This window comes from Juglans microcarpa x Juglans regia, chromosome 6S, assembly GCF_004785595.1.
Source record: "Juglans microcarpa x Juglans regia isolate MS1-56 chromosome 6S, Jm3101_v1.0, whole genome shotgun sequence".
NCBI lineage: Eukaryota > Viridiplantae > Streptophyta > Magnoliopsida > Fagales > Juglandaceae > Juglans > Juglans microcarpa x Juglans regia.
Window position 1 is genome coordinate 1611917 of NC_054605.1, and position 72089 is coordinate 1684005.

At 36.2% G+C, this 72089-nt stretch overlaps 2 protein-coding genes and 1 non-coding gene across 4 annotated transcripts; 1 reads left to right on the forward strand and 2 right to left on the reverse strand.

The window, feature by feature from the left end:
- Nucleotides 1-19522: 19522 nt before the first annotated feature.
- Nucleotides 19523-19629, reverse strand: LOC121237997. Its single transcript, XR_005935044.1, has one exon. It is a non-coding gene; the product is annotated as a small nucleolar RNA R71 (small nucleolar RNA).
- Nucleotides 19630-23205: 3576 nt separating this feature from the next.
- LOC121237719 lies at nt 23206-24421 on the forward strand. The gene is made up of 3 exons (XM_041134578.1): nt 23206-23210; nt 23914-23968; nt 24068-24421. The coding sequence occupies exons 1-3, from the start codon at nt 23206-23208 to the stop codon at nt 24419-24421; spliced, it is 414 nt and encodes a 137-aa protein (XP_040990512.1).
- A 22662-nt stretch (nt 24422-47083) lies between these two features.
- Nucleotides 47084-55913, reverse strand: LOC121236954 (glutamic acid-rich protein-like). 2 transcript variants are annotated; one of them, XM_041133480.1, is made up of 11 exons: nt 55144-55910; nt 55036-55069; nt 50638-50717; nt 50470-50529; nt 50191-50301; nt 50003-50083; nt 49824-49901; nt 48195-48711; nt 47782-47879; nt 47664-47694; nt 47084-47588 (listed from the first exon to the last, which is right to left on the reverse strand). In XM_041133480.1, exons 1-11 carry the CDS (start codon nt 55693-55695, stop codon nt 47428-47430), a joined length of 1803 nt encoding a protein of 600 aa, XP_040989414.1. In that variant the 5' UTR covers nt 55696-55910; the 3' UTR covers nt 47084-47427. The 2 variants fall into 2 exon arrangements, 1 of the variants encoding a protein (XP_040989414.1); XR_005934851.1 differs by having other exon boundaries at nt 47478-47588; nt 47782-47919; nt 55144-55913.
- Nucleotides 55914-72089: the final 16176 nt, after the last annotated feature.

Here is a 72089-nt window from a genome sequence, read left to right on the forward strand (position 1 = left end):
GCTTGTTCAAACATATAATTTGCGTTCAAAGAGGAAGTCTATTCATATAAATGATATTAAGTGACAAAAGCATGTATCTATTCAAATAATGGTTTTTGAAAAAAATCTATTCATCATCTCAATTATCATCATTCTCTCATCATCCTATGACGTGACATTAGATGATAGGCTCACAAATAGAATATAATAAATAGTCTTCATATGTTTTGTCAACACAAGCTATTTTGGACGACCTTAGAACAAAATTGTTTCATCATAAAAAGTTTTTTAGAACAAAATTGACATTTAAAAAAAATATTTTTATCCCAAAAACTCATTTATGTTGTAGTTGTAGTATACACACATGGAATTTTACTTCTTAGTACAAACAATTAATTCTTTTGTGTATGAACTCTTTGAATAAGAATTTATGTTCTGGAAAATTTTATGTCCAAGATTTGTTTCCTAGCTAACTTGTTGCTTAAGACAATAGAGTATGGTCATATAAGGAAGAGATGTCACCGATCTTCTTTCCAATTGGTCAAGATGGTACCCATATACTTTGTTTTATACGGTCTAAATTTTATGTGTTGGAAGAGGGAAAATCCGAAATGAAATTGTCCCAGGATTGGGATTGTCTGCTAGTAGTACAATTTGGTCAATAACTTTAGGGTATCTTTGGCAAATCACAAAACTTTTTAAAATTTGTAAAATTTCTTGTAATTTCATTCTCAAACATCACTCAAACAAATCAAAAAAACCTATTTAAAAATTTAAACTTTTCATCTAATCATTACTTAAATATAAAAATCAATACAACTTTTACAAACTTTAATACAAAAATAATATTAAAACATTATATTCAAGGAATTTTTTAACTTTATCTATCCACTTTCACAAACTCCAATTTAGTGCTCATTTTAAAAAATGTTTTTATTCAAGTTTTTCTCTCTTTTTCCAAAACCTAATCCCAAACAAATTCTCACCATTCTGAGTTTGTCACACTCTGAGTTCAAATATCTATTTGGTAGTGACTACAACTTGTTAAAAACAAGACAACATTCTCAAAATTGGTCTTTTTGGCCAAATAACTTGTGTGTTTCTAGTTGGTTGCAACGAACTTAGAGGAATTAGTAATGAATGTAGTGTATTTCTCGTATACAATTAGTAGAATGAAAGGATAAAAAATGACGAATGAAATTGATTTCCATCAATCACAAAGTTGGGCAACCAACTTAGACATATGATAAGTAGTGCTTTAGGTTTGATAATTTCATATCTAACAAATTTTAATATATCGTGATTTGTGTAGTAATTTAAACTTCACCTATTATGCATGTCCAATTGAGTTGTATATTTTTAGGTGCACATCTCTGCCCATTACATGTGTTTGTTAACAAGGTATTTTGTTTGTTTTAACATATACTTGTCACTAAATGAGTCATTGGTAGTTTATTTAACAATCTGATGAGGTGATTCTGCTGCTGTTGTATATAGTATATTAGTTAAACAACTTTTTTCATCTTGAATTATTGGTCTTACATTCCCATTTAATATTATTCGGTTTATTTAATTGTAAGAATGAATGAATGCAGAAAAATGTATCAAAATCACAAGAAAGTTAATGGGTGATTGCTAAAGAGATGGGATTCAAAGTTCTGGGGCAAATTCTCACCATGTTTCAATCATAGAAATGACTCAAATGTTGTCTACCACATATATAGTGTACATAGGACATATTTATGTTTGCCTTCTATTATATGTCCAAACTAGGGAAACCGACAAACCGTCCGGGACTGACTCAAACCAGCCGCTAGAGCTCAAAACCGGCCGAAACTAGCAGGGAACCGGTCAGCCGTCGGTGGTAAATTAACAAAACCGGCATCAACTGATTCGGTCCCAGTTTGAACCAGCCAAAAATCAATAAACCGGTCGATGTTAGCAACCTTTTTTTAAAATATATATATATACCATTATTAAACGACACTGTTTCACTTAAATAAGTGAAACGGCGTCATCCTACTTCTTTAGTTTAGAAAAAAAAAAATAAAGGGAATGACGTCATTTGGCAACGACCCTGTTTCTACTAGGGCTTATTTTTATTTCTCCTCCCTCTTCTTCTCTTCTCATTTAAGCCCTCACCCTCAACACTACTTCACATTTTGCAAACACTCCAGTTGTCTAGTGTCCATGCCGTCCAGCCTTTTAGCTCACCAGCTTCAACCTTCCGCAGCTCTCCAATGACTGCGGTGCAGCCTCCACCGCTCCAAGCCTCCACATTTTTTTTAGGTATGGTTTTGAAATTTGAATACTTTGATTCTGAGATTTTGTTTTAATTTTAGTTATGACTGTCGACTGATGAGTCTAATTTTGTTGGAATTTATTTTTTGATAAGAGGTTGTGTCGCTGTGGTATTTGGGACTAGGGTTAGGGATAGGATTTTCTTGTTTGGGATGGTGAATCGGTGATGAACATTGAACACCATGTTGATGAGTATTTGCATGAGTGATTTTTTACAATTAGGTTTTTAATTTATAATTTGATAAATGTTCATAAGACTGGGTGACGGGTTTTCTAATTTTGATAAATTGTACAATTAGGTTTTTAATTTATAAGACTCAGTCACTCAACAGAGGGGATACAAATCTAATTAATAGAAATTTCAAATTATTAACTTGGGTTGATTGACAATTTTGTTATAAATTTATTTTGATTCTTAAAATAATTTGTGAGGTTTATGAGCGATCTAAAATGTAGATTAGAATTTTAGATTTGTGATGTTTGCCACGTTACAAATTAGCTACTGTGTAATTGACAATTTTGTTGATTTTTTTGTTCTTTCTTTGTTTTACATGTTAGATGGATTCTTTATCAAGTCCAATTGATCTTGATTCGAACTCCCAAATACCAAAACCTCTGGCCTCAAGTGCCCCTAATAGTAGTAATTGTCCACTTCCTAAGAAATGAAAGGTGAATGATCTGTCAATTGTTTGGAATCATTTTACAAAAGTTGGGGGTTGTTCCGTAGATAATCCTAAAACCAAGTGTAATTATTGTGGCAAGATATATGCTTACTACTCGAAGAGGAAGGAAACTTCAACCATGCAAAACCATCTACCTCCATGTCCCAAAAATCCTCATAAATGTAGGTCTTTGGATAAATACCAAACAACATTGGCAGGTGAGGCATCCTCAGAGGGGTTTGGAGAAACTAATAGTTCTTTAAGAAATCTTGTAACCCATAAATATAGTGAGGAAGCTATGAGGTTAGCATTTGCGGAGATGATAATACTCAATGAATTACTATTTAGAATTGTTGAAGGGCAAAGATTTAAAAAGATGGTTTGGTTGCTCGAATCTAGATTTAAGATAACAAGTCGAGTGACGGTTGTAAGAGATTGTATGAAACTATTTGCATCTGAAAAGGCCAAACTTAAAAAGTTGTTTAAAGATGGGTGAATGAGGATTTCATTAACTACCGATATGTGAATATCAGTATAAAATCTTAATTATATGTGCCTAACTACCCATTTCATTGATAGTGATTGGAAATTACAAAAAAAAAAATCATCAATTTTTGTTTAATCTCTAATCATCGAGGGGATACTATTGGAAAATATGTTGAATCGTGCCTCCTTCATTAGGGCATTGATAAGATATTTACTGTTACTGTTGATAATACTAGTTCAAATGATACTGCAATTGCATATTTAAGGCATTTTTTGATGGAGAATATGTTGGAGGAAAAGTATATGCAGATGAGATGTTGTGCTCATATTCTAAACTTTGTCGTGAATGAGGGTCTTAAATAGTGTGATGATGCCATTAGAATGGTTAGAAATGCGGTTAGATATGTGCGCTCCTCCCCTACAAGATTAGACAAGTTTAAGAAATGTGCATAAAATGAGAAAATTGATTGTAAAAAAATGTTGTGCCTTGATGTGTAAACTCGATGAAATTCAATTTACATGATGTTGGAGACTGCTGAGAAATTTGAGAAGGCTTTTACGCAGATGGAGAGTGAGAACTACAATTTTCTCTCTTATTTTAAGGATGGAAACATTGGGCCTCCTAGAGCTGACGAGTGGGAATCAGTGTGGGTTTTTGTGAAATTTTTGAAGATGTTTTATGATGCCACTTGTCAATTTTTTGAGTCTATACATGTTACCACAAACATAAATTTTTTGGAGATTTGTATGCTCCAAAAAGAGTTGGTTAGGCTGAGTGAGAGTGAGAATACTTGTTTGATGAGCATGGTCATAAGCATGAGAATGAAATTTAATAAGTATTGGGGTTCATTGGATAGGATGAATTTGTTGTTGTTGATTATCGTTGTCCTTGATCCATGTAGTAAGTTGGGGCTTCTTACTTTCCACCTGAAAAAAATTTATGATGAGAATTGGGCTAAAGATTTGTTGTCGAGGGTGAGACATTTATTATCAGACATGTATGCAGTGTATAATGCTACATTCGGTTCTACCTCGACTAGCAGAGAACATGTTCCCCTCCGACATCTGCACTTCCAAATGATGCTGAAGACAATCATGAGTCACAACGTTTTTATGAGTGGTTGCTAGCATCGACTGTCTTTAGATCTACAGCTACCAAAACAGAGATAGACCGGTATTTATCAGATGGTTGTGAGGCATTCAACCAATTTTTTGACTTATTGAATTGAAATGAACCTAACTATCCTATACTTGTGAGGATTACACGAGATGTGTTAGCCATGCCTGTTTCGACGGTTGCATCAGAGTCAGCATTTAGTGTGGGAGGTCGTGTACTTGATCTTTTTCGGAGTTCCTTGGCTCCGAGAACTGTTGAGGCACTTATTTATACTCAGAATTGGTTGCAACATCCGTCAACTCCAATTGATATTCGAGACTCCATGAATAATGTTGAGAGCTTTGTAGTAGAATTTGGTAATGTGTTTTTCTCATTTAATTTCCATATTCATTTACTTTTATAATTTAATTTAATTTATTTTTTTTCATTATCCTAATTTATTAATATTGATTATTTGATTTTTTTTATATAGAGTTCGAAGCATCGTTCATCACAACTATTGATGACTGAAGAGTCAAAGACTGCAATTGAAATATATTTGGAATCTTGAAGAATGAAGATTTGTGAAATTTTATTCAAGAACAATTATTATTTGTTGCTTACTTGCTTAAGACAATTTGGTTTTGTTTGTAATGTGTATTAAATATTTGGTGGAGTTTTTATATTTATTTTTATTTATCTAGTAATTAGTATATAAGATAATAAGACTATAAATTATAAGTAGTATATATGTAATAGTTATTAGTTACTAATAGTATATACATGACATTTAAATTAAAAAGAAATTGAATATATAAAATTAATTTTAAAAATTCTGCAAAAAAAGTAAAAAATGTAGACGATCTTGAATAATAAATTAAGCTCAAAAAGAGATTGAACTGGGTCTTAAAATGGCCCAAATCAATAAACCGACCGGTTTTACCCCCTTACATGATCGGTTTTGGCTGGTTTGTCCCACCAAATAGACCTTAACGGTCGGTTTCGGTTTTTGCTCAAAACCAAACCGATAGGCCGGTTTTTCACCCCTTGTCCAAACCATGATGCATGAGTGAAGAACACTAAGAAGTTACTTGATTTTTGTTGTTTTGGTACATTCTATGTATCGACTAATCGGTAATTCACTCACGTGAATGAAAAAATACACTTTTCAACAGCTTTCTATGCATATATTGATGGTTGGTTTCAAAATGATACTAATATATTTTTAGTTGAGAGAAAATTTGTATACATTTTACAATTGTAACTGCTATGCCTATATGTATAATGATTGAAAAATTCTATTCATTATCCCACACACCACACTTTTTTATTTATTTTTTATGTTTTTCTCTTACCAAATGTGTGATTTATGGATGATAAGTAGAATAATTCAATTAGTTTAAGAAAAATAATAAAAAAAAAGTGTGATATGTGGTGTGTGAGGATGATGAGTAGCAAAGCTCATTAAAGCTAGCTTTTAGTTAGCTTGATAGCCATTGTAATTAGTTAATGATTTGTTAAATAGTGTAATTTCCCAATTATTGAAATCTTTATGATAAATTTCACTGCTTGTAAAAAGAAAAATTAATGATCATGATTAGTTTCATGAAATATTAGAGTTTATTTAAGCTATAGTGCCAAAAGATTTGAGTTCATGAAACATTAAATTTGATGTTTTGCAACCAACTAGAGCGCCAAAAAATATAATATCTCGGCAATAAATACCATTTGCGACGATATACATGGCACTGGAAAAGCATGAGTCCAGAGTATTTGTGACGCATGACATTTCGGCGCAACTACTTTAACGTTTTTGCTACAAATAAATTGTCCTGTGCAACAAGATAGAGCGCTAAAAAAAATTCTATTTGCGTTGACAAAAGTCCATTTGCGACGACATACTTAGCGACGAAAATAAGTTGCGGCCCTGCGGGATATATATTTGTGGCACATTACATTTCGATGCAAATAAATTATTTTTTGCTACGATTCCTCAAATTTTTGCGACAAACTAGAGCATCACGTAAAGGTACTATTTGCATCCCCAAATTGTGTTTTTGTGAAGACAAATATGGCACCAGAAATGAGATCCCAATTACAATGATTTTTGGGTACACACTATGCCAATACCTAGACGATAATGCTGTGTTTTCCATACCATATAGCACATTTTTGCATTGATTTCTCTCATTTTTTGGGGCAACATATCACACCGCAATGGAGACCCTTTTTTGCAATGCTATCTTGTTTCTCTGTGAAAATATTTTTGAGACGTAGAAGTGCCGTTAAGGGGAAAAACATTTTGTGGTGTTTGATGCTACAACATTTTGTGGCGTAATGTGTTCGCCACAAAACTGCTATATGTTGTAGTGTGTTAATGAATTTGTATTTGATGCTACAACCAACTTCAAAGTGTGTGCCCTTGATTTTAAAGCAACTTTTGAGCCTATGTTTGATTGAATAAATAAAGTTACTATAACTTAGCTTGTAGGAACTAAATGTAGATTTGCTTAGTGTAATACCCGAGTCTTACTACATAGATCCTTACGTCATATTATTAATTATTTAAGTTAAATATTTTTAGACAAAATTTTTATTACTATTTTTAATTATTTTATTTTAAGATGAGTATGCTTTATTTTAAAATATGATTTATTAAAATAAATCAAGGATATTATTTTTAAGACTTTGAAATATTTTCCCTTAAACCCTTTAAATTTATTTATTTAGGAAATGACCCAATTATTATCTACCATTAGATTGGTAGGTGAAAAGTATCTTTGAGGTGATTAGATCTTCACCATACATCTCCCAAGCTTACGGGATAAGTTTTGACTAAAGCAAAAAAGTTCCTCTCACCATTTGAACCCGTAGGCTTCCAAAATAAGCAACTAAATTCTTTTTTTTTTCTTTCTTTCCTTGGACCTGTAGGCTTCCTAAGGAAGCTATTGAATTCTTTTTCTTTTCCTTGCATCCATTGGTTAAGGCAATAAAAGGAGAAAAGAGAAAACAAAACAAAAACTAATCATAAGGCATATCTACTCCTACCCATCGACCCTCACCCAAGGAAAAGAGAAAACTTCATCTTCCTCTCCAAGCAAGCCATAGCTGACCTTCATCTCTCTCCTTCCTCTCTTCTTTTTATCTTCAAGAAACCAAGTTCCTCTCATCTCTTTCAAGCCTTGTGACTCCATGGCAAGGGAAAAAGAAAAAAAATAATTTTCTTCATCCTCATCAAGCCATGCGAGAACTCCCTCCATACTCAAATTTGATTTTGACTCAAAGCTTGGGACTAAAGCTTGATTTCATTTTCCAAATAATGAAATATTGAAGGTAATAGACTTTTAATTTATTCCCTAGTATGATTTACATGTGGGTTTCGAGTTTCACCATTTTCTTACCTATGATGTTTCGGTTTCGGGGTTTAAAACAGTGTCATCATCCGTTCTTCATCTACACGGGTTTACCACTATTTGGTCATCTATCTTGCCTCTTGAAATAAGCTAAGAACTTAAGGTAAAAATCCTAATTTAACTCATTTGATTTTAGTGTGATTTTGGAAGCTCGCTAAGTTGTTTTAGCTTGTGTTTCGGTGTAGTTAAATTTCTATATTGCAAATAAATATGTATGCCCTGTTTTTTGCCCAAACCGAATGGTATTATATTTATTTTGTTATGTATTTTCCTATATTTCAAAAATACTATGTTGTTATTAAACTTGGTTTAATCATAGGTGATGATTAAAGTGATTTTAAATTATATATGTTGGTATCATGTGCTTTGTATTGAGGTTTGTTGGTAATCTATTTTTTAGAATGCTAGAGAGGTTTGGTTTAAAAGTTTTGCTTGGTTCTATAATTTTTTATCTTGCTCTTGAAAGATATTAAGTGGGTAAAGCATAAACTTGAGTGTTTAAAGGTTTTAAAGTTGCTTAATGGGTAACTTTACTATACTTTATGCTATGTTTAATTTTAATCGGATATGCTAGTTAAACTAGAAAATATTGCTTATGTGAATAGATTATAGCTTAGTTAGTTTAGATATAAGAGATTAATTGTGCATGATATATTATGATATGCAAAGCTGTCTAAGTATTCCTAAGTCCATATCATGCCATGTCTTGATGTAAAAATAATCCATTTATGTTGTCCCTCATTTGGTTAAATTCTACCTAACCCAAGAGTCCAAAATATTGATAAGCTAACCTTTTTATAATGAGAGACTACAAGTTGATTTAAAGGGCATGTTTCCTAAGCTTGTTTAGCCTACTTGAGATGCCTAAATCTATTTTAAAGCCCATTGTTGAGAATTTTCAGATTTTATCTCATAATATCTACAACCCATATTGAGCTTGAACCAAAGAGACTTTACTTGAAGCCTATGGATTCTTAACTACTCTTCATGTAAACTTTTAAAATAGTCATTCCATAGATAGCTAGCATGTCTTAATATTTAAGTTATTTCTCTTATAAGTTGAGGTAAGAAATAGTCATTTGGGTTAATGTTAAGCATGGAAGGGACATTAGATCGTAATATCATGGCTTTCTCTTTTAAAGGGAGGGCTAAAAAATATTGTATGAGTATTAACATGCTTATACTATTTATTGAAATAGGACCTATATTGAAGTTGGAAGTATCGAGGAGCATAGAAGTAAGTAGCTATGATCATACTTCTTATACCAAGTTCTCTTTACGAAAGAATGTCTCTCTCTCTTTGCAAATGTTCTTCTAAAGAAAAAGTAAATGTATATATTATGTATAATCCCTTTCTTGATAGCCCCTGTTAAGCACACTATCGATTATAATTGTTTGTATGTGTATAAGGTAATGCATGCACAAAGGTCCTAAATCATGAGATTCTCATACATGCTTTCTCAAGAAACTTATTGGTTGTTTCTATATGTAGTATAGCATGAAAATGTATTTTGTTCATAAAAATGCATGTGCATTGAATCAAGAAAGATGATGAAAATGTTTGATTACAAAGGAAAGGAAATGAATGTCTCATGCCTTATGCTTTAAGCAATGCTTTAAATGACGCGAAGAAAATGTTTTAAAATGCCCCTATGAACTCATGCTTTAAATGTCCCTATGAACTGATGTTAAAATACCTATGAACTGATGTTTTATGGATGCCATGAAAGATGAAGTTAAACTCATGCTTTTAAATGATGTTCTTCCATGAATAAACTGTTAAATGAAAAGGACTGAAAGGACTGACATGAATGAAAGAAAGAAATGACTGAATGAATGAATGTTTTATTATATAAAAATAAGTAACGGCCATATGAATGAAAATGGTACCAAAGGAATGGGCAGATTGCAATGCCGGGTAAGTAGTACTGGTAGTGCACCTAGTGCTACCCCCTGACTGAAAAGGGTTCCAACCTGTGGCCACGGGCAGAATCCAGGTCCAAAGGAAGACCGTTAACCCTAACACACGGGGCGTAATAATGTGTACTGCCAAATAAAGTGAAACATGAAAGTATAGTTATTTCTTAAAATGTTTATGCATGAAAGTATGGCTTATTCTTTAAATTGTTACGCATGAAAGCATTGTCACGATTAACAAATGTTTATGTATGCATGTCTTCAAAAGAAAAATAATAGATGCCTAGTATGTTCACTGCATGGTGTACTACTTACTGAGTATTTGACTCACCTTTGTTTTAAATGTTTTAAACGTCCAGGTAATGATGAAAAGGCTGGGGAGCAAGGCACAACTGCAGAGGGAGAGGCAGACGCTTAGGATCTTCCCTAACTAGAACAGTTATGTTTATGGATGATGTGTTATGTTTATGTATAGACATTTTATGTTGGGACGGAGTCTCTTTTTGACTAGAACAGTTATGTTTTTATGAACATTTGATGACTCTGAGAGTCTTTTATGGATGAATGTTAGAATAGAATGTCTATCAGGTGTTTCTTTTATTCAAATTAGAGTACACGTGTGTCATGTTCATGCTGATCGCATGTTCTAGAAAAAAAAAATGAAAGAAAAAAAAAGGACAGGTATGTACGTAGCGATCCCGCCCTTCCCGGGATGGGGTTGTGACACTTAGTGTTCATAACCTTTCCACAATTTCATCATAACATTAGAATATTATAAATCATGAGAAATAAGAACCTTTGCACATATTTAGAATTCTCCATATGAAGAATATATTCACAACATATATAATATCTCTTATCATAATAAATTATGCAATGTATTGGTGATGTGTCACTTTTTTAATGTTGGACAATGTGGGGAGGTTTTGGTGAAGGATTCACGCCTAAAACTTTCTTTCGGAGAATTATAGAATTTCATGAAACAATATACCCAAAAAAATTCAAAATCTACATAGTATTTAAGATCGAGATGTAGCTATGATAGAACAATTATCATAATCAACATAACGCTCTTTTTTCCAATTTCAAGATGTAAGGAGCACTAAAGTATGCAATAAGTAACAATTGTTTCAAATAGATAACTCTTTTTTCATTCATATAATTCTATCACCATATTAGATACTGATATTTGTGTCATGAAATCTGAATATGAGATTTGTAATGCTTTAGCCCCTCAAGAGCTTATGTTTTGTAGATATTGTTAGAAAATATAATAAAATAGAAAAGGAGATGGAGAAGAGAGAATGAGGGAGAGGGAGAGGGATTTTGAGGGCTATATATTTGTTATTGCCAATTATTTTTTAATACATAACATCTGTTCTTATTTATAGATGAATAAGGCTAACAAAGAATGAAAATACAATAAATGAACGATACTAATAGTAATTGATTTATATAATAAACTAAATATGGTAAAGAATAAATAATATTACCATACATATACTAGAATGTTATGCATATATTATATCTCAACTATGGTAATATTCTAACAGATATGATGGGCTTATATGTTCTTAAACGCTTCTATGTTATGAATTATACAATTCTATAGCCTTTCTGTCCCAAATAGAGCAATTCCAATGCTTTTATTTGAATTAAAATACAACGAATTACACAAGCTATAACAATTGCTTCATTAAAGAAATCTAGGAAGATACCCCTTCAAATATGCATGAGTTGTTCAAAGATTTTCATGGCAGAAGTTGGCAATCCCAAAAGAACATTTAAGGTGCTTTTCTCTTTCCCATAAGATAGGCAAAGAATTACTTCCTTCCCAGGCAGAGCCACAGGCCCAGAGAAATAGGTTGTCCCCATCCAAAGTCTGTTGTTTGGAAAGGTTGCCTAGACTAATTTGTAACCAGTATGGTTGCTACAAGAGAAGGCCTAGCTCTTGTTATTTCAAAATAGTCTATGGCTGATAACATATATCTGTTTGTAATCATTTTAATTGCCCTATCAACTTGTCCAACTGCAAATGAAAGTGGGTTCTCCAGTAGTTCAGATGCACTACATATTGAATTGGTTAACACAATCGTATTACCATGATACCCCTTTAGTATTGGTGGCTCAAATCTAGACCGATCTTCAGCAGCAAAGAGAATCTCTATCTTTTGATCAGTTTGCATCCTTAATGCCTGAGTTCTAGCTCTCCATACAAAAACTGTGAGTACTTCATATGTTGTGCACTTGTCTAGAACCCCATCTTCCATTGCTTTTTTCTTGAGGTGTTCAAGCTTTTTGGGATCAAAACAAAAGGATCTGTAAAGCATTTATCTTCATATACTTCGTTGGTCTCTGATATGTCTTCTATCTCAGCAAACTCATGGTCTTGAAACTCAGTCTTAGGTGGGTTTCGGGTTTGAGTATGCTACTGTCAAGAAAAGGTGGGACTTTTAGGGGCAAGCTGATAAAGTGTAAAAAACTACATGATTAAGCAGCTAAAGTGAATGAGTTATCCAACCAAAAAATGAATTAAGCACTTAATTATGTAGTAGTTCTTAGTAATTGACTCAATGTTAAATTTTGATATTTTGCACTTGAAAAGAGTTGTAATGCAGCTGGTCCACACCAAAATTAATACCCCAAAATTTTACTCTTCTCATATCTTATTTATGTTGCAAGGCATTATGGGAAAAATGTTAAAACACAAGGGTATTCTTGGAAATACCCAACTGACACGGCAACACCCAAGAGAAGGCTTTGGAAACTCACGCACAACGCTAGTAGAAAGGAGAGTAGCTCACGCGGGATGCAAAACGCTGGGCTGGAGATGAAATGAGGGGCAGACGAGTTCACGCACGGACAACAGACTCACGCGAGGAGGAAATGTGGAACGAAACGCACACTGTAGAGACGCGCAATGCAGTGGCTTCAACACTGGTGCAGAGCGACTCGCACGGGCAAGGAAATGTGGAACGAAACGCTGGGCTGGAGATGCGAAACGCACGAATGAGTGGGATGAAGATGCGCAACTGCAGGACTTGGAACGACGCAAAGTGCAGGGGCTTGAACGCACGGTATAAAAGAAAAGGAATTTCCGTGCGGGAGCTCTCTCTCTCGTTTTTGGCATTTTTTTAGATTATTGGTTGATGAATTTTTATTTTCTGAGGACTACTTGATCTGAATTTTTTTTTCTTTTTGGCAGCTTTGTTTTTGCACAGAGCAACCATTTTTAGTTGGAGTTTACTCGTTTAGTTTCTATTTCCTAAGAGAATGATGTTAGGCTAAGTTTTGATCTTGAGCTACAAGATATGGATTCTCTTGCTCTAAACTACTGATTAGAGTGATTCTGATATGATAAAAATCCAATTTATAGTTTTGCAAGTCGATTTTGTTGAGATAAGTCAAAATCAGAAACTCTTGCTCTTGTTCTAACTGTTCACGGAAGGCACAGCAGAAACTTGGTAATATTTTCAAGGTTTTTCATGGCTGGTATTCATAGTAAATTTATTTGCATTCTATAGATACTTTGGAGTGAAAATCTGGTTTTAAATCTTCATTTTCCGATTGTTAATGCTTAGACTAGATTGACAATTGAGTGGTAGAGTTGGACCTCTTAATCAGAGTTTGGAAAAGGAGGAAACATTCTTGTAGCCCAAGTGTTCGACATTTTGTGTCACTAGTTTTGATATTTCTGCAATCTCTATATTTCTTGCACCCATTTTACTAATGCTCATATTTCTCATTTCTTTTAATTTGACAAGCAATCAGAAAATCAGGTTCACTTCATTCTTCAACTTGTTTTGTCCAAAAATCAAACCATCCTTATCATTAGTAAACTCTACATTAGTACATAACCATCCTTCTTAATGTTTCTCTTTGGCCTTATAAATAGTTCCTGATATGAACCTGCGGGAATGAAATCCCTTGAACCCACAATCAATTTGAAAACTCCCCAAGAAAGCCAAATTTAAGTCAATGGATGGAAAAACCTAGACCCAATGAGAACTCGTTTTAAGAACCTAGATTATATCAAAATCTAGACCCATTGAAGAACCCGTCTCAAGAACCTAGATTACAAAGGAGGAACGCCACAAAGGTTGTGATTTACCTTTGATAAGTTCAAGAGTTCAATCAAAAACAAGAGGAGAAAACTCAACTCACAAATAACATTCAATATTGTATATCCTTCAAATGAGGCTACAAGGAGTATTTAAACTAAACCTAATTAAAATCCTAGCCAAAATAAAGCCCATTTTTACCCAAAATGCCCTGATGAACAGTGTCACGCTACAGTACCCGTGGCTACAGTAACGCTACAGTACTTCTTGAAATCTTAATTCCTAAAAAGTAACTTTCCAAATAAGCCATTGACCAAAATACAAGGTCTTCCTAAAAACTCTAGTTCATAAGAAATAAGATATATGTGGGCCAAGCCTCCTCAAGCCCAATTATTCTAGACTAATTCCTATAACTAATAAAATAAGCCCCTTTAATAAAATAAACAAGTCCAAGGCCTTCAATCATATAATCATAATAATAGGCCCCCATCTTGAATATTCAGCTCTTGCTAGACTTTTCACAAGGGGATTGCACCAATCCTTACATTGCTTCCATGATCTTCTTTGCTCTTGATCTTGTAATTGGTCCATCTGAAACTTGCAAAGGATCTTTAACACTAGGCCCACCTTGGTTCCCATTATTCCCCCCTCCTCAAAAGGATTTGACCTCGAATCTCTACCTGGATCAAAAGGAAAAATGTTAGTAACATTGGAAATAGCAAAAACATGATACTTACTTGAAAGATATACTTCATATGTATTTTCATTAATTTTCTCAAGAAATTGAAATTGTTCATCCAAATTACTCCTATCATCAACAAGCAAAGCCACCAAAGGTAAAGGAGTAATTGGATTAAAACCATAAACAACCTCAAATGGAGAATAAGAAATAGTAGCATGCAAGGTTTTATATGCACACTCTAATAAGGGCAAATGATACTCCCGCAAATGTCCATGTAGCAATTCAATGAATGGCAAATGATACTCCCACAAACGTTCATGAAATACACCTAAAGTTTTTGTTACACCACTCCAATTATATGCAAACTCAATGAATGGCAAGTAATACTTCCACAAATGTTCATGCAACATGTTAATGAATGACAAATGATACTTCCACAAACGTTCATGCAATACGTAAGTGATTGGCAAATGATACTCCCACAAACGTTCATGCAACATATTGAAAGTCTTCCTTACACCAAAGTTACCCAACAAACCACCATGTCTATCACACACAAGCAACTTAAGCATAAAACTAGTTAGCACACAAAATCTATTATCTCTAAACAAGTACCAATCTAATTTATAAAACTTACCAAACGATGCTTTTTCACATGTTCCATACACACTAGCAAAGTCGTCATCATTAGCATGCAATTTCTTATTATATTCAAGTCTCAACATTTTTGCATCTAAAATGAATATAATGACGTACCTTCTTGCTAAAGAATCAACCACAAAATTTTCCATACCTTGTATGTATTTGAATACATGAGGAAAAGTCTCAACACAGTCCTCCCACTTAGCATGCATTATAGTCAATGACATACCTTGTCCCTTCAAGTGTGTAAAAAACTCATGTTCTTCAAGGAAAGGTCGATTAGGAATTGTCGCACCTGGCACAAAATCAATGTAGTGCTTTATCTCCCTAATAGGTGGCAATCCACAAAAACACGCCGCTAGGAATCATGACCTCATATCCCTGCAACAAAGAAACAACAACACTAGGCAAATAGTCGTTAAATTTGTTAGTATAAAAGTTTGCCTTAGCATAAAAACTCATTTTTGTCTCTCTGTTTCTCTTTGCAATCTCTCTTTCTTTTTCCTCTCGTGGCACCACTCTTTTTTCTTGACTCTCAGCCACCTCTATATTTTCTTTTTCACTCTCTCTTTCTCTTGATGTTTCGGCCTCATTCTCTTTTTTCATCTCACTATATTTTTCATTTTCACTCTCTTTTTTTCTTTCACTCTCCTCCTTTTTTGAACTCTCGGCCTCACAATTATTTTCCAACTCATTCTCTATTTTTCTTGAGGTTTCAACCTCACCCTCATCTTTTCCCTTAGGTAGTTCGATCTTCCCCTTTGTTACAGCTTGATCATTTTTGTCCCACTTTGGTTTCCAAGGAGTACTAGAAACCAAAGTATACCTTGATGTACCCTTTATTTTCAACTTCCTCTCCACCTTCATAGCCATGTGTACCATGTCCTCTACCTCCACATAATATTCCAACTCAACTACATTGGCTATCTCCCTATTCAACCCACTCAAAAATCTTGTCATCGTGACCTCCCGATCTTCCACTACATTAGCCCGAATCATAGCCACCTTCATCTCCTTATAGTAATCCTCTACACTCCTAGATCCCTATGTAAGATTTTGTAATTGTTTGTGGAGGTCTCTATAGTAGTGGCTAGGTACAAATCTGCGTCTCATGATAGCTTTCAACTCTCTCCAAGTTTTTACAAGCCTCTCAAAATTCCTCCTCCTATTGGTCACTAATTGGTCCCACCAAATACTAGCGTAATCAGTGAACTCAATTACCGCCAACTTCACCTTCTTCTCCTCCGAGTAATTATGACAATCAAATACCAATTCTATTCTTTTCTCCCACTCTAAATAAACTTCAGAGTCAGTTCTACCTTGGAAGGATGGTATTTTTATTTTGATACTCCCAAGGTTCTTATCTACTCCATCTCGATCCCCTGGCTTTGCCCTAAGTCCTCTTCTACGCCTAACTCCTCTATGTCTACCCAATCCAACTTCACCATCTCCCTCATTCTCATACTCATTTTCAACTTTATGCTCACGTCGCCTCCTATCTCTCCCACTTTGCAGATTTCTAATCGCTGCTTCTTGAAGATCCATCTTATCCCTCACTTCACCCAACACAAAGTTCAACCGCTCAAACTGTTGTTGCATGGCTTGCAACACATAGGATGAGTTATCTGCTCTCCCCCTTGGTGATGCGCTACTTCGCTGAGATATTATAAGGTGCTACACAAAAGAATGTTAGTGGCAAAAAAGAAAACTTCACACACTCCCTTACGTGTTTACACTCGAATAATGGCACTCCACTCGTATTTCACTCTTAGTTGGCTTTTTCCCGATAATAGTCTCACACTCTCTTACCTTTTACCTCAAGAGTTTTCCCACTCAAGTTCTTTAAGAACTAATTGAACTAAATCAAGACAATACAACCTTGTATTATTCCAACCAGTAATATAGATCCAAGAAACAAGTAACAAGGAATGAATAAAAAATGGCACGAGACTCAAAGAATTTATACGAGGGAAAGAGTAATTATAAAACAAGATACCAACCACAAATATGTATTCAGCCCCTTTGACGATAAAACTCAATCAACAAATGTTTTTCTTTATCTTTATTGTAACTATGCAGCAACCTTTAAATATGCTACCTCTCCTTATCTTCTTCTCCTTCTTCTTCTTCTTCTTCTTCTTCTTTTTTTTTTTTGAATTTTCTTTTCTTTTCTTTTCCTTTCCTTTCTTTTATTTTCTTTTCGTTTCCTTTCTTTTCTTTTCTTTTCTTTTCCTTTGCTTTCTTTTCTTTTCTTTTCCTTTCCTTTGTTTTGTTTTGTTTTCCTTTTCCTTTCTTTTCTTTTCTTTTCTTTTCTTTTCTTTTTTCTAATTCAATCACAAACAGAAACACTCAATTGAAAAAAATCAAGAAATTGAATTGAAGCACATAAGAATTGACAACGAAATAGAAGAGAATTAATGGAACGACATTCCAAGCAATTGACAAACTCAGATATGTATTAAACCCTAGAATTTTGAAACTATAGGTAATGCAAATTTCAGCCAAACCCAAAACCCTCAGAATTTTGCCAGCCTACTTTCATTTCAGCATTTTTTTTTTGGCAACTCTAGAACAATGTAGCCCTATAATTAAATTTAAGGATGCAAGAAATTAAAAGATAGAACCAGACCTGATTGGAAACCTGGCTCTGATACCAAATGATATGAACCCGCGGGAATGAAATCCTTGAACCCACAATCAATCTGAAAACTCCCCAAGAAAGCCAAATTCAAGTCAATGGATGGAAAAATCTAAACCCAATCGTTTCAAAAACCTAGATTATATCAAAATCTAGACCCATTGAAGAACTCGTCTCAAGAACCTAGATTACAAAGGAGGAACGCCACAAAGGTTGTGATTTACCTTTGATAAGTTCAAGAGTTCAATCAAGAACAAGAGGAGAAAACTCAACTCACAAATAACATTCAATATTGTCTATCCTTCAAATGAGGCTACAATGAGTATTTAAACTAAACCTAATTAAAACTCTAGCCAAAATAAAGCCCCTTTTTACCCAAAATGCCCTGATGAATAGTGTCACGCTACAGTACCCGCGGCTACAGTAATGCTACAGTACCTCTTGAAACCCTAATTTCTAAAAAGTAACTTTCCAAATAAGCCATTGGCCAAAATACAAGGCCTTCCCAAAAATCCTAGTTCATAAGAAATAAGATATATGTGGGTCAAGCCTCCTTAAGCCCAATTATTCTAGACTAATTCCTATAACTAATAAAATAAGCCCCTTTAATAAAATAAACAAGTCCAAGGCCTTCATTCATATAATCATAATAATAGGCCCCCATCTTGAATATTCAGCTCTTGCTAGACTCTTCACAAGTGGATTGCACCAATCCTTACATTGCTTCCATGATCTTCTTTGCTCTTGATCTTGTAATTGGTCCATCTGAAATTTGCAAAGGATCTTTAAGACTAGGTCCACCTTAATTCCCATCAATTCCCCACCCAAGCGTAACTCAATACAAATTTGCTCTACGTGAATGTTGTTGTCCCTGTGGAAATAACCATGGAACTCATCCATGTACTACTTTGATAGCTTCTACACTTGGAAGATTTAGAAAGCCATCAAGTTTTTGACGTCGTTGCCGTGGACAACTGGTGTTTATCAGAGCATTCTCATACTGTTGAGAAGACGTTTGTAGTGCTGTGAACCTCTTCACAGCTTGGGTGACATTCTTCTTTGTTTTATTTTCTTTTATTATTTTTTCTTCTTCTTTGTCTTACATATTTTTTTTTATTTTCTGCTCTTATTTGTATTACTGGTTGGACTAGGGACCATACTTCTCGGTTGGTTAGGACAAAATCACTAGCATCTTTTACCTCATCATCACTTTCTCTTGAGTCATCTTCTGACACTAATAGCACCATGGCTGAAAATGAGAATCATGATAGGGAACTAGTAAATCAGAATAGGACACTTAGAGATTATTTGCAACCTGTTAGAACTAGCACACCCTCATGCATAATCCAACCTTTGAATGCAAATGCCTTTAATTTCAAACCTGGAATGATTCTATTATTTCCACATTTTCATGGCATGGAATCCGAGAACCCTTACCTTCGTATCAAAGAGTTTGATGAGGTTTGTTCTACATTCATGGACCGGACATGCACTGAGGAGGTTATTAGACTAAAGTTGTTTCCATTTTCCTTGAAAGATAAGGCTAAAAACGTGGCTGAATTCATTAAGACCTAGAACCATAGGCACATGGCAGGAAATGCAAACTGAATTTTTGAAGAAATTCTTTCCAATACATAGGACAAATGCACTTAAAAGACAAATCATGAACTTTACCTAAAAAGATTCCGAAACTTTTTATCAAAGTTGGGAAAGGTTCAAGGATCTTTTAAATACTTGTCCTCATCATGGTTATGAAAATAGGTGTGTGATAAGTTTCTTTTATGAAAGTTTGACACCTAAAATGTACCAATTTGTACAAACCATGTGTAATGGAGAATTTTTCGACAAAGAGCCTAAGGAAGCATTCGAATATTTTGATTACCTTGTTGAAAATGCTCAATCTTGGGACACAAACTGATGTGCATGATAGGTCTAGGCAAGTTGAGTCTGGTCATGGAAAATATACTTTAAAGGAAGATGATGATTTACGTGCTAAATTAATCTTAATGTCCAAAAAAATGGAAGCCATGGAATTGAGAAAAGTAAATGAAGTGCATGCTGTCCATAAAAATTTTGAGAAGTGTGGCATATGTGAAGATCATGTGCATTCAACTAATGAGTGTCCCACGATCTCCGCATTCAAAGAGGTATTGTTGGACCAATCTAATGCTGTAAATATGATACATAAACCATATTCTGGTCCTTACTCTAATTCTTACAATCCAAGATGGAGAAACCACCCAAATTTTGGATGGAGAAGTGACCAGCAAGTAGCTCCAACAGCCTTGGCTCCGAGACCCTCTCAACTCACAATTCAGGCACCTCCAATGCAAAAGAAAGGACTTGAGGAGACAGTACAGTAGCTGTCAAACACCTTGCAGCAGTTTATGCAAGGTCAAGCAACAATCAACAATCAAAACTCTCAAGCGATAAATGACATTTGGAGCACACTTACAAAGATGACTACGGCTTGGAGCTCTCAAGAAAAAGGAAAATTTCCTGCACAACCTCAACCCAATCCACAACGTCAGCCATTTCAAGGAGCAGTTGAAAGTTCAAATGTAAGGTAAGTGAAGACAATCACTACTTTGAGAAATGGTAGGGTGGTAAACATTCCAGCTCAAGGTTCAGACAAGGCTGGTAAGGTCTCTAAACCTGTACAAAATGAGGCTAAAAAGGGTGAGGTTGAACAAAATAAAACTGAAAAGATTTCATGTTCTGTATCTGCTCATTTTCCTCAAAGATTGGCTCCCTTAAACAAAGACAAACACCAATATGAAATTTTAGAAATATTTAAGCAAGTTAGGATTAACATCCATTTGTTGGATGCTATTCAACAAATTCCCACATATGCTAAGTTTCTAAAAGATTTGTGTACTGTTAAAAGGAAATTAAATGTGCAAAAGAAACCCTTTCTTACTGAGCAGGTCAGTGCTATAATTCAGAACAATACCCCACCAAAATATAAAGACCCCGGTTCACCAATAATTGATTGTGTTATAGGAAGCTCAAAAATTGGTCAAGCATTGTTAGATCTAGGTTCAAGTGTGAATTTATTGCCTTATAATGTAAATGAGCAGCTTGGTTTGGGGGAGCTAAAACCAACTCCTATCATTTTATAACTAGCAGACATGTCAATTAAAATGCCAAGAGGGATTGTTGAGGATGTCTTAGTTCAAGTGGATAATTTTTTTTACCCCGTAGATTTTGTTGTGTTGGATGTTCACTTGACACCAAAATCTTCTTTTCAAGCACCTGTGATTCTTGAGAGACATTTTTGTGCTACTTCAAATGCATTAATAAATTGGAGGAGTGGTGTTTTAAAGTTGAGTTTTGGGAACATGACCCTTGAACTAAACATTTTTAATATTTGTAGGCAACCTCAAGACTTGGAAGATGTACAATAAGTAAATTTGCTGGAAAGCATCCTTAAGGAAGAGGTTTATTTGGCATACCAGCCCACTGACCTGCTGTTTGAATTAGAAAATATTTGTGATCTCATCACTGATGACACCCCCATTGATGTTTCTCCTGTTTTTAATGCAGAAAATAAATTTGAAGCTAAATGGAGGCAAAAAATTGAGCAGCTCCCACCATTGACAGCAAGTTTGAAGCCTTCAGCAAATGAAATCCCAACACTAGAGCTGAAGCCATTGCCGAATGACCTGAAATATGCATTTCTGGATCCGGATAGCACCTTCCCAGTGGTGATTTCGGCCCAACTCACTCATGACCAAGAAGGGAGACTAATGGAAGTCTTAAGACAGCACAAAGATGCTATTGGATGGACGATCGCGGATATAAAATGTATAAATCCTCTTATGTGCACTCATAGGATTTATTTAGAAGAAAATGCTAAAGTCTCTAGGGAGATGCAAAGGAGACTAAATCCTACCATGAAAGAGGTAGTAAAAACAGAAGTTTTGAAACTACTTAACATGGGAATTATCTACCCTATTGCAGAGAGCAAGTGGGTAAGTCCTATTCATTTAATTCCAAAAAAATCTGGGTTTACTATTGTGAAAAATGAGAAAAATGAACTAATTCCAACTAGGATTTTTACTGGTTGGCAAATGTGTATAGATTATAGGAAGTTGAATGCCGCCACTAGGAAAGATCATTTCCCTTTGCCATTTCTTGATCAAGTGTTAGAAAAAGTTGATGGCCATGAATTCTATTGCTTTCTTGATGGATTTTCTGGTTTCTACCAAATAGAAATAGCACTTGAAGATCAAGAGAAAACAACTTTTACCTGCCCGTTTGACACTTTTGCATTTAGAAGAATGCCTTTTGGACTATGTAATGCACCAGCTACTTTCCAAAGCTGTATGCTTAGTATTTTCAGTGACATGATTGAAAACTATTTGGAAGTATTCATGGATGATTTTTCAGTATTTGGTAGTTCTTTTGATGCATGTTTGACTAATTTACAAGCTGTTTTAGCCAGGTGTGAAGAGAAGCATTTGCTTCTCAATTGGGAAAAGTGTCATTTCATGGTTCAACAATGCATATTTCTTGGTCACATCGTCTCATCACGAGGTATTGAGGTTGATAAAGCTAAGATTGAGCTTTTCTCCAAGCTTTCTATACCCAAATCAGTAAAAGAAATCAGATCATTTCTTGGGCATGCTGGGTTCTATAAGAGATTCATTCAAAATTTTAGTTCTATCTCTAAACCCTTGTGTGAGTTACTTATGCATGATGTTGCTTTTGAATGGACCTCTTCTTGTCAAAATGCTTTTGATAAGCTGAAAATTTTGCTCACTACAGCCTCTATCATGCAACCTCTTGTTTGGTCTATTCCTTTTGAGATAATGTGTGATGCTAGCGATATAGCCACAGGAGCTGTTCTTGGACAGTGTAGAAATAAGTTCCCACATGTCATTTCTTATGCAAGTAAAACTCTAAATGGAGCCCAAATAAATTATTATACCACAAAAAAGGAATTGCTTGCAATAGTTTTTGCATTAGACAAGTTTCAAACTTATATTATTGGTTCTCCTGTGGTTATTTTCACTGACCATGCAGCGTTAAAGTACTTATTGTCGAAGAAGGATGCTAAACCACATTTAATCCGATGGATTCTTCTTCTCCAAGAATTCGACCTTATCATCAAGGACAAGAAGGGTGCTGAAAATATAGTCGCCGACCACTTGTCTCGACTTACATTTGCTGAAAATGAGCACACTGTCCCTATCCTTGACTCTTTTCCTGATGAACAATTAATGTCAGTTGAAAATTTGCTTTGGTTTGCTGACATAGTTAATTTTTTGGTGACAGGACAAACTCCACCCAATTGGAGTGCTCAAAACATATGAAAATTCAAGCATGAGGTAAAGTCATTCTTCTATGATGATTCTTACTTGTTTAAATATTGTTCTGACCAAATCATAAGGAAATGTGTGCCTAATCATGAAATACAAGCTGTTCTTTCTTTTTGTCATAATGAGGCCTGTGGGGGACATTTTTCTGCACATAAAACCGTTGCAAAAATTTTACAAAGTTGGTTTTATTGGCCGCATATGTTTAAGGATGCGTATAATTTTTGCAGAACTTGTGTACCATGTCAAAAACTAGGCACAGTCACTAAGAGAAACATGATGCCTTTACAACCCATTTTGGTCATTGAGATTTTTTATTGTTAGGGAATTGATTTTATGGGGCCATTTCCATCTTCTTTTGTTTATTTGTATATCCTCGTGGTTGTTGATTATGTTTCCAAGTGGGTTGAAGCCATTCCATGTAAAACAAATGACCATAAGGTAGTGCTTAAGTTCTTGAAAGAACATATTTTTGCTAGATTTGGCATGCCTAGAGCTATCATTAGTGATAATGGAACCCATTTTTGCAATATACCATTTGCTGCCCTCATGAAAAAATATGGTATACACTATAAGGTTTCCACTCCATATCACCCTCAAACGAATGGGCAAGCTGAATTAGCAAATATGGAACTTAAGCACATCTTAGAAAAACAGTCAACCCCAATAGAAAAGATTGGTCTTTAAGGCTGACTGATGCACTTTGGGCTTATAGGACAGCCTTTAAAACCTCTCTTAACATGTCCCCTTATCGCTTGGTATATGGAAAAGTAAGTCATCTTCCCGTTGAGCTTGAACGTAAGGCATATTGGGCTGTTAAATAATTCAATTTTTCCATTGACCATGCTGGTTCTGTAAAGAAATTTCAGACTTCAGAATTGGATGAGTTTAAGCGAGATGCATATGACAATTCTAAATTGTCAAAGGAGCGCATGAAGGTGTTACATGACAAGCACATCCAGAGAAAGAATTTTGAGCCCAATGAACAAGTCTTACTTTACAATTCTCGCTTCCATCTATTTCCAGGCAAATTAAGATCGAGGTGGAGTGGTCCTTATGTAGTTAAGGCTGTGTTTCCATATGGAACTGTTGAGATTACTAATCCTCAAAATGGAAATACTTTCAAAGTCAATGGCCAACGACTTAAACATTTTTTGGCAAAACTTTCACATGAGGATACTTCCATTCCTTTGAAAGATCCCACTTATTCTCATGATCCTTAGCTCATTTTTGTTTTGCTTTAATTTTTTTTCTTTTCTTTTTCTTCTTTTATTTGTTTCACTTCTATGTTTTGTTCTTTCCTTTTTTCTTTTTCTTCAGTATATCTTTTCAGATTCAGCACTGTTTATTTTTTCTGGTTTCAGTTTTACGTTCATGATCCTTTCAGCCATCTCAGGTATTTTCCTTCGGCCCTATTTTCTTTCATGCCTTATTTTACTCATGGTTTGTAGTGAGGACACTGCCTATTTTTAGTTGGGGGTAAGGAGAGTCTTCTACCATTAGTCTCTCAGGATTTATAATTGTGGGGTCTTAATTTTTTTGTTGCTGCCAAGTTACTATTTTCACACTTCTCTACTTAAGATCGGATAGTTGCAGTCTTAGGCTACACTAATTCCCATTGGTTTAGATTTAAGTTCAACACTAGACCTTATGATAAGTCTTAGCAACTCGAACTTGGAAAATTTATTTCAAAGCTATTGATTGATGACCTTAATTGACACAAGCAGATACTCTTTGTCGTTTGTTTGATGTCAACCAGTAGTTTCTTCTAAGCAACTAGCAAGAACTACAATGAACCATATCTTAATGGCCTAGGAAAAGTGTGATATTAAAAAAAATAAAAAAATAAAAACTGGTTGTAAAAATACATGAGAAAAGGAACAAGCTAGAGCTCATGCACAAAAAAAAAAAATGGTGCAAGTACATTGGAAAAGGCTGCCTATCACTGGGATCCGTTCTTTTAAAAAAAAGGGGGTCTTTCAAAGTGTGATTGCGTGAAAGCCGTCAATGTAATGGTTTTGAATTGGAGTAAAGACCTTTTGGTTTTTCTTGAAAAAGTTGCTAGGCTGAAACTATTGTGAGAAATCTTGAAACTAACAAATGGCAATCTGTTCACACACTTGATGCATTCAAAGATCTTCAGCTAAAGTACATTTCCCTTGTTTGAGCTCTTGAGAGTTTTATAAGCTTTTGTGTTGAGCTATAACCTGACCTGTCTACACTCTAATGCCCAGGATCTCAACAAGATAGATCTTTTGTAGAGATTTTTGAGTTCAGTGGCTCACTCTTGGATCCTTCAATTCTTTTCGTATTACTTGCTAAAGACTAGCAAGAAGCTAGTTGGGGGTGTGATAAAGTATCAAAAACTACATGATTAAGCTGTTAAAGTGAATGAATTATCCAACCAAAAAATGAATTAAACACTTAATTATGTAGTAGTTTTTAGTACTTGACTCAATGTTAAATTCTGGTATTTTGCACTTGAAAAGAGTTGTAATGCAGCTGGTCCATACCAAAATTAATATCCCAAAATTTTACCCCTATCATATCTTATTTAAATTGTAAGGCATTGTGGGAAAAATGTTAAAACACATGGGTATTCTTGGAAATACCCAACTGACACGGCAACACCCAAAAGAAGGCTCTGGAAACTCACGCACAACGCTAGTGGAAAGGAGAGCAGCTCACGAGGGATGCAAAACGCTGGGCTGGAGATGAAATGAGGGGCAGATGAGTTCACGCACAGACAACAGACTCATGCGGTCAGGAAATGTGGAACGAAACACACACTGCAGAGACACGCAGCGTAGTGGCTTCAACGCTTGTGCAGAGCGACTCACACAGGCAAGGAAATGTGGAACAAAACACTGGGCTGGAGACGCGAAGCGCATGAACGAGTGGGCTGAAGATGCGCAACTGCAAGACCTGGAACGAAGCAAAGTGCAGGGGCTTGAACGCACGGTATAAAAGAAAAGGAATTTTTTTGCGGGAGCTCTCTCTCTCATTTTTGGCATTTTTTTTCAGACTATTGGTTGAGGGATTTTTATTTTCTGAGGGGTAGTTGATCTGGAATTTTTTTTCTTTTTAGCAGCTTTGTTTTTGCACAGAGCAACCATTTTTAGTTGGAGTTTACTCGTTTAGTTTCTATTTCCTAAGAGAATGATGTTGGGCTAAGTTTTGATCTTGAGCTACAAGATATGGATTCTCTTGCTCTAAACTATTGATTAGAGTGATTATGATATGATAAAAATCCATTTTATAGTTTTGCAAGTCGATTTTGTTGAGATAAGTCCAAATCAGAAACTCTTGTTCTTGTTCTACTGTTAACGGAAGGCACAGTAGAAACATGGTAATATTTTCAAGGTTTTTCATGGTTGGTATTCATAGTAAATTTATTTGCATTCTATAGATACTTTGGAGTGAAAATTTGGTTTTAAATCTTCATTTTCCGATTGTTAATGCTTAGACTAGATTGACAATTGAGTGGTAGAGTTGGACCTCTTAATCAGAGTTTGGAAAAGGAGGAAACATTCTTGTAGCCCAAGTGTTCGACATTTTGTGTCACTAGTTTTGATATTTCTACAATCTCTATATTTCTTGCACCCATTTTACTAATGCTCATATTTCTCATTTCTTTTAAATTGACAAGCAATCAGAAAATCAGGTTCACTTCATTCTTCAACTTGTTTTGTCCAAAAATCAAAACCATCCTTATCATTAGTAAACTCTACATCAGTACATAACCATATGTCTTACTGTTTCTCTTTGGCCTTATAAATAGTTCTTTTTTTTTTCTTTCAGAAAAATTCCCCACCCAAGCGTAACTCAATACAAATTTGCTCTACGCGAATGTTGTTGTCCCTGTGGAAATGACCATGGAACTCATCCATGTACTACTTTGATAGCTTGTACACTTGAAAATAGCATGCAAGTGAAATACAAAAGATACCAGTTATTAATTAACACGATATTGAGTTTGATACAGAGAAGCTGCCCCTCCAACAATAAGAGATGTTAAAAGTGTATATACATATATTCTGAAACTGACACAAGATTCTCAAACCTGAGCAACCAGAGGAGGTATTTGGAGTATGTTGTTTGCCCCAGGAAATTCATAAACCAGCTTTCCAAGAGTGATAGGATCAGGCTTTGTTATGTCTCCTATACCTTCTATTGTGCAATCTGCTTCAGCCTCCACAAAAACAGCACCCTCCCCACAGTAATCCACTATCAGCTTTCCTTCTGAGCTGATTTTTAACCGCCCAGCAAGTGGGCAGCAGTGAACAAGAACCTTTGACAAGGCATTCTTTTGTTACTTTCCCAGCATCTCATTGCCTTTGTCATCCAATTTAAAGCAGTAAATTGTCCGAACTATAACTGCAATGTTCTGATCAAGGTTTGAGAGGAAGTATAGACCCTTCTCTGTTGCCTCCCCAGGAAGGTACCAGAGTTGGTTCTTCTTGCTTTACACTGAGTTTAGAGGAGCTTTTTACACTGACTTTCTCCATCAGAAAAGAAAACAAGCTTTTAGATCCTGAATCTGGTCATCATAATTCCCAAAAATCAAGTTCTATTCAGATAACATAAATAAATTTTGTTAATGAGCTCTACATTAAAATGGTATCTCTTATTCCCTTCAGGACGAGATGGAAGATTAGACTGTGGGTTCAAAAAACAGATCATATGCTAATCAGATGTTTCATGTTTATATTAAGAATGATGCAGAAGCAAGAGGAAGGGGCTGAAGCAAGGGAGGAGATGACGCAACTGACTCGTACGCATGCAGACGGAATGAAAATAACAGAATGTATAGACGCACAATAGAGATGCAACAGAGACGTACTCAGCAGTTGGGAGAATAAATCTCGCGTATTCATCTGTCATGTACAACGTTTATTTATAGCTACATAGGATTGGGAAATGAAATATAAAAATAAACAATGTGTACTTACAGCTCATCAAATAAAATTAATCTCTTCATGACTCATCAATCTAGTGGTCTTGTATGTGTTTGACAATATTTCTCTTCTATCTTCGATAGCCCCCGCAAGATGGAGAGTAAATATTGATGACTCCCATCTTGAGCAATAATCGATTGAATGTAGGAGAGTGTAATGGCTTGGTAAGCAAATCTGCTAACTGGAAGGAGGAGAAAACATGAGCAGTTTTTACTTGACCTTCGGAGATTTTATCGCGATCTACATGTCAGTCAAGTTCAATGTGCTTCGTGCGTTCATGAAGGACGGGGTTTGCGGCAATATGCAGAGCAGCTTTATTGTCACAATAGAGTGTAGATGGAGTGCCAATGGTGAGGCGCAAATCACAGAGTAGGTAGCGAATCTAAGTAAGTTCGCATACGACAGCAGCCATTGCTCTATATTCCGACTCGGTGGAGGACCTGGAAATGGTGTTCTATTTTTTTTATTTCCATGAAACCAAAGAGGTCCCAATGAATACACAAAATCCGGTGGTTGACCGTCTCATGTCTGGGCAATTTGCCCAATTGGCATCGGCATATGCTATAAGTTCCATATTGGCACTAGTAGGAAGAAAAATACCCTGGCCCAGGGTTCCTTTAAGGTATTTAAGAACTTTGATCACAACATCATAATGAGGAACACGTGGATTTTCCATAAATTGACTTAGCAAGTTGACACTATAACTCAAATTTGGTCGTGTGTTGGTTAAATAAAGCAGTTTGCCAACTAATTTTCGATAGAGTGTGGGATCATGGAAAGGATTACCTTCATCTTTCCTTAGTTTGCTATTTGGTTCCATTGGCATTGGGGAGGGTTTTGCAGCAAGAAGGCCTGTCTCCGAGAGTACATCCAGTGCATATTTGCGCTGGCAAATTTGAATCCCTGCTTTGGAACGTCCAATCTCCATTCCGAGAAAGTAACGCAATGTCCCCAACCATTTGATGCGGAATTTGGTTAACAAGAACTGTATGACCGCAAGGCTTGAGCTGGAATTTGAACTCATGAGGATGATATCATCAACGTATACGAGGAGGGCAAGAAATGAATTATCTGTGCATTTGGTAAACAAGCTGTAATCCGCCTTTGATTGGTTGAAGCCGAACTCAGCTAATGTGGAGGTCAGCTTTGTGTTCCATTGGCGAGAAGCTTGACGAAGGCCATACAAGCTTTTCTGTAAACGGTAGACCTGTTTGGATTTTGCTGCATAGTGACCAGGAGGTGGTCGCATATAAATTTCCTCGTTGAGATCGCCATAGAGAAAGGCGTTATTGACATCGAGTTGTTGGAGATCCCAACCTTTGATGGCAGCAACGACTAGTAGACAACGGATTGAAACTAATTTAGCAACAGGGGAGAATGTATCATGAAAGTCAATACCATCACGTTGGGTGAATCCCTTTGCAACTAAGCGAGCCTTAGCCCACTCAATTTTGCCGTCAGCTTGAAATTTGTACTTGTAAATCCACTTGCAGTCAATCGGTGTCTTGTTTGGAGGAAGATCAATGATGGTCCAGGTCTCATTGAGCTCAAGTGCAGTGAGCTCTTGGTTCATTGCCTCACGCCAAATTGGTTGGTGGATAGCTTGGCTGTATGAGGTGGGTTCGGAATGGATGGAAACAGAGGTGGTAAAGGCATGAAATGAAGGTAAGAGGGAAGCATAAGATAAAGTAGACGAGATGGGAAAAGGGATATTACCTGAGGAATCATGTGATTCAGGACGCGTCATCATGGATGCCGAATGGTGGACAGCGGGTGTGGAGGTTTGTTGGCAATGATAGTCACGAAGGAATGCAGGGGCTTTGCGAGTGCGTGGTGTTCTGCGAGGTGGAGGGAGCGTTGGGGTTGAATCATCTAGATGTTGGCTAGACGTGGCTGGGGTAGGTGGTAACGAGAGTGGATTGTTGGTGGGGTTTGATTCGTCAATGTGTGTATTGGGAGAAAGGGCCACGTTTTCATTGTTTTGGGTGGTGGGAAATGAGTCCACGTGTGGATTGTTATGAATGGGTGAATTGAGAGAATGAAGGGGGAGAGAAGGGGTGTCGGTGGAAGAAGAATATTTGGGTGTTGACGAAATGATTTCAGTGGAAAAGGGTGTTTGAGTTTTTAGTGGAAAAATTTCTTCATAGAAGATGACGCCGCGAGAGATAAAAATTTGTTTTGTGGTGAGATCAAGCAATTTATATCCTTTAACTCCGTATGGGTATCCAAGGAAGAGGCATATTTTGGCGCGAGGATCAAATTTTGTTCGGGAGTGTGATAGAGTAGAGGCAAAGCACAAGCACCCGAAAACTTTTAGATGTGAGTAAGAAGGCTTGGTTTGATAAAGGATTTCAAAAGGGGTTTTATTATGAAGGATTGGTGTTGGTGTTCTATTGATTAGGTAAACCACGGTTGTGATAAAATTAGACCAATATTGAAGGGGTAAACCGGATTGAAATTTGAGAGCACATGCCACGTTGAGGATGTGTTGGTGCTTACGTTCAGCAAGGGCGTTTTGTTGAGGTGTAGCGACACATGTTAATTGGTGGATGACACCTTTGGAATTGTAAAAATGTGGTATGTTAAATTTGGCGCCATTATCTGATCGAAGAGTTTTAATATGGCTGCCGAATTGGGTCTCAATAAGTGCGAAAAAATTGATCAGAGATGTTCGAGCTTCAGCTTTATTTTTAAGAAGATAGATCCAAGTGCATCTTGTGAATTTATCGACAAGGGTGAGAAAATATTTTGCACCATTGTAATCTTGTGTTGAGTTGGGCCCCCAAATATCAACCGAAACAATATCAAAAGGTTTGGTGGCTTTGGATTCTGATTCGGGAAAGGAAATTTTGTGTTGTTTTGCGAGTGGACAAATAGTACAGGGAAGGTGAGAATGATCTGAGCATTTGAGATTAAGATTAACATCGTGTAAAATATGCTTAGTCATGGAGCTATGTTCAAGCCTATAATGCCATAACATAAACTGAGTAAATTTTGAAGTGGTGGTATAATTGACAGATATTGAAGGAAATAAATTGTGAAAAAAGGATTGCAAGCGAGAAGGCTCTGGTCTGGACAATATCAAGTGATACAAGCCGTTACACACCGTCCCCACTCCAATCGTCATCCAAGATGAAAGGCCCTGAATATAGCAAGAATTGGAGAAAACAATTAGGCAGCAATTAGAATGTTGGCTTAAAGATTTGGCAGAAATTAAATTGAAGGTAAAATCAGGAACACATAAAACATGACGAAGGATTAAGTGGGGAGTTAAATGGACATCACCAACATGAGAAGCAGTGGTAGTGGATCCGTTGGGCAGCTTGATGATGCGAGACGTTGGAGTGATGTTATGTGTGAAAAATTTTGGGCTACAGATCATGTGATCTGTGGCACCGGTGTCTATGATCCAAGGTGTTTGAGTGGTTATGGTGCATGCTAGTGTGTGTTTATAAAGGGAGGAAGATATACCAGACACGGGAAGTGAGGTAGCATTGGCGTTGTTTGCAGTAGGTGTGCTAGCGTTGCTGTGGGTAGGATTTAACAAGGCAATGAGTTGCGAGTACTACTCTGGAGTGAGAGATGGACCATGGTTAATTTCTTCCTGCACAAGAAATGATTGATTAGCAGTGGATTTATATTTTGAATTGTTCTTGTGTCCTGGAGGAAACCCATTCAGCTTGTAGCATTTTTCCCGCGTGCGTCCAGGTATGTGACAATGGGAGCAGACTGGTAAATGTAGATTTGCTTTGAAGCAACGCTCCAACGAATGTCCATGAGTATTGCAGTGAGAACAGAACAAACGTTCACGGCGTGGGTTCCGAATTTTGGAGGTCTTGCTGGCCATGGCAAGTGGAGTTGGGACAGAGTGTAGTTGTCGTCGCCTCTCCTCTTGTTGGACAAGTGATAGAGGTGGAAGAGGATCCTGAAGTAAAATTTGGGCACGAACAGAGTCATATGAATCATCCAAACCAATTGGAAATTGCATCACCTTATGAGTGTGGGTATAGTCCAGCAAGGTTTTGACCGCACCACAAGTGCAGGTGGGCAGGGGCTCATAAGTTTCCAGTTCATCCTAAAATGTTTTGAGTTTGTTGTGGTATTGGCTGATGGAATCAAAGTCTTGAGTGGAAGATGAGATAGATTTAGCAAGTTGAAAAATCCGAGGAGCATTTTGTATGGAGAAACGCTCCTTAAGATCATTCCACACGCTCTCAGCTGTATCGGCATGTGCAATGCTCGATCTAAGGTCTAAGCTAACCGAATGTTGAATCCACGCTATGATCATGTCGTTGCAGCGTTCCCATGGAGCATAGAGAGGATTAGAAGAGACACGGGAATCGAGACGTTAAGATGGTGACAACACGGTCACGCATCCCAACGATAGTGTCAAGTATGTGCATATGCAATAGTGTACAATGAACAACACAACGGATAATATACATAAGTCTACTAAGTACCAGAATTTTAAATACAAATATTCAAAACAAATCATCTTTAAAAAAAAGTTATACAGTCATCCTAAATAAAAATATATACAAGTCTCAAACCAGAATACGAGTGATCCCAATCACTCCTCGGGTGGAGCCGACTCCTCAGGCTCACCCTCATCCTCCTCTGCATCAAAATCTGCGTTACCATATAACGGTACCGCATGTAAGTATAACCCAAACAATCACAAGATAAAAACATATTAGTGCAACTAACATGCATGCACATGATGAAATATGCATTAGATCCAAAAATACCATTTTTCCCGAAAATAGATATTTTTAACAAACGCCAAAATCTCATTTTGGCCCAAAAATAATACTCCTTCATTTTCCTAGAAAATGACCCAAATCAATAAAACTTCATTTTCTCAGAAAATGAATGACATAAAAATATTTTAATCAACACACGCTATTTTTCCAGAAAACAGCTCATTATTCCATTAATCAATGCACCATGATCTCCCCTAGGGATCATCCGCATGTCCTAGCTTCGTAGCGATGCTCAGTTCCACGCCCAGCGCGTTCGTGGCCAAGCATCCTCTAGCCCCTTCCAGCAGAGGGGCCACAGAGTCGGCACGAGCCATCTCGTCCGATCCCGTTGTCGCACAGCAACAACCCAGGGGACGTCATTTAGTATATTCCGCTCCCGAGTGACTAGAGGAGCTCCACCGAGATAATGCTTCATCTCGGCTTGGGGTCGTGATACACACGCACCCAAAATCCTTTAACACATGAAAACCCAGTTTTCATGAAACACATGAACATGAATGCATGTCACGAAAACCCAATTTCCTTTACAAACATGATCATGCGTGCAATATGCCTTGTACATGAACAACACCATACCAACAACCAACATTTCACAATACCAACCAAACACACAACTCCATCCACAATCAATCCGACCCCCGAACTCTTCGGACTTAGTCCGGCATGTCCAACCAGATCACAATAATATGAGTTAGTGCAAAAATATATTTAAATCACGATAGTTCTTTGGAAAAATACTTGCAGCGCTATATTATTATTTTCGAAGGATCCCGGAGGTGCAAGAAGTGGTGGCTCAGCAACGAAATAGTGTAAAATACATTGTGGCCGTGGGTCTCAAATACCCACTTTTCAACGGAGACAATCCAAGACCCGAAATTGATAGAGTAGGGCTTAGAGAGGTCGGTGAAGCCAATGGTGGTGGTGGTTGGCCGTGGGTGGTGGCGCAAAGAGTGGTTTTATGCCAAAGATGTCCAAATCGGAAATGGAGATAGATAGGCTTCACCGGTGACGGATCGAAGCTAAGGATGGGTGCTTTGGGTTGCTAGGAGGTCAAGGATGAAGTGGTGAAGAAATGGTGGCCGGAGGTGGCGTGACGGCGGCGCTGGAACGAAGAGAAAGCCGTGCCTTTGGACGGTTCGTGGAGGCTAACGGCGGCGCGATAGGGGCTGGGATTGACAGGGAGTGGTCGTCGGCCGGTGGGGGAGCGAACGGGAGGGGCGGTGAGGGCCACGGCGGCGCGGCGGCGGTGGGCTGGGAGAAGAGGAGAAACGGACGGAGAAGAGAGGGAGGGCTGGTCGCGCGCTGGAGAGGAAGCAAGGGAAGAAAGAAAAAAGAAAGGAAAAGAAGAAAAGAAAAAAGAGAGGAAAGAGAAAATGGAGGGAAAGAAATGAGGTCCAATCCTCACATCTTGGGTCACAAAAATGATCCAACGGAAACGATTTTAAAACAGCATCTCAATTAAAATAATTTAAACGTAATGATACAATGAAAATAAAATAATTAAATCCAACAATCAATTAATTTAAAAAGAAGAACAATTTAATGCATAACGATAAATAATATTAAGAAAACATATCAAATTTAATTTCCACAATTTAAAGATCATAAAATAAACTATTTAAAATATCCGATAATTTTAAAACAAGAGAATAAATTTTTGAATTATTAAAATAATCCTTCAGTAAAAATACACTAAAATACGGGGTGTTACAATCTTGGGCTATTTTTTTTATTTAAATCATCCATTCATTGATAAACTGGAGACAATTTGGAGGCTCCTCTATGTCAACTGCACATTTTGTTACAAGTAAAGCATTCTTTCCCAAGTTATGGGCAACTGAGTTGCCTTCTCTATGCATATACGTAAAATTACATGATTGGAATTGTGCCATTAAAGCTTTAATGTCTGGTATGATCATCCCAAGTATTTGTCCTTTTGCTTCAACTGTTGGATCTCCTTTACCACTAATTGAGAGTCCCCTTCCATTATTACCTTTGCCATGCCCAATTCAAGTCCAAAAGTGATTGCTTTCAGTGCAGCTGTGGCTTCTGCTATTAGAGGGTCAGGAACAGATGCCTATATCTTCCTCATAGTAGCCAAAACGTTGTCTTGCTCATCTCTAACAGCAACTCCTATTCCTATTTTACAAAGATTCTTATCTACATCTACATCCTAGTTGATCTTGCAAAAGCCTTGTGGTGGACATTCTTAGGTAACCCTCCTTGTATTAGTGGTTAAAATCTGGTTGTGATCTCTTGAGTTGGCAGCTGTTACATCAATCATCATTTGACTCACCCTGTGTAACATAATCTTAGGATCAATGAGAATATTCCTAAATACTAACTCATTCCTCCTCCACCATAAATTCCAGAGAGTTAGTGATAATTCCACCATTTCTTCCTTGTCTAGCTTTTTAAACATCTCTTGCAGTAGCTGCTTCAAGCTTCTTTATGACAATTGACTCTTCTGAATTTTCCCGAAGCAATCACCCAGTACATCAATTGTTGAGACACATTCCCACAGAATATGTTCTGTAGTCTCTGGTTCTTGTAGGCACATTAGGCATATGGAGTATTCCAAAATATTCTTTTTGCACAAATTAACCTTAGTAGGAAATATGTTCCTGCAAGCTCTCCACAAAAAAGTTCCTAGTTACTGGTGGTATGGCTAGCTTCTACAGTTTAGTCTACTCTTCTTGATGGCATGTTTTGTGAGAATTTTTTGCTTTTTTTTTTTTTTTTTTTTTTCTGCCATGCAACTCCCCTTGTAAATGATATGCACCTCTCACTATGAATTCTCCATTTGCATTGCCTCTCCACACCAGTTGATCTTGCTAACTGCCTTGGCTGATTGGAATTTTGCTAACAAGGTCTGCTTCTTGGCTATTAAAGACTGCTTTAATAAAGGAATGTTCCATTCCTTTGTATCAGCTTGTATAAGAGCCTCCACTTTAGCGTCATTCCCCAACAAATTGATTCCACTTTGAGGCTTGTACAATGTTGGTTGAGGCAGTCATGGATCTATCCAAATTCTAATTGAGTTGCCATTACCAATTCTCCATATGATCCCTTGTTGCAGTAGGTCTCTAGCAGATAAGATGATTCTCCAAATATGTGATGGCCTATTACCCATTTTAGCCTTGAATAAATCTGAGTGAGGAAAATATTTAGTCTGTAAAATTTTAGAAGCTAAAGAGTTTGGATATTTAAGTATCCTCCAACCTTGCTTTAGCAAGGCAAGATTGAAGTTCTCAAAATCTCTAAATCCTAGACCCCTTATCTCCTTGGACTTACCCATTTGAGACCAACTCAACCAGTTTAATTTTCTCTCCTATTTTACCTAACCCCACCTGATGCAGGACAATATCGAGCAAGCTAATCTCGAGCAAATTGATGAGGCCCAGATGAGTTACCAAGAATAGCATACTCGGATCCCACCAGTGCAGCACAACATCCATGATGATTTCTTTCCTTCTTTACATTTATTTGACAACAACTTTGATTGATTGTTATTCCGTTTTCTTCCTTAAATTACTCTTCTATTAAGTCATCTTTCCATTAGAATAAAACTTTGTTTTATTGTCAATTAGTCTCTTCCTACAAGTAATCTGTAAGTGGGAAGAGAAGATTACTATGTTATTTTGGCCAAGTTTCGAAATTTTTCAATAAAGTATTGTCATTTGTTTGCTGAAAAAGACACAACTCTTCTTCATTTATTCTTCTTCTATCTTCTGCTATGACAATTTTGGCATTAGAGAAAGGATGTGCAATGGCAAGAGAGGAGGTAACCCCCATGATGGACAACGTGGGGTACCAGCCCTTTGGGCTGCTGTCCAGTCACAAAATCAGCAAAAGCAACAACGATTCAAGGGGATCGAAAGGATGTTACAGGAAATCCAAAGAGTCGTTACCAACGTTCATGTCGGTGGCGATGGGCATCAAGAAATAGGAGGGATCGAGATCACCAACAATGAGACCGTGGTTTCATACCAAGGCAACAGAATCAAGCACCAGATGACTCATCTAGCGATGAAGAGGTCGCTGGCTTCGAGGGAGAAGGCCCAGCTAATCGAAGGGGCCCAGACCAAAATAACAACTTTCGAATCAAAATTGTCTTGCCATGCTTTATCGAACATCTCCATGTCGAGAGCTTTCTTGACTAGTTATTGGAAGTAGAAATTTTTTTCATTACATGCAGACCCCTGAGGCACAACAGGTGAAATTAGTGGCATATAAATTGCATGGTGCATCAACGTGGTGGGAACAAATGCAAAACAATAGGAGACGGTAGGGTAAACAGCCAATACGAGCATGGCCGAAGATGAAGTGGTTAATGATAGCTAGGTTCCTCCCTCCAGATTATGAACATATTTTATATCAGCAGTATCAAAATTGCATGCAAGGAATGAGGATTGTTAGTGACTACACAAAAGAGTTTTACTGGCTGAACTTGCAGAACAACCTGTCCGAAACAGAGGGGCAACAGGTTGCGAGGTTTCTGGGAGGGTTGCACCTGGCCATCCAAGACAAAGTCTCATTGCATATGGTATGGACATTATTGGAGGCTATTAACTTAGCTTTGAAAATTGAGCTACAATTGTCCCGACCACAGTCTAGAGGACCATCTTTTACTCCACCCACCAAGAGTGTTGATCAACAGTCTCGACCAAGCAACTCCCAACCAAGTTCATCTAATCAACCTCAGAGGGGAAACACCAACAACCAAACAGTGAAAGAACCAATGTTTTGAATACAGTACCGGTCAAGGCACTGGAACGAAATATTTCGATACCGGTACCGTTTCGTGTACCGTTTCGGGATAATATTTCGGTCACGATACCATTTAGGTACCGGTACCATTTTATGTACCGTTTCGGAATAATTTAAACCTGGATAAATTATATATATACAAGCATTAACTGTATTCCAAAATAACAACAAAATAAGTCATAAACTCAATAATTCTCAATACACGTCTTCAGTTTTAAGTTACAACTAACATAAAGTTATAAATACCAACATTATCATGATAAAATCATTAACGTCATCACGTCATCAAAAATACTAATCCTCATCAAAAAGACAATAAGGATCAGGATTTGACATGTTAATCAAAATATTTTCATCAACGTCATCTCTATCATCAACATCAACACCAACATTTTCATTGTCTTCCTCATTTAGTGAGGCTAATGGCTCCTCAATACTTGCCCAATCCAAATCTTCTCCATCAAGAAGCTCAGATTCTTCACCTACCCATTCTTCCATCAAATCAATGTTTTCAAGATTGATTGGATCTAAAGCATCTCTTCCCTTTTTTATGCTCCTGTCAAAATAAAATCAAGCATAAGTAAAAATGTTATATATTTTTCAACAACGAAAACATTAGTATTAAAAAAATTTACCTCTCTCTCAGCTTCAAGTTATACCGAACAAATACTAAGTCATTCAAACGTTTATGCACTAATCTATTGCTCTTCTTCGAATGAATAAAATCAAATGTGCTCCAGTTTCTCTCACATCCAGTTGCACAACAATATTGACTTAGTACTCGAACAGCAAACCTTTGAAGCGTTGGAACCTCGCAACCAAATTGGGTCCACCATGCAACTATAACAATAATGCAATTATAAATTATTAATTAAATACAAGTAAAAATAAAATAAGATAAAATTTAAAGTACATAGTCACACTATTTAACAAATGATATTGATAAATGATAATACCTGGATTAATCTTATCACGCTGGCGGATTGCTAAAGAATGTCCAAACTCACCTACTGCATTCTTATACAAGTCAAGTTCTGCAATGATCTTGTCTTGATTATCGGGATCAAGTTCTATTTTCATAACACAGCTGTTGAAGCCTCTTATAACATCATTTTTATTTTTAAAATTGGGGCTATAGTAAATTCCAGGGTTAAGAAAACAACCCGCAGCATGTAATGAACTGTGAAGCTGCCTATCCCATCTAGAATCAATGATCCTGGTGAATGGACTGAATAAACTGACTTTGTTATTGCATCTTGCTTTTATGTTCTCTTTGGCTCTTTCCATTGCATCATACAAGTATCCCATTGCAGGCTTCTCATCCCCGTCAACAAGTCGTAGAACACGAACCAAAGGTTCACTAACTTTAACAATAAATTGACATTGAGCCCAAAACTCTTTATCTTCTAAAACGATCTCAGCTATCTCATTCCCTATACTGCTCTTAGAATGACTTGATGCAATCCATTTATCACAAGTAAACATTTGTCTGAGTTCTTTCTTAAACAAGAGCAAACATTGGATACTTAAAAAATTTGTCGCAAACCTTGTAATTGCAGGACGACACAAATCATGACCTTTGGTAAAGTCTTTTCTCATCAATGCCAAAACCCAACCATGGTTATAGATAAACTTTGTTATCTTTTTTGCCTTTTTTATGGTATCATCAATAAGGGGAAAATATCTTGGATCTGAAAAATTCTCCAACATTAAGTTTATACAATGAGCTGCATATGGGGACCAGTAGAAAGAGCCATACTTCTGTTGTAACTTTTTTCCTGCAACTTTATAACTTGCATCATTGTCCGTTATGAACTGTACAAGATTCTCAGCTCCAATTTCTTGAACAACCTCATCAAAGATATTAAACAATGTTTCAGCATCTTTTCTAAGGCCAGATGTATCAACAGACTTCAAAAATATTGTACCTTTCGGACAATAAATTAGAAAGTTGATTATTGATTATTGCTTCTGGTTTGTCCAACCATCTGCCATTAGTGAGCAACCAGTCTCATTCCAAACCTTCTTAATTTGTTGCAAATAATCTTGAACCTCATCCACAACCATCTTTAATAAATTTCCTCTCAACTCATATAAATATGGGCCCTTGAATCCTGGCCCAATAGCAATCATGGCATCGATAGCTGGTTGATAAAACTTAGATTGAGCAACATTGAAAGGCAGATTAGCATCATACCACCAGCGTGCTACAGCCATCTTTACTTTTACAATCATCTCATTTGAACACATAGAACTCTTAATTGAAGGTTGGGCCCCAAGAGTTGTTCTTGGAGCAAAAAATCTACTCAATCCCCCCACTGACTCTCCAGTTCCAGATGCTTTCGACTTCCCCTTACCTTTTGAAAGCTGAGACTGTCCTTCTATATTATTACGATCATCAATATCATCAGATGTTAAATCTATATCGCCTCCAATCTCTGACCTTATTCTCCTTCTCTTCTCTTTGCTTTTTTTCATTTCATTAAGCAACTCCTTCATTTGCCATTTTACATCTTCAGACACCTTTTTACATACTTCTACATCGCCTGGAATTTCAGCTAGATGATGCTTCAACCGAGTGATCCAGCCACCTCTAATTACTTTATTACAATATAAACATTCAGTATTATTTATTGCCCCTGGCACTGCACGTGCATGGGCCCATGCTGGATCTTCTGATCTTACCGAAGCAAGTATTGGAGTTGAAGTCATACCACCGGTTGATTGACAACTAGACATTTTTAACTATTAAAGTATAAAAAATTAACACTTATAAGTTATAAGTAAGCAAAATTAAAAAAAGAAGAAATTCATCAAAATATCAAATCCAAACATGATTAGCTTTAAAAAATACCAGATTCATCATAAAAAAGTACCAAACAATGCAAACACCCACTGAATTTTAGCTAATACTTGAATAAGGATATTTTTTTTTATTATTTATTTTCTGGGTAAAGAAACGGTCTTCAAAAGATTTTCACTCCCTTCCCTTTGTTTCAGTCTTGTTCCATCAAAATAAAAAACAACAAACATCAGACAATATATATATTATATATATATATATATATTCCATTCTATCACTTAAATCAATGTATTGGAAAACTTGTGAACGTATAATCTAATATTACATCATTAGAAGATGAGAGATTGATAAAAAAAAATAACGATGAATAGATTATTTTTTAAAAATTATATTATGAATGCAACTCCAATCACTATATATTTATATAATATAGGAAAATAAGAAAAGTTAGAATCTTCTTTTTTTTCCCGCTTTCTTATTCTGGGCGATGTAGAAGCATAATTACACTTTTACAGAATAATTACATTCTCATTGTAAATACCAGACTAATTTTTACCTTTTTTTAAAAGCATTTTTCGTGATCTTTAAAGAAAAACTCTTCCAGCAAGATTTTCGTGGCACCAACTATGTATGTATATATATCCTACCCAGCCGCCACTTCTCAAACTCGAAAAACAAATTAATTAAACAAGAAAACAACATTAAAATATTCACATAACCTATATATGCCAACATCTATAAAATTTAAAAATACAATTCTGATTTATTTATAAATAAAAAAAACTAACAAAAAAATTAAATTAATTTCAAGAAAAAGGGCAGACCGGTAGAGAGTCAGACGATGGAGGTCGGCTGAGGATTACGAGTTGCACCTCTGCTGTTGCTGCCGCTAGCTGAAAGATTCAAAGAAAATCAAACTTTGTTTGAACTTTGAGAGCTTGCTGCTTGAGGGCTGGTCGGCTGAGGCTGAGAGAACAAATTTGGATTTGTTTGTGTGAAACCGAAAAAGAGAAGAGAGAAATCAGAAAAGTCAAAACCCTAATATGTGAAAGTCCAAAATTGCCCCTGAAAGTTTATTAGAATTTCAAAAATGCCATTGTTGCTAGTTGCAGAATTGCGTACCGGCCAAAATAAGTGTTTCGGCCGAAACATCAAATACCGGCCGGTACACCTGGTATTTTGAGCGAAATGGAACATATATATTTCCGGTACCAGCCGAGCGGCCGGTACGGCATATACCGGCCGTACCAGCCGGTACGGTACAGTACCAAAAACACTGGAAAGAACTGACCACCCTAGTAGTGCAAAGGAGCGGCACCAACAATAATCCCTATTCCAGGCCTATGTTGGGAAAATGTGTTCGATTCAATCAACTTGGACATCGCTCTAATGAGTGTCCCACACGTCGATCAGTACATATGATTGAAGGAAAAAAGGGAGGTTAGGAAGATGAAGACGACAGTGGAGGTGAAGAATTAGGGGAACTCGTGGACGGCGATGAGGGGATGCCCGTGAACTGTGTCATACAATGAGTGATGTTGGCATCGAAAATTGAAGAGGGAAATCAGAGGCACTCAATATTCAAAACACATTGCACCATCAATAATAAGGTATGTAACGTGATTATAGATAGTGGAAGCTATGAAAATATTGTATCTAATGCTCTTGTTGTTGCACTTGCTTTAAAAATTGAGAAGCACCCATGCCATATAAAATCAGTTGGATTAAAAAAGGGTCCGAGACTCACATGAATAATCTTTGCCGAGTCCCTTTCTCCATTGGTAAATTTTATAAGGATGAGGCGTTGTATGATGTGGTAGAGATGGATGTGTTTCATGTATTACTTGGACGCCCATGGCAATTTGATGTGGATGCTCCTTACAAGGGGCGAGAGAACGTGTACTCATTTTTGTGGCAGAGGCGGAAAATTGTGTTGGTTCCTACAAGGGACAAAGGCTATGACCCGACGCTTGCAAATAAAAAAAAAAATTATTTCCTCACAGCCATTGAGGCTCAGTTTATGGCAGATGTTAAAGAGGTAACGGAGGTTTGGACTCTTCGTGGTGAAAGGAAATGACATGGTGGAGGCCATCGATATTCCCCTACCAGTGAAGAACCTTTTATCTGAGTACGAAGATATCATGCCGTAGGAACTACCCGAGGGACTCCCGCCTATGAGGGACGTCCAACATCACATCGACTTGGTTCCGGGAGCAAGCTTACCAAATCTTCCCCATTATTGCATTAGTCCTAATGAGCATCAAATTCTACAAAACCAAGTGGAGGAGCTTATCCGAAAGAGGCTGATCAAGGAAAGTATGAGGGCATGTGTTGTGCCTGCGCTGCTCACTCCAAAAAAAGACGAAAGCTAGAGGATGTGCATGGACAGTCACGCCATATACAAGATCACTAGTAAAATACCGGTTTCCCATTCCTCGTTTAACTGACATGCTCGACATGCTTGCAGGATCTAATTTATTCTAAAAAATTGACCTGCATAGTGGGTACCATCAAATTATAATTCGGCCCAGTGACGAGTGGAAAACCGCATTCAAGACTAAAGAAGGCCTATACAAATGGTTGGTGATCCCGTTTGGCTTGTCTAATGCACCAAGCACCTTCATGCGGGTCATGCATCAGGTGCTCAAACCATTCATTGGGAATTTTGTGGTCGTTTATTTCAGTGACATTCTTCTTTATAGCCGAGATGAGGATGAGCATGTTGAACATTTATGAGAGGTGCTATCTATGCTGCGAGACAACAGGCTACTTGTTGATTGAGCTGAGTTATTGCATATTTTATACATTTAGAACCAATATATTTTATTTATTTCATTACATTATTATTGGTTTTAGATGGAAAAATGTTTAAGATGAATAAATCCGAGTTGTGATTTAAATTGGTTAATAGTATGATTTATGCTTAATTTTATAACTTATGATTTAATTGGATAATGTTCATTCACATGCACAATATATTTTTGAGATTCTATTATTTTTTTAATTTCTAATTTCTATTGTTTTTATAGGTCAAGAAATGAAAAGCTTGAGAAAAGTCAAGTTTATAGAATGAACACACTTTAGTATTTTAATCATAACTTTCTGCTCAAATATCGGATTGATACGATTCTTGATTCGTTGGAAATCTATCTTAAAGGACTACAAAGTTGTCTCTAATAAGGATTTTCAAAGTCAAACTCCTAAAGCGTGTACGTGGCTGCCAAGTTGAGTCCTAAAATTTAAGTGATTTTGTGTGCGGGAATATGAAGACATTAGGGTTTCTTTTCAACCCTATTTAAGCATATCATTAGCACGAAATTGGATTTTACAGAGCAACGCCGCACATTTGAAGAACTCTTCCAGGGTCCAATTGCCACTCCAGCCGCCTCCTCCATTGCCTAACACCTCCATCTCCATTCATTTGGCTTGCTCTCTACTATTTATTTAATTTTAGTTTAAAGTTTATGGAGTAATTTTGAGATTTTTGGCTTAGAAATTTGGACAATTTATTTGCTATTTATTTTACTTAATGTTGCTATTTTTCTTACTCTTTTAAGATTTCATTGAACAATGATTACAATTGCTATAGATTAATTTTGAGAATTTGTGATTTGAATACAAGGATGAACCATAGAATCTTGATTTTGGGGCTTTTCAATTTTCAGTTCGTATTTTGTCAATTACTTTCTAATCTAGTTTAATTCTTAGCTTAGTTTTATTAATCTCTTAGTTCCATTGCATATTAGATTGATTAAAATTTAATTAGGACTTAAATAATTTCAGTTTTATTGTTTAATTTTCAGATTAATTAAGATTGTTTAGTTTAGTTGATTCTTTGATTGTTAATTTCAATTTGTTAGTCTTTTACATTTCATTTCAACACTCAAAAATCTAAAAATATGAATCTAGTTCATGACTAGTGCCCTTTTCATTCTTGTTACACCCTTCCATCCATTGAACATACCATCATTTTTATTTTCTCTTTGTGAATATTTTTACCATTTTAAACGAATTTGATTTTAAGTAACTTTTCCTGATGAGACGATCTAGGAATTTATTCCTAATTATTATGCGACATACTCCTACACTTGGGATAGCCTTTGTGCTACTCATTTTTGAGTGAGTCACTTGTCAACCTCAAGAAATGCACTTTTATGAGCAACCGAGTGTTGTTCCTTGGATTTGTGATAAGTGCAGAGGGTATTCACGTAGATGAAGGAAAAGTTAGAGCTTTTTGAGAGTGGCCGAAAACAACAACAGTTGGTCGGGTGCGCAATTTCCATGGGCTAGCTACCTTCTACCGAAGGCTCATCAAGAATTTTAGTACCATCACAGCACCCATCACTGAGTGCATGAAAAAGGGGTAATTTTGCTGGGGAGAAGATCAGGAGGCCAGTTTTGCTCTAATAAAATAAAGGCTATCCACCGCACTTACGTTAGCATTACCGAGCTTTGAGAAACTCTTTGAAGTGGAGTGTGATGCATCCATCATAGGCATTGGTTCAGTTCTATTCCAAGAGGGTCGGCCTATACAGTACTTCAATGAGAAGTTAAATGAATCTCGACGAAAATGGACCACCTACGAGCTAGAATTCTACATTGTCATTCGGTCGCTTAAGCACTGGGAGCATTATCTAATCCAAAGAGAATTTGTTCCATACAATGATTATCATACACCTAAGTTTATCAATACTCAAAGCAATCTGAGCCGAATGAATGCAAGGTGGATCTGGTTCATGCAGAAATTACTAAGGTATTGAAGCATAAATCTGGGCAACAGAACAAGGTCGCAGACGCCCTTAGCCGTCGAGCAACCTTGTTGGTGACTTTGAGGGTTGAACTTAAGGGTTTCGAGCAGTTGCAGGACTTGTATGCCGACGACTTGGACTTCACCAATACCTAGAACAAATGCTCAAATGGACAAGCCACAAAAGACTTCCATATTCAAGCTAGTTATCTTTTCCGTGGGAACCAGCTTTGCATCCCCCAAACTTCCTTGCAGGAACATATGATCCGAGAGCTTCATGGAGGAGGTCTAGGAGGACATGTGGGGAGAGACAAAACCATTTCTTTAGTGGCCGAGCATTACTTTTGGCCTTAGCTAAAAAAAGATGTAGGGAATGGACAATCACAAAATACGGGTCTTTACATGCCATTACCTGTGCCGAAAAATATTTGGGAAGATTTGAGCATGGATTTCGTACTCTATCTGCCCTGAACCCAACGTGGAGCTGATTCCGTTTTTGTGGTCGTTGATCGATTCTAAAAAATGGCACATTTCATTCCATGTCGAAAAACGTCGAACGCCTCAAATGTTGCTCATCTCTTCTTTAAAGAGGTAGTTCGCTTGCATGGAGTCCCTAAAACAATTACTTCAGACCGTGATACTAAGTTTCTCAACCATTTTTGGGTGACTCTGTAGAAGAAATTTAGAACTTCACTCAAATATAGTAGCACTTGTCATCCTCAAACTAACGGCCAAATCGAAGTGACCAACAGAACTTTGGGCAACATGCTTCGTTGTATTTCTGGTGACAAACTGAAACAATGGGACATGAGTCTTCCACAGATAGAATTTGCTTTCAACAGCATGTGTATCCGCTCCACTGGAAAATCACCATTTGAAGTTGTCTACACTCAACCCTTTGGATTTGGTTCCCCTTCCTAAATTACCAGGCATCAGTGCAGCAACCGAAAACATGGCTGCAAGGATCACACAAATACAATCAAAAGTTTGGAGCAATCTAGAAAGGGCCAATGAAAAATACAAGGCCACAGCTGACAAACGAAAGTGAGCCAAGATATCTGTAGAAGGTGATTTAGTCATAATTTATTTGCGGAAGGGTCGTTTACCGCCGGGTGTCTACAGCAAATTGCAAAACAAGAAATATGGTCCATTCCGAGTCCTTAAAAAAATCAATGACAATGCTTATGTGATTGAGCTACCAGAGGATATGGCAATTTTGCCAACTTTTAATGTTGCAGACTTGTACGAATATCATCTGTCAGATGAGCCACTCTATATTGACAACGACTCGGGGATGAGTCTTTCTTCAAGAGGGGGTGGGTTGATGCAGGACAATATCGAGCAAGCTAATCACGAGCAAACTGATGAGGCCCAAATGAGTTACCAAGAATAGCATACTGGGATCCCACCAGCGCAACACATCATCCATGATGATTTCTTTCCTAAAAATAATATATATATATATATATATATATATTAAATAAAAAGATACTGATAGAAAAAATATATTAAATAAAAAGATGTCACCTCAAAAGTAACGGTAGCATAACAAAGCCCAACCCCATGCAGTTATATAATATAGGTGAGCCATTAACGACTTGTACGTAGGCATTGAATTTTAAGGCACAACCGGCCCGACCAGAACTACAACTAGTTTTGGAAATCATAAAAATCTAAAATAATTTGTTGGGAATCACTTCTGCCATTATACCAAGCATATGCGGTTTGGTCTTTATGGGTAATGGCAATTTTCATCTAATGCCTACATATATTCTTATTTTTTGGAGGAAGCTCTTCTTGCCGAACCACAATCACCATTTTGAACAGTTGTTAGGATAAAGCAATTCACTAAAAACATTATATAAAGGTAAAGGCAAAATGTCGAAAGACAATTTTTTAGCAAAGAGACATTTCCCCCTAAGAAAAAAAAAAATTAAAACTACCTAATAAAGTTCAGACAGGTCATCAGTACAACAAAAGATGTTAATTCATATGGTACAAACAAACCCAATTGGATGGAAAAGGTCACAAGACTAGACATATTCACTGTAGCTTGTCAGTTATAGAAACTGAAGGATTCCCCCAGTAGAAACATAATCTACTTTGAAGAATATGCACTGCGTGCCTCAAAAGTTCTGCAAAGGCCATTCAAAGTCTTCTGGCCCACTCCAATGAACGATCAGCATCATCAATCATCATCCTTGTCTGTGTCATCACCAGCCTCCTCAGCATTCTCCTCAGCCTCCTCCTCCCCTTCATCTTCCTCATCACTCATGTTGTTTATCACGTCTGTAATTATATCCTTTACCTCTGCTTTTCTATGCATTAAATCAACGCTAAAATGGGCCCCTAAAAATTACATGCACAAAGTGATCAGCCAAGTTAAGCTGAAAAAGATTAGGTAAAAAATAAAAGCCAGCATACCAAGTTGCCTGAGAATATCCGATAAAGTTGCCTGCATCATAAGGCATAAGTATATTTTAGAATGACATTACAACGTCAACAACCAATCCATGTAATGCCAGACAAAACTTCTACTTACAGTATTGAAGTCCACTTTCTTCACAATTTCAACAACTACAGCATGCATCTCCTCTCTACTGGGTTCTGCCTTTGCCTTCTTACTAGTTTTGCCTTTCCCTAGTTGGTGGAAAATTTTGAAAAAGAAAGGCGATATTTTCTGTTAATTACATAAGCTTTTTAATGCAAAAGGAATGAGATTATTCAAAGGACACCAAGCATTGATCTTGCACTACAAGCATGACAGCTAACTAATTTTTTAAATCAATTCTCATAAGCCATATAGCAATAATACAGCTATAAGACAGATACAATTGCAAATAGCAATACATGCAACAATAAATTATATCCACTCACAGCAATAATTCCTTCAAAAACATAAAGAAAAGACAATTGAACAAAACTTAACATTGAAGTTGGCGGTAGGCAACACACCTTGATCCTTAGTGGAGACCTTGGCCCGGGACTTGCTTGGATGTTTCTTTCTTGTATCTTTCTCTTTAACATTCTTCGTGCTTTCCTTCTCAACCTTCTGTTTCTTAGATGTCGATACCTTTGACTTCGAGTGTGATCCATCGGCATCATTAGCACCTCTTTTCACTGCCGAAGTAGATAGTTTAGGAGATTTTGCAGGAGATTTCACCGTTTTTGCAGGGGTAGCCTTTCTTACTGGTATGGGTTTTTGTGTCACCTTTTTCACCGAACCATCCTTCCGAACTTTTTTGGATGAACTTTTAGACATCTCCTTTTCTTTATCTTCATCTTCATCTTCATCTTCATCAGATTTTGTTTCTTCATGATCACTTCCATTATCTGCCTCTGTATCATTGTCATCATCATGATGAGATTCATCGTTTCCATCAGAAGATTCAACTTTCTCATCAACCTCATCATCTTCCTCCTCTTTAGAAGGCTGCTTTTGCTTTCTTGCAACTTTAGATGTTTTCCGTTTCTAGGGGTAAAAATGGGAGAAAGAAAATGACAACAAATGCAATGAGATGGACAGACATGCATACAGATAAGATACTACATCAAAAAACAAACGTTAACATTCATATCAATCATCAATCAAGCTTGGTATATCAGCAGAATATTCTCCATCATGAACACTATCCATCTGAATCTAGAAAATGTTTAAAGCTGAGCTTAATCATCAAGCAAAGTGCAACAAGCTGGATTAAAAACTACTTTTCTTTTCACTTTATCGGGACACCCTTTGTGGTAGTATACTTACCAATTATTAAGGTCATGAAGATTAGATATATCAAGCATCAGGCGGAGAGGAGTACAAATAGAGTGCATACAAGTACGAGAAAGAGGGAGAGGAAACTAAATCAAAGGCCCAGCACACAGCATAATACTCACCTAAAAATATCAGTAAATTACAAGAGCATTATACTACACTAATCTTTAAAAAATAAGGAAATTCAGTCATTAAATCTTTATGTTGTTTCTATTCATTTACATCTTATCAGAAAATATCAAACAGAAATCTGGTCCCTATTTAACTGCCAAATGAATGGCAAGGGACCAAAATCACGGCAGATATGTAGCACTTAGGCACATGAATAAGCATGTTTTATAGATCAAATTTATTCTACACCAACATAATGTATTTTGCTGGCAATCCCCACTCGTAAAAGCAAAACTAAAAGCAGAAGGAAACGCGGGGCACATAAACATAACAAATGTCTTATATTTTAAAACTTAACGATGAACTGAATACATGATTCAGAAAAGAATAACCCCTGGCAAACAGTATATGTAAACAATTCCTCTTTCTTCTTCACTTGACCAAAGCTCCGCACTCATCAACAAATGATTGGAAATTTAATATGACTAAAAAAGTGTCAGCATTGTCACCATATAAAAGTCTCAGTGGTAGACTTACAATCCCTAATCAAAATAGATATTGTTTTATCAAAATGAGATATATACAGGCTACAGCAAGCAGATAATATAAAAACCAGCAAAAGTTGTTAAGCAAACAACAATTCACCAAGAAACTCCACTAGAAGGCCATGCATCAAAATGAAACAGCTAAAAAGTTTCTAGAGAGGAAACCTTGGGTTGTGGTTCTACAGCTTCTCCAGGGATTTCAAGTCTGCTTGGTGTTACCTTTCTCCTACGCTTTTGACCTTTCTGAAGTTAATATAAGAAGCAAGCTTGATCAACTCTTACCCCCAAAAACTTAACATCCACTAGTGCTCAATACTTACAAAAAGCAATGGCATAATACAAACCTGCTCCTTATCAGCAAGCAAAATGTCAGTTGTTGCATGTGGGGATTCCAAAAACTCTAATAACTTTGCAGAGAGCTCATCCTAGAATCACAGAGAAGCTGATAAATTGGTAGGAAACTGATAAATTTAGGTACAAGAACACTTAGAAAATATGGGTACAATAACAAGTGCCATTCTATCACAACTACCTTCTTCACACCAGACTTATTTATTGGAATATTAAGCACATCACAGAAATCCATCAGCTTTTCCTTAACACACTTGTCAATCTTCTCCTTTACCTTTACCCGTTGCTTTTCCTGCAGTAAACAAACGAGAAGCATAGTTTCTTCTCATACAACATACATAAATGGATACACTACATGCATGGATATACAAGAAGATTATATAGCAAAATAAGCAAGAAGATAATTATAAGAAATTAGCAAGAATGATAAATGAGTGATGTACGTATATAACAGAAATACCTCATTCTCAGTCCACACATAGCCTGAAAACTGGCCTATATTTCTCTTTAAAATTTGTGCCTATACAAGAATGTCGACAATGAACATCTCAAAACAGAATCCAGTAACAACCATCGAATGAATTTCAAACACAAACAACTAAACCAATAAACCATATGCGTGGCTCACCTTAGCTTTCTTTCCAAAAAGTATTGTATGAAGCATTTGCAGGTTGTCATCAGTTTTTCTCTTGGACAACTTGAAAGCCACTGAAACAGGTTATACCATCAGACAATAAATATTGCAGTATGCCGTATCAAGTTGAATAGAAGTAAATGGTATGCCCAAAACATAGTAGTATGTGGACAATTAGAGCTGAAAACTTCTCCCTTTCAACATGAACATTCTTGGGAAATTTTATGAAATTACAAAAGTAAGGTTTCCAATAAGAAGCAAAAGTAAACAATATTAAAGACAACACCTGCATCCAAATTTATTCTTCTCCACATTTGCTTACTGAGAATCCTCAAATCTACTGAATTTGTATCCATAAATCCCCCATTGATGAAACAACTAATCATTACTGTTCTCTAGTCTTTCTAGCAAAACTAATATTCTAAAATCAATCAGACTATCAACAGACAAATAAATGCCCTTTATTAGTCATTTTTAAATTCTTTCAAAACCCCCAAAAAGAACATCTCTTTTTGAGCTTCACTTAAACTATTTGCAGTTTCACTCGTACTGAAAGATACATCCCCAATAAAACACAGGGTAAGGATTCTTTTCGCTGTTTTTTAAAGTCCATGACAGGACCCATTCTTTTGCTAAGTATTAGGACCCCAATTCAAACTGAATGGTTACTAAGCATAGTATGACATAAAAAGTAAATAATACAAGATACATTCTACTTGGTGTTATAAAGGACAAAACACCTAGATGAGAGGTGTCATTTAGCTAATTGATGATACTAATCTATTTTTTCATTGCCACTTAGACAGAGGCACTTTCTAGTGTTTGCTGTAGTCCATATTCACACCAAGGTTAAACATGTGTCATTCTGTGTTTGTGCATCAAACGTTTCTGGCTGCAAAATTGGTTCTGCAATCTTATTGATACAAATTTCTTCAATTACAACATATTATCATTAGAAAAAAAAATTTGTTAATTATAATTGGCAGGAAAATAGGAGGAAAAAAAGAACTTATTGAGCAAAAGATGAGAAAGTAGAATAAGTAAACAGATAAAGATCTGCTTACATTATCTAACTGTAACAATTCAAGGTAAGAGTAACAACTCAATTTCCCTTGCCGATACAATTAAATATATACATTTATTATGAAAGGGAAAAAGAAGCATGACATCAGTGTTGGTAAAAGCACACTCAAGTGCAAAGTGTCAAGGAAAAAGCACTTCCCTTATGGTAAAAAACGCATTTAAAAACACATGTTTTTTGGTGTTTTTTCTAGTGAGATTAAAGCACAAAATACATATTTTCGTAGTTCTTTGAAATATGTTTCAAAATATAAAAAATATCAGTTTTAACTATTACTATTTGTGTGGATCATTAGTTCAGATGAAGTAGATGAGGAAGAGGATTGAGGTTAGAAATGTTATGATGACAATGACGATTATCCTATGCTTGAGATGAGGATGATTATATACACTAGGATCATTATGTACTAAAGCTATTGCTTATGTTAGCATAGAAGTCTATCTATATTGCTTTCTAGGTCATTGCCTCCTGGACTTATTTTTATTCAACCATGTTCTTTATTTGGTCATGACTATCAAATATCACAGTTGTGTATTTTTTTAAAAGAACAAGAGCATTACAAAAAATGCTATCTTTAGTTATATAATTAATTGATCAATTGATTTTTTATGTTCATTAATACTCTCCAATTCGAGTTAATAATTTAAATATATTAGTATCTTGCCTTTTCATAACCTTTTTATTCTATTTTATGAATTTTTTTTTTTTATAATTAACAAGAGATTTTATTACCAAGAATAAGCATAGCCCAAGTATACAAAAAGTATACAAGAGAAAATACCTACATACACTCAAGAAACTGGAAAATACTAAGGGGAGGTTTGGATAGTAAGTTGAGATGAATTGAATTGAGATGAGATGAGTTGAGTTGAGATGAAAGTTGAATTGTTTATTATATTTTGTGTGAAAGTTTAGGAAAGTTATAATAATTAGATGAGATGAATTGGAAGGCTTATTGTATCAAAACAACCCCTAACGCCTCATTTAGTTACACAGATAAGATGAAAAATCTGTGAATTGTAGTGAGATAATTTGTGAATAATAGTAAAATGGTTTTAGTTAAGATTCTATGGGATTTTAGGAAAACAGATAAAAAGTTGAATAAAAAAGCTATAAAGTTACAAGAGGATTAGAATGTAATTTTTTAATATAATTTTTGTTTTAAAATTTGAAAAAATTGAATTGTTTTGTGTTTTGTTTGGAAGTTTGGGAAAATTGTAATGATTAGATAAAAAATTAAAAATTTGAAATTAAAAATATTTGTATTTGAATGTTATTTGAATGTTGAGATAAGATGAGATAGTTTCAAAGGTTTGTGAAACCAAACCAGGCCTAAAGCAAATCAAGAAAATCATCTCCATTCAATACAAGAGTCTTAGCCCACAAACTTGAAGTATTAAAGAAAAACTCCCTCAGTTCTCCCATCAAGCGTTCTCTATCTTCAAAACACCTTTCATTCCTCTCCCATTGAAAGTTTTATGAATTTTTATTATTATGCATTTTAAAAATGTGGGTTTACTGGAATCAACCATGTACTTGCACTTGGGCTCTACATGGAGTGTGTGTGTAAGTGCACCTACTGTTTTCACCAACTGGATTGCCTGTAGTGTCACCAATTAAAGGTCCCTATTATGATTCTTTTCAATTTCAGGCTTACTTCAATACTCTATTTCTTGCCTATGCAAAGAATTCAACTAATAGATTTGCATCAAATGATAGACACTAAGGTGAAGTGCTACTACATGTTAGAGAAGTATTTCCCACAACTCGATCACACTTAGCACAATGAACTTAAGCTGCTCAGTAATCTCTTGCATACAAATGGTTAAAATGGGAAGAATACAAGGATCTGCGTGTAAGATTGCCCCATTCTTCCATGTTTGTTTGCAGTTACACAATGCAATAGTATATTTTTCAATTTTCTCAAATAAGAAATGAAATCCAACAAAAACAAGCCATGCTATATTACTAACAAGATTTACAATTTTGGAATACCTATTGTCTGCTATGCCTCATGTTCCAAAAAAATTATGAGAGCAGCAGGCTTGAATCATATGCAATGAAATCAAACAAAACATATAAATATCAAAAAAGAAAAATAGAGAATGAAAACCGCTTATCAAAATTCTCTCTCTTCTAGTAGTGCTGAAAATGTGTTATGCTAGTTTCCCACGTGCTACCGACATATGTCTACATGAGTGACCCCTAGGAAGTGTCTCAAGTGTTAAATCCCCTTAGGTGCAAATAATCTCTAGGAGCCATCAGACTGAGGGACTTTCCTCTTGAATTACCCGAAGTGTAGTTGCGAAAAAATCTTTACCAAGGGCTTGTGCACCCCCAGGATTAGTTGGGACGTTGTTCCTGGACACCCCGTGCCAATAAAAAAAAATGTCTACACAAGTGTGTACTATATACAGCAAAAATGGGGAGTTCTCGCAAATCATCATAAGGAACAAATTTTTCATTATTCAACTAATATAGCCGTTAAATGAAACGTGATGTGCAAGCATGCAAGGCATTGTCAACACTAAGGAGTGATTTGGATTCAGAGATTAGTTGAGATGGATTGAAATGGTTTGTGAATAGTAGAATAAAAGTTGAATTATTTATTATATTTTGTGTGGAAATTTGAAAAAATTGTAATGATGAGATGAGATGAGTTTTGAATGCAAACAAGACCTAAGTGAAATAATACAAATTCAGGTCTTAATATAATCTCCAAATGTCTTAAAACTAAAATTCTATATATCATGTTTCCATATCCAGCCAAGGACTGCAAGTAGATGGACATCTATACAAAATTCGAAGACTTCGGAACAGGAAACACAGAAACAATCAAAGTGAGTTCTTCCACAATATCATTATAGTTCACATTGTGCTGTGCACTTTACAACCATAAACATCTTCAACAGAAAAAATGTGAATGTTAAAAAACAAGGCCTCATTTGGTTATGCAGTTCAGATGAAATGAAATGTTTTGTTGAAAGTTAAATAAAATGTTATCATAATATAATTTTTTAATATTGTTTTTGTTTTGGAATTCGAAAAAATTAAATTTTTTATTATATTTTGTGTGAATTTGGAAAAGTTGTAATAAGTATATGAGATGAGATGAGATGAGATAGTTTGGTTTTGTATAACCAAACCAGCCCTAGCAACAGCATGTGTTAACAGTCGCACAATAAGCTCAACAAGTAACTAATAATAAACAAAGCATTAAAAAGCCCTCTGCACCGACTCACAAAATTTGCCAGGACATCAACCACTAACAACTAAAAAGCTCAATACGCCAAGAATTAACTGAAACATACCATTTGGAATATCTTTAAGCTGCGTACCGCGACCCTGCAATCCCAGAAGCTCAAATTACTCAAACCCAAGGAAGTGGAATATAAATATGGCAAATTTATACTCCGTACCTTCTCAATCGACAAACCTTTGCCCGCAGAAGACTTGGCAGACCTACTGGGCGAGGAAACGGAGAACCTCTCAACCGTTTTCCTCTCCCTGGTCGGCCTCTCACTCGCAGGGGTAACAGGCTCTTTGTTCTCCTCGTCAGCGGACTCCTGGCTCGGCTTCTTCTTCGGCTCGCTCAGGTCCTTCTTCGAGCTCCCTCTTCGACCTCCTCTCTTTCCCTTCTTGCTGGCTTCACCTTTCTCCACCTCCTTACTCTCTTCGCCTCCAGCTTCAACATTTTTCTCCTCAGGTTGTTCATCTTTGGCCTCTTTCTCGGGAAGTTCCGGATCTTCTAGCTCTTTCTTCGCTTCTCCCGCTTCTTCTTCTTTATCGTCTTCGTTACCTTGTTGTGCATCGGGCTTGAGGTCTGTCTTGACTTCTTGCGCCGGAGCTTGCTCGCTGTCTTCCTGTGCAGTGGCTTGCTCGTTGTCTTCCAGCGCGGGAGCTTGCTGGTTGTCTTCCTGAGCCGGAGTTTCCTCCTCGGGCTTCTTGTCCTCTAGGGTTTCGGAAGCCATGGGAAGGAATCAATCAACAAGAACAGAGAAGGTTAAAACCCTAGGGTTTTGAGGGTGTGGGAAAGAAAGAATCAGTGGTTATGAGGCTTTGGGAATTGAGAAATTTGGGGGAAAATGAAACTCAAAATTTGGAAATTTTAGGGCAAAGCACCCGCGGGTGTTGGTTCAAAATTTGGTGCACAAATTTTGTGGGCGCGCTTCGCTTCTTCTTTTCTTTTTCATTTTTTTAATTTTTAATTTTTAATCAGTTGCTGAGTAGCTGAGCTGTTTACTCTATACCGTAAGTTGTAACTGTCATTTGCCTGGGACGGACTACGTCATTCCATTCTCGCCTATATTAATTTTTATTAGTTTAGTTAAAAGTTAAATCTAATAAAATTTTAACTATTAAACTATAAAATATATTATATTAAAATAGTTATATTTTAAATATTTGAAATATAGCTATAGTAATTTTTAAAATAAATTTTTAAATTTAAAAGATATTGTTTATTTATCAAATTCATTTTATATCATTTGTTTTTATTTTTTGAAATCTCTATCAACGTCATTTTAGTTTCTATTTTTAACTCATAATTTAATTAGAATATAATTATTAATTAATATATAATATTATAAATAGTATTAAAATATAATAAAATAAAATAATTTCATAATTAAAAAAATTAAAATATTTTTAAAATTATTAATTACTCATGAATAAATAGATAATTCAATATAGAGATTTAATGTGAATAATTAAAACCAAATTCATCTTTTATTATTTTATTGTCATATAATAAAAAAATAGTTATTCTAATGTAGAGACTTATTAGAATGGAATAGTTAAAGTTAAATTTATTTTACATTCATAAAAAATATATTTAAATTTTAACTAATCCAACGTAAGTATTCTATCATTAGATGCCCAATTGCCAATTTACCGTATTTTCTAAAATATTGCATCATTTATATTTAAAATTTAAAATTTTTGCAAATCGCAATTTTAGTCCATTAACTAAACATATTGCCACGTGACAAATATGACACGTGTCAACAAATTAAAATCGGATATATATTCTTAAATGACATGTCAATAAATTTTTTATAAGAAATTTTAAAATATAAATTGATTTTAATGTATTTTTAAAAAAAATTATTAAATTGAAAAACATTCCTCCCCTTATCCCACGAGGTGGCCTTGGAGCTTGCAAGCCACCCATCGAGGTAGCAATCGGCTTGAGTTGCCCTATAAGATAAGAGACCCTTCTAATTTCACAGACTCTCCACCGAGAAGGCCATTTGGCCTTTTTTTTTTTTTTTTTCATATAATTTTTTTATACCTTTAAACATTTAAAAAAAATAAATAAATGTATAATATTATTAAAAAATATTTTCTTAATCAATAAGTTTAAAAAAAAAAATCAATCGGTAGCCACCATCAATGCCTTATGAGATAAGTATTATCTTAAGACAAGTGAGGGAGACTTTTATTTTAGTTTTTAGCTTTTATTTTTTTAATTAACTTGATTTTATTAAATATTTTAAAATCAATATATTCTATTTAGGTTTTAGTTAAACTTATATTTAATTTTTTTCCTGTTTTTGTTAAACTGATAGCTTTCTGTAGCAAGGAGATTTTTATAATTTATCAGTTCAACAGATTGTTTTTAAAAGTATTAATTTTTAGTTAAACTGATTTTTATATCTTTTAAGTTCAACATAATTTTTAAAATAATTTTGGCCAAACTGTCTTTTTAAATCATTTTTTAGATAAAGATATTTTTTTAATATGTTTCTAATTGAACTCATTTTTTAAAAGCTGAGTTAAACATAATTAATTAAAATTCTTTTATAGTTAAACTACTTTTTTAGTCTTTTTGTCAAATCGATTTTTTTTAAAACTCTTTTAGTTAAGAATAATGATGTGTAATAGGGATGATACGTGTTATCTTTTTATTTATTGACACGTGTCATGGCCAAAAGTTCTCTTAACTGAATAGAATTTTGAAATTTCAGAAATTTGAAATTTCAAGCATAAATGTTGCGAGTTGGAAAAACCAGAGACATTTTGTAAACCAATAAAAATCCAAGTATAAGTTAAAATTCCTTTCTAATGAAATGATGTGACCGTATTGATTGATTATAAAATAGGTCTTAAAATAATTATAAGATTATTATTATTATTATTATTAGGTTTACATTGCTTATTACTTTTTAAAGAGTGGTTTACAAGATTTTTTTTTTTTTTTTTAGGTTCACGTGTGTATATCTAGCTACATAACAATTTCACAATTTTGTCAAAATTCCATTTAGCTTTGTGTGCAAAAGGATGAAAATTCATTGACTTTTTGCCAAAAGGTGAAAACGCAATGATTAATTATGGTTGTAAATATGTGTGTATATATATATATATATATATAAAATAATGCAGGTATGTCTCTTCATTCTGTTTTCTTATTTTGATTGTTCATGTATTTAATATTTTTTAAAAATTTATTTTTTACTTACTGATTAAGAAAATGAATATTACTGTATTGGTAATTTTTTTTATATTTTTAAAAAATATTTAAAGATGTTAAAAAATATGAATAAAAAAAATTAAAAAAGCAAATTTTGCCTAAGGGCACATCAACGGTCACTGCTGGGCAGCACTTTAGTAATACTCATATATATATATATATATATATGTATATATATATACACACAAATTGTAAGAACATCCCAGAAAAGTTCCCATGAGGTGTATACACAAACGTAAAGTGCTTGCCTAAGAGAGTATCACGGAGAGTGAAAGTGTTTGCCATCTCGATGAGCATCAAAGAAAGGCAAATTGATCGCCACTCTGGTGAGTCAGAGGGCGAAAGTTCTTGCCACCTCAGCGAGTATGTTGGAAAGGCAAAGTGCACGCCTCCAAGCGAGCACCATAGAGTAAAAAAGTGTTTGTCTCCAAATGAGCACCACACAAGAGGAACAAGTCATGAATAAACATTCCAAACACAACCACCTAAAATCGTCAGTAGACATATATATACACACAAATTGCAAGAACATCCAAGAAAAGTTCCCATGTTGACCGAGGTGGAAAGCTTCACGTTCCTGCACGTTACTCATTTGGGTGGCGAGCACTTTGCCTTTCAATGAGCACATTTTCTTTCACGATGCTCGCCGAAGGGCTAACAGTTTGCCTTTGTACAATGCTTGCTGAGGCAATGACCACTTTATCTCATAGTGGTTCTCGCCTTAGGGCTAGCACTATGCCTTTCCACGATGCTCATCGAGGTGGCGATCACTTTGCCTTTTAGTGGTGCTCGCCGGGGAGCGAGAACATTGCCTTTTAGTGGTACTTCCTTTAGGTGAGCACATTTGCTCTTGCGATGCTAGCCTTGGGGTGAGCACTTTATCTTTCCTCGATGCTCACCTTGTGACGAGCAATTTGGCTTTACATGGTGCTCGCTTGGGATTGAGCACTTTGTCTTTCCATGATACAAGCATTGTGGCAAGCACTTTGACTCTCTGTGGTGCTCGCATAAGGGGAGAGCACTTCACATTTTTAGGATGCTCGCCAAGGTGACAAGCATTTTTCCTGTCAGTGGTACTCGAGCGAGCATTTTTTCTCTCGCGATATGTTGCATTTCTACTTCGAGGCAGCGAGCACTTGTGCTCTCAATGGTTCTTGACTTGGGGCAAGCATTGTGCTTTTCCACAACTCTAGTCGAGGTGGTGAACACTTTGCCTTTCAATGGTGCTCATTGGGGAGTGAGCACTTTACCTTTCAGTGGTGCTTGCCTTAGACTGAGCACTTTGCCTTCATATGATACTTGCCTTATGGTGAGCACCTTGCTTTTTTAGAATAGCTGCCGAGGTGGCGAACATTTTGTTTTTTAGTGGTGCTCAGCGTGGGCAAGTACATTGGCTCTCGTAATGCTCACCTAGGGGCAACTACTTTGCCTTTCCATGATGCTCGTTTTGTGGCGAGCACTTTTACTCTTTGTGGTGCTCACCTGGGGGAGCACTTTGCTTTTTCAAGATGCTTGCTGAGGTAATGAGCATGTTGCCCTTCAGTAGTGCTCGCCTTGGGGGAGCACATTTGATCTCGCGATGCTTGTCTTGGGATGAACACTTTGCCTTTTTACAATGCTCACATTGTGACAAGCATTTTGGATCTCCATGACGCATGCTAGGGCAAGCACTTTCACAAACTGAAGGGTTTTGAAATTTGGAATTATAAATGAGAAACTCCATAAAAGAATTTTCAAGAGAGATACACTGTAGTATTAGTTTGTAAAGTGTAATTCTTATAACTAACTTGGGAAAAATATATTTAAAGACTTGTAAAGCCAAAAAAAAAAAAAAGAATGGAAAATAATGACATAGAAACAATAAAATCCAGAAGCAAAATTGTGAGATACGAACGCTCTTTTCTAGGATTTATAACAAAGTGAACTAAGGACTTTTTACTACATTGCCAAAAGGAAAATCAAAGAAAGAACCAAACCAAGTAGAATTCCATAAGAATCTGACCCATAGACTATCGAAACCACATACCCAAAAGATAAATTCCATTTTAACAATAGCTATAGAATAGAACTCCCAAGACAACCAGGCGCAAGAAACCTAAAATCTATACACCAATTGGGCAAACACAAACCAAGTAGCAAGATTCTTCAATAATTCTAAGAAGGAAAGAATCACACTACAGGACTAGCAACCTACATAATACATGCAAGCAAACAAAAGAACAGACCACATAACTATCCTTGAGTAAGGCTTCATTTTTTTTACCTCATGAGAGATGATAGGTAGGGGATGCAGCAAGAATAGGACCAAGTAAAACTACATGTCTCCTCGGCTGAATTTTAAATGACTGCATATATGACACTTTGGGGGAAGTTAGGAACAACATATGACCATGCCGAGGCCACCCCATGCAGGCGCTATTATAGATGACCAAAGATGTGCATGGAGACTTGTTAACCGATTTTCTGGTTCTTGACCACCCTAGGATGGAAGGAAGAAGGGCTTTCCTCATTGGTTCTTGTAGTCGATCCTTAACCATCTTTGATGGAGGGAGGAAGGAAAGGACCTTACTCTTTTGAGATTGGATGTGAGGGCCCTGCCTAATGCGAAAAGGGATAGACCATTCGTAGAGTCAAGTGGAAGGAAACCATGAGAATCTAGTGGTCTAAGGAATTTGCAGCGGGTGATTTAGAGTGCAACTAGTCCAACACCTGGACAGACAAGCACCTTGTAAGAGTCTCGACTAACATCTCTCAGAGCGAGGTGGAGATGAGTGTCTTGACCACGAGAGGTGAGCTAGAAAAGTCATTTGTTGTGAATGCGAAAACGAGGAGCTGAAGAGGCTGGTAATCTCATATGAGACAAGAGTTACCTGCCCAAGGCGAGCTAAGATTTCTCGCCAAGGATGAGCAACAGTAAATGACAGACCAATCCAGACATGAGAACTTTCCAATATAACATGGAAATGCTCAGAAAAGTGATAGTATCGTACGTAGAAGCCCACACTTCATCTGAAGTGTCACATCTAGAGTGGGTCTGCAATGAAAGGTGAAAGCATGACAAGTTATGTCGTTTGGACTCGTGGAGAACCCTCGTTCAAGGAAGGATTGAGGAGTTGGCAGGTTATAGGGGTGTGCAAATCATGCCTTGGTCATCTATCTCTGTCATCTTGCAGTGTAAATATTAAGGTCGAAGGGCTCCTATCCAAGCATGCCTGGAGTTAGAGATTCGTCAGAAAGAACATCTGACAATCCCACCCTACTTAAAGGATCTAGACATGGGATGAGATCTCACTTTTGAAACTTTATTCACCAAGAGCTTGTGAAGACAACTACTTCGAAAAGCAAGGAGTAGAGAGGTGACGAGATGACTTCCAATGTAATAAGGTAAGTTAGCTTCTAAGATAGTGGGTAATGTGGGGTGAATGTTGTGAGTAAGAGCATTGCATTATCTCTAAAACTTCTCTCCCCCATTTTGAAAGTATGAATAAATATTTTGATCACTATGTTTATACCTATATTTACGCACTAATTTCCAATGATTTGAATGTGTTAACTGTTTTTGATACATGACTATGAATACATGTGTGGGAACCCATTACCTTTGTGGGAATATCTTTGTGTAAGAACTCGGTAGCACGAGTCTATAATCATGGGACGGGATGGAAAATTCTCCAAACCATTCTTGCGATCGTTGCCACAGGCTTCACACGAGAAAGAGAATGCCTCGTAAGGATTGTGGGGTGGAACAGTATCGTATTTGGCCTCACTTGATAGTCAATATATAGGATCCCTAGTATATCACGTGTTGGTGTCTTCAAGTTAGTTGGCCAGGTAGAAGCATCTTCAGTGCAACAAGTATCTCTATGTTAGAAGTCTGTATGATGAACATTTGTATGTATGATGAATATCAGTCTGTGTGACAAATATCTATATGATGAACACTTGTGTGGTAGAAGAATATTACTAGGGCTTAAACAACCCAAATACTGATTTTTACGAGATTTTATACTTATATTGGATATGAGTCATTCCTCACTATACTTATACTATTGTGTTTCTGTATTTTGCATAAAAGAAAGGGCAAGTCCCCATAAGGTGATTCTTCATTATGCCTATACATACATGTGTTATCTAAAGAGGGTGATTTCTCGCCATGTTTGAGGATGCACGTAACTGAAAGAGTAAGGGAGATTACTAGTCATGCATATATCTGTCCGTCCAGTATTTTCATGAAAGTGTTCATAGCATCTTCAGTAGCATTATCACTCATTAGCAGTCTTTTTATAGCCGCCTAACCTACCTATGGTTTCATTCTTGGAACCACACATTTTGATGCATATCCAAGCCTCGGCACGATGCCTGAGGAAGAAGAGTCAAACCTATCCAAGTTCTAAGTACAGAGCCCAGTACCTACCATATTTACCATGTATCTCCCGTTAGGGTTTACAATGTTAAGTTTGGCAACTACTTATAATAATCGGCCACTTTAAGGCGACAAACCTTATGTATATTTGGATGATGTAATATCTCAGGATCTAATGAAGGGCGAGAAGTCCCTTTTGTTATGAAGTTTAGTTTTATGGTACTTAATAGCCAATGTTGTCACTACAACATATTTTGCTTAAATTTCTATTGTGATTTCAAAAGTCGATACCTTATACATGTACTTCCCTCTAGAAAATTACACATCTAGTACATTTCCCTCTTGGATGTTGACCATTGGCTGACACCCTTGGCACCACAGATCCTTGCCTAGACATTTATGAGGAATGAGACACCACATTAAACGTGATTGAAAGGGGATGCCTATTTGGCTTAGATGTTATGGAAGCAAGATCAATCAGCGTGAGTGGTGAAATACCCATAAAATCATAAATCTATCTAAACAGAAGGTGGGTAGTGAGAGCAAATATGGAAAAAGATCTACTAATTATACATTAATTTACTTGGTTATTGACGTATACCACTTTTAGAGTATTGGTTAGGCTTTGACTCGAGGTTTGTGGCATGTTCTTTTGTAATACCCAGATATTGATCTTCTTGTCCCTAGTATCAAGGCTAATGTCATTAATGGAACTGTATTCAGTCCACATCTTTGGTTAAGTTGTTTTCCTTGTAAAATTAGAGGCCAAATTAAATGTAAGCCTCACTACACTACCATTTTATTTATTTTTTATTTCCAAGCCTAGAACTTGCAAATAGAGTTTACCATGGGACCAAACGAACTAGAGTTATGAGAATTTAGTAAACTAAAAAAACCAAAATTAGTAAACTCAAACATAGGTAACAATCAAAATAAATTGACAAGCTCGAGGACTTCATTGTGAACAATATTTCTCATCGAACTACATTTGTTACTATCATTGGAAGTTAGCCGAATGAGAACTTTAACTAAGTTTGATGTTCGTTTGTTACTATCATTGACATTTGTTACTATTGCTGCAAGCTCGTTGACCATGCAACATAAAGTTGATGATGAGAGAAAGTTGGTTAGGAAGATAAATCCCAATGTAGTCAAGAGTTTGTCATTGGCCTTTATTTATTGTTACAGCAAAGCTCAATCGAATTGGAAATTGTGTCCTTCTGAATTTAAAAGGGATGTTTACGCCTTCGTTTGGAAATTGAATTGTAGAGCACATGTGTGTGATAAGAATCGCTGCAAAACAAAAAAAGGGGATTAAACAGAAACTAATCTATTAGTACTAGAGAAGTGTACAAGAACTCTCTTAATAATAATAATAATAATAATAATAATAATAATATCCTAACATACATTTGATACTATTGCTACAAGCTCGTTGACAACGCAACATAAAGTTGATGATGAGAGAAAGTCGGTTAGGAAGATAAATCCTAACGTAGTCAAGAGTTTGTCATTGGGCTTTATTTATTATTACGGCAAAGCTCAATCGAATTGGAAATTGTGTCCTTCTGAATTTAAAAGGGATGTTTACGCCTTCGTTTGGAAATCAAATTGTAGAGCACATGTGTGTGATAAGAATCACTGCAAAAATAGAAAAAGGGGATTAGACAGAAACTAATCTATTAGTACTAGAGAAGTGTACAAGAACTCTCTTAATAATAATAATAATAATAATAATAATAATAATATCCATATGTCACTATGTTTTGTCACATATATAATTACAAACCATCATCAGTTCATCACTTACATCAAAATATACTAAGTCATAAAGAGTCTGTCCCCTAATCACAATAAACATATTCAATTACAAAAGTAACTAAATGTAGACTAGCTTCTGTGGCTACTTTTCCGATTGGGTTGTTCTTTCTTCATCAGGATAACTCTCCTAGGCTACATCTTCATCACAATTAAGACACCAATGAGCAAAATCATAGTGAGACTACCACAATGAGACTTCAATGAAACCTCAGTAAGTTAAAACCTATAACATACTAATAATGAGAGACAATATATGCATGCACTAGTTCATGTAAATAAGGCTAAGAATACACATATTTTAAGCATAGCGATGAATCACCTTATGAGCTAAACACATGTATTCATGAGGATGGCAAGTAATCATCATTTGAGCAAAACACATATATACATATGTAAGGTGAGGAATCACCCTTTGAGCAAAACACATATATTAATAAACATGGTGAAGAATCACTCTTTAAGTAAAACGCATATATCCATAAGTATGACGAGAAATCACCCTCTTAGAAAAACACATATATCCATAAGTAAGACCATGAATCACCTTCTAAGCAAAACACATATAACTAAAAACTATCATAAGAACATCAAATAAGGGAAATCACTCTGCCGGAGTTAATAATTCAAAACTTTTGACAAGGGCAAAGGAATTTTCTTCTCTCAACCTTTGAGGGGCGAGTAGGGTTTCTGCATGGTTTAGCCGTTGGCCCATTGCCTCTGATGGCAGGGCAGGGCACTGGAGGGATCATGAAATAGGGGAGGGCAATAGATCTGGGTGGAAGAGATGCACGTTTTCCTTCGGTAGGACAGGGTGTGCGTGGATTTGTGGATGTGGTGGCTGCGAAGAAGCAGCTTTTGCCAGAGGTTGATCTTCCTCTACGTGAACCTTGGTTTCAGGATGGCAAGATGTTTTTTCTATTTTCGAAGGCGGAGATCCAACAATCTGCTGAGCTGTTTTGGTTCTCGGTGGTTCTGAAGTTCCTACGTCGTCGGCCTTCACTAGATCATATTCGTGCTTATATAAAAAATCGATGGGGGCTCTAGTCGATTCTGGTCATTGGGCAATTGCTTAACCCACGTAATGTGCTAGTCCGGATGGCAAAGGAAGAGGATTTTATTAGTGTGATGGCTCGAGGAAATTATGAAATTCATGGCAGTCCCTTTCGAGTTTCTCATTGGACTCTGGAATATGTGGAAGATGAGGATTCTCCATGGGTTCCTATCTGGTTGACTTTGCCGGGTTTACCTCCCAATTATTTTGAGGAATCAATGTTACGTAGTATTGGGAATGGATTTGGTCGTTTCTTGAAGTGAGATAATGCTACGGTGTGTGTGACTCGTCCTGAGGCTGGGCGCATATGTGTGGAAGTTGACGTTTCCCAACCTTTGCGGAATTCTTTTTGGCTGGGCTCGCCAGGGCCTGCGACGAGCCATTTTCAAGAGGTTGTCTTCGATTCCACTCCATCCTTCTGTGCTTTTTGTAGGAAGCAAGATCACTTGGAGGCAAGGTGTTCTAGACGAGAGCGTACAAAACCAAAGAAAAAAGAGCAAACAGGGTTGGTTCAGGAGAGAAGGGAAAACAAATTAATGTGAAAAATACGTGGAATGAGGTGGGGCGCCGAGAGAGTGAGAATGCCGTCCCAGTTACGACAAAGGATGTGGGGGAGTCCTTGAAGTCTCGCCAAGATATTATTTCAGAGTCTATACAGGATCGATAGGCGGAACTCAATGGGGATCCTCATGGTATTTCGTTTGTTTTGCAGGATGGGGTGGTGTTTGATCCGTGTATGGAAGAGTGCAGAGTAGAGGCATCAACGGTATTGTGCGCAGGGACAGATGTGGTTTAGGCTGGTGTGGGACCTTCGGATGTGCTATCCGCGGGGGTGGATATCCATGTAAAGGGAACGCCTTTGAAAAAACAAGAGAGTTGGTTTAAGATTACAGAGACGGATTTGGATTCGGATGGCCTGGAATTGATTGACAATTCAGAACCATAGAGTTCGTTGCATTTAATGGATGAAGCGTTGGAATTTGAGTTAGGTGGGCTTGGAGATAGGGATTTTTTCAAAGGGGAGGATTTGAACAATGTGGGTGTTGGATGCAAGACTGGGTCGTAGGGCGAGTCTGAGAAGGACTTGAATGAGTTAGCGGCAAAGTTCTTTGATTCTGATCCCAATATGCATATTCCATTGAAAAAAGTGAAAGGAGTAAGAAAAAAGAAATCTATAGTAATATTGGAGCGTCGTACTCGCTCCAAAAAATTCCTTTAATTTTTTTGATGTATATCCTTATTAGAATATTAGGGGCATTCTTTCGTCGAAGAGTAGACTTCGACATATCTTGAATAAAAGTCGCCCTTCTGTGGTAGCCAGTCTAGAACTATTTTTGAATCTAAATAAATGTAGCAAATGGGCAAGATGGATGGAGTTGCCATTTTATTTAAATAATGCTGAGGTGGGTGGAAAAATTTGGCTTTTTTGGGCGGAGGATTTAGAGTTTGAGTTGATCTCAATGTCGGATCAAGTTTTGAGTGGATGGTTTGTTCATGGGAATTGTTGAGTGCTTGCAACCTTTGTTTATGCTAGTTGTTTTCGAGTCAAAAGATTGGAGCTTTGGGATTTTTTGAAGGGACAAAACTTTTGTGGACTCCCTTGGTTCATTGGGAGGATTTCAATATAATTCGAAGTGATAGTGAAAAGGTGGGTGGTCTGCTGTAGGCCTCTTGTGTGAAGAGGGAGTTCAATGATTGTATTCATGAGTGTGCTCTAGTGGATCTGCCTTGTGAAGGTAACCGTTTGTCATGGTGTAACGAGAGGCTAGGGGATAGAAGAATTTGGGCTTGGTTGGATAGAGTTCTAGTGAATTTGCATTTTTCGAGTTACTTTGGGGATGTTTCAGTTTCGTATTTGCCGAGAACCTCCTCGAATCATGCACCGATGCTGGTGAAGCTAGTTAGAAAGGTGGTATCGGTTGCCCGGCCTTTCAGGTTTCTTCGTATGTGGGGCTCCCATGAGGAGTTTATTCCTCTAGTGCAGTTAGTTTGGAATCCCAATATTGAAGGGTGTACTATGTTCCAAATTCGTAGGAAGCTGAAGTTACTCAAATGTGCTCTGAGATTGTGGAACTAGGAGGTTTTGGTTGCGTTGATGTGGAACTCAAAAAACTGGAGGAGAGTATTGTTGATTTGGAGGTTTGTCTTTCTCGTAATTTTTCGTCACAGACGGACCTTGAGCTGCTGAATTGCAAACAAGAGCATATTAAATGGCTTCATCGAGAGGAAATACTAGCCTGCAAAAATCAAGAGTTAAATGGCTGGCTGAAGAGGATTCCAATACAAGTTTTTTTCATGCTTCCTTACGGGTCAAGAGAAAGACTAAAACAATTAAGAGGATGCGGCATTTGAGCTAATAAGGATCACTTGATGAAAATCTCGTAATATGATAAGGATCACTGGATGAAAATCATGAAATGAACAAGGCATTTGAGCTCTATGTTATGATACAATATGACATGCCGTGATATGTTATGATATGCCATGATATGTTACAATGTGATATGATCACAATATGAAAATGTTCTGAAAACAAAAAGAAAAAGAAAAGGGAAATCACTCTGTCTATTTGACACGGAGAATCTCTCTACTCCCCTCAATACGTGAAACACATTCACCAAAATACGATAGGGAATCACTCCACCCATCTAACATGAAGAATCCCTTTACTCGATCAACACTTGGAATACCTTCACCAAATCATCACAGATAATGCTCCACCTGATCAACACGGGGGCTCTCTCTTCCCTAATATCATTTGAGGACATGTGAAAATGTCCCACCTCAATCATCATGAGAAATCCCTCTACATGTACGAAACTCATGGTAACATGCTGCCTAGGAATGCTATGGAGAATCCTTAACCCGATCTCATAAGTATAGAGCACATTGAAATCACATCAATTTAATTAACCTCATCTTGAAATTACATCATTAAAGTAATCAATAAATATAGTGAGAAAAGTATGCACTTTCATGAAAAAAAAGAGAGATAAGAAGTAGAATATGCAAATCCTAAACATACCCATAAACATTTACCCCACATTTCTAGTATAATAGTAGGAGTGAACCGACCTGCATAGTATTTCTAATACTAAGGTTGCGTTGGTGTCAATTCCTTGGTTGATGAAGACCTTGAGCCTTCTGCTTCCTTAAAGTCTGGGGGATAGAAGATGAAAGAAAAGAGAAAACACTTTACGACCTCAAAGTAAGTGTTGACTATTGTCTAATATCATTTATATGGCAGAACTGGTATAAGGATTGTGCAAAGAAATAGACCACTTCCCAAGGTCAAGTGCAAGGTAGAAAAGAGAGCATTTCCTTAAAAAGATGGAAGTTGGGGCAATGGTAGTTAGCAAAGTGCAACTAGTCCAATTGGGCAAGTAACACTATGTAGAAAGTTTGGCAAACACATTTTAGCATAGGATGTAATAAAGGGTTTTCCACCCTGTGCTAATCGAGCAAGTACCTAGGCAAAAAATGAAGAGCTAAAGAGGCTAATAGTTCTAAAAAAAAAGGTGCCAATTGTATGAAGGCAAGAAAGGCTAGACGAAGGGCGAGATACAAACTTAAGGTGAGCAATAGTCAAGTACAAGACCCATATGGACGCAAGAGCTTTCTGAAATAACACAAAAATGCTCAGAAGGTAGTAGTATTGTACGCAGAGGCTCATACTTCACCTGAAATGCCACATCTGGAGTGTGTCCGTAGAAGAAATGTAACAACCCAATCCCAATTTTGTTAGGAACTGAATAATCTTATTAGACCATATAATAAAATATATATTATTCATCTATTTATAAAATATTTTATTATTATTATTATTATTATTATTATGTTGTCAAATTTTATTAATGAGTTGGGTATTTTAAATCAAATTATTATTATACTATTTTACAATTATTATTAAGTTTATAACTGTATTTAAATGTAGTTTAACTTCTCACATCCTTCATTTTCTTGGATGACCTCTTCACTAGTGATCGGTGATCTATAACCGTTGAGCATCTTTAAATCTCTCATTCAGAAATCCTCCCAAACTACAACACTTATCCTCATAGAAATCACTCTCTTCATCACCACACAACAGATCCTCCCTCGCACCCATACCACCACAAGCCAGCCATTACAGAATGCAAGCACCCAACATTGCAAACCGAGAGCAACAAAAGCCACCATGGTTGAGCCCTTAATGGACAAAAGAGTCCAAATCGGAACAAGCGTGAACCACCAGCAAATGCTCGCACTTTGCATCAGCATTGAAGCTTTTATTGAAGTTTCCCAGCCAGCCTCTACCATGTCTAGAAACTGCCTTAGCACTGCTAGGGGCAACAGAGGATGCCTAAAAACAACCCCACTATTGCACAGCCACGGTACACATCGAACAATTCAGAACGATAAGGAAGCAGTCACACGTTCCTTTCTCCTTTGTGCTCCACTGTCAACTACCATAGGAGTAGTAAATAACAATAGTTTAATTTTATTCTTCTTAGCAATTTAAATCTGATTAAGTCTATTTTATTAAAAGAGCTTCCGCTATTGTTTAATAGATTTAGATAAAATACAATTTCCTACTAAATTATATGTTATTAGTATTAAATTATGATTATACATATAGTTTATAAGGATGTGAATTTTAAATATGATTAAGTTATTTATCGAAACGAATTTTCGTTGTTTATCTTGTTAGACTTGATAAAATTTTTCTATTATAGTTATAATTAGAAAATAAAGAAATATGTTATGAGTATTTAAATGATATTAGTATTTATTACATTTCTTAAAAAATTGAATAATTATTTTAATCATAAGAAAATTTAATTATGTTTTGAAATATAGTATGTATTTAATTAAATAGAATATTATGACACACTTTTCTAAGAAATTTGTGATGTATGGAATTTCATATATGTATCAAACTACGAGGCAAGATTTTGGGATTAGCGTTACGAGGTAAATAGCTTGATCGTAAATTAGGATTAGCACACATTAGTTAGTTTAAATAGATTATCATTATAGCCATTTCTTTGTTAGTCAATTTTTATGTACCATATATGTCATGATTTATGCAAGCATGTCATTCACCATAATACATGATCATGTTAATTCTATATTATGTTCAACATTTTATAATTATGTACGTATTATGTATGTCATATATCTCAAGTTGCATAAGACACACAAGTTTCTTATGATCAAGTATAAGGTAATATCAGAATAATTTAATAAGATGATCATTCAAATGGTACCAATGTGATTTATGAGTGGATGAAGCAGTGGACATAAGCATGGTTCACCATAGTATGCTAGAATACTATTAGCGGTTCCCATTGTGGCCACAGGATATGAGGTTAATGCACAACCTTACAGACATGGTTAAATTTGTTGGCCAGTCAGATAAGTCAGATAATTTAAGATAAGTCATGCATGTTATAAACCTAAAAGTGATTAGTCATGATTTTTAAACTTTCTCAGCATGAAATTTTATGAAAACCTTATATTTATTATGTTTACATGTGATGGATTTCTTATTAGTTTTTTTATTGATTTTAGTTTTATTTCATGTTTTAACCACCTAGATGAAAATGATGAGTACGAGCAGGCGGACCCGACTTAGATGGAGTGGTTGATTTAGCTCCAGACTTCTCAAAATAAATTATTTTTATGAAAGACATTTTATCCAATTATTGAAGTTTTTATTATTTAATATTATTGGAGACATGTTTTATTATAAAACTCTTTTTTATAAAATAAATGTTGATTTTATTAAATTATGAGATCTCTTGCTTGGTTAGTTTTTTGAAAATACATGACATCCTTAGCCTATAGGAAGAGAGTGTTACAAAAAAGATCACGGCCTGCAGATCATATTATCTGAGCCAAGATGTATGGTCCAACGCCACGTGGGAGACCAGCATTTGAAGAGGTATTGCGGACTGGACTAAAGACAAGCCGCAGGAACGTGAGTGCCTTCTCCCGTTAGTCTGTCTCTATCATCTTGTAAGTGGAAAACTGAGACTAAAAGCTCCTATTTAGGCACATCAGTAGTCAAAAGGACATTAGAAGGACACATGACGATCCAGTCCTATAAATGGCTTAAGATAAAAGTCAAAATCTCACTTTTGAGATACTAAGTGTGGTGCCTCGTTCCTCATATAAAGGACCTGACTAGGATCTGTGGTGCCAAGACTACCAGCCTTAGGGATAACACCCAGGGTTTGTTCGGGATATGTGTGTCTCGTCCAAATGAAAATGCACGTATCGAGATTTCAGATGTAGAATTGCAGCAGAAAAATAGAGGTTTAAATGGTAAACTAAGACCATGTAGTACTAGAAATCTACATCACAGAGAAGGAATATTTATTATGGTTCCTCATTTATATCAACTTAGAAATACATACAACCCAAATAGTTTGTTTATCGCCTCACAAGCGCAGACTGAATACAAGTAGTCACCCCTTGAAAAGACTATGTACAGTTCAAAATAATTCATGTTCCTACAACAAAGTCTGGCCTCCGTCATTAGGGTTTGGTTCTTCCTCCTCAAGTATCACTATTGGTCCTAACTTTTTATTATAGTATATGGTTCCGAGAATGAAACTATAGGTATGTTAGACAATTATGACAAAACTACTAATGAGAGATAATGCTTCTGAAG

Coding starts and splice junctions, on each gene's coding strand:
- LOC121237719 (XM_041134578.1), top strand. Junction 23,969..24,067: donor ATCGCTTGGTATATGGAAAA/GTAAGTCATCTT, acceptor AAGAAATTTCAG/ACTTCAGAATTGGATGAGTT.
- LOC121236954 (XM_041133480.1), bottom strand. CDS start 55,695: ATGGCTTCCGAAACCCTAGAGGACAAGAAGCCCGAGGAGGAAACTCCG. Junction 50,530..50,637: donor TTTTTGGAAAGAAAGCTAAG/GTGAGCCACGCA, acceptor ATTCTTGTATAG/GCACAAATTTTAAAGAGAAA. Junction 49,902..50,002: donor TGCTTGCTGATAAGGAGCAG/GTTTGTATTATG, acceptor TATTAACTTCAG/AAAGGTCAAAAGCGTAGGAG.